This window comes from Podarcis filfolensis, assembly GCF_964270895.1.
Source record: "Podarcis filfolensis genome assembly, chromosome: 13".
Lineage (NCBI taxonomy): Eukaryota > Metazoa > Chordata > Lepidosauria > Squamata > Lacertidae > Podarcis > Podarcis filfolensis.
In genome coordinates, this window is record NC_139615.1 from 34,971,882 (window position 1) to 35,043,213 (window position 71,332).

Consider the following 71,332-nt stretch of genomic DNA (forward strand, 5'->3'; position numbering starts at 1 on the left):
GGCTGCCAACCGTACTGTATGCTTGTGAAACATGGACAAATGCCATCTCCAACTCCTCAAAAGATTCCATCAACAGTATCTCCGGAAAAATTTACTCATCACCTGGGAAGACAGGCAAACTAATGCCAGTGTACTGGAAGAAGCAATGATTCTTCAACATCAATTTTGTTGGACTGGTCATGTTGTGCGGATGCCTGATTGTCATCTTCCAAAGCAACTACTCTATTCCGAACTTAAAAATGGAAAGCATAATGCTGGTGGTCAACAAAAGAGATTTAAAGACTCTCTCAAGGCAAATCTTTAAAAATGTAGTATAGGCATTGACAACTGGGAAACACGCCTGTGAGTGCTCAAGTTGGAGAACAGCCTTTACCAAAGGTGTCATGGGCTTTGAAGATGCTAAAACTCAGGACGAAAGGGAGAAACGTGCTAAGAGGAAGGCACGCTTGGCAAACCCTCACCATGATCAACTCCTGCCTGGAAACCTATGTCCCCGCTGTGGAAGGACGTGTGGATCCAAATTGGCCTCCATAGTCACTTACGGACTCACTTTTAAAACAGTATTTATGGAAAATAATCTTACTCGCTAAGAGTGATTGCCAAAGAAGAAGAGGAAAGAAGATGTTTGCTAGGCCTGATGGGAGTTGTAGTTCAGAAACATCTGGAGAGTCAAATAACTGGGCAAATCGGGCCGAGTTATTTCTCTTGCTCGTACCACAGACTGAAGGAAGGTCTAGAAACCACGTTTGTAGCACTTCTCCAAATTCTTTCAGTGGTCTTAAAAACGAAGCACTCAATTGCTCTGACAATGCTTACTCTATATAGTCGCCATCCAGCCATGCTCCTTTTCACACCCCTTAAAAAAAACACCACAACCCAGTTCTTGGATCTGTCCATTTTCCACCCAGCATATTGATGCAAGGAACACGGTGACAAAAACAAACAAAACCTCACCACGCAAAATGGTGAAAGGGACCTGTCAAAAATGAACGACGGGACAAGACTGTGTTACCCAGAATGCCGCAGAAGTCATTGTTCGATGCTTACCTCACGACGCATGTTTGAAACAGGCTGCTTTGTTCAGGACAAAGAGGACACACTGCCTTTGGTTTTTATCCTGGATTAGTCATTGTTTCCATGCTGGTTAACGCCATCAATTTATCCTGTAACTGACAGAAACGAAAAGCCGGTCCACACTCCCCTATTCTCCCAGCCCAGGCTGCACCAGGCAGCTCAGTTATTACATCTTGACAAAGCTCTGGAAAACTAAGAGAAGAATCATTTAGAGCAATGTGAAGATGTGGATATAATAAAAGCCTGTGTGCCATAATAGACATTAAGGAGCCAGAGGACAACGCTATACCACAGATTGCTTTGGTTCGTAGTAGCCCATGTCTCAATTTCACAACGTTCATTTGGACGCATTTAACTGGGATGGGAACGCAGCAAATAGGGGTGAGGAAGACCTTTATTTCCATTCACATTTCAAAGCAAACCTAATTCACACTTTCAAAAACAAAGTAAGTGAATTGAAACATAGCCACCCTTTGAAAACCACACTTCTCTGAATTTTGCAATGCAGTTTTCCAGCCCAGTGATGTATACTAAGGGGGGGGGAGGGGCATATAGTGGGGTAAAGTGTATATATTAATTAAAAACAACTTGTATTAATTAAAACCTATGAAAATGCATTACGTTAGGGAACATTGTTTTGCAAAAAAAAAATTGCATGCAAAAATGAGAAGAAAATTCTGCTGAAATGCCAATGAATTTTCATGAGGACTCTATAACAAAAACTCTACAAACCGATGTGACAATGTGGATAAATGAGCTTAGGATATAGATACACATTCTTCAGTCCCTGAGAAATGGCCTGATGCAGGATTCTTGTACCGATAGGTGCCATAGGAAGGTCCTTTATGCAGTCAGACCATTATCTAGCTCAGTATTTTCTTCATGACTGCTTCTTGCTCCCTGGAGAAACTGAGCAAAGAGAAGTCATGATGGCAAAAAGCAGGGCTCTTTCCCAGCCTTCCTTGGCTTAGCCCCAGCACAAGTCTTCTTTTCCCCAATATTCGGTTTGCTCGGTCCAGCAAAGATGTGAAGCTGCGTTGCCTCTGCAGATGCAGAATACTAGACAAGCACAAGTACAGGTTAGGAAATTATTCTGGAGACATAGTAGTATCGGACTTCCAGGAATATTTGGATCCTCTTATCTCATTTTAAATGCTTATATATTCTGATATTAGAACTTCTACATTTAAAAAAAATTGTTTAGAAAGGATAAGCAGTGGAAATACTGCATTTAGCAGTGGGAGCACTTTATTGAACTGAACTGGGCATGCATTCAATGCCATCTTCCCCTTTGCGTGCACACCCAGAGCTGCAAAAATAAAAATCTGCTATAGATTAGTAAAGGGGACCACCTAGTGCCAATTCCTGGTCACCGCACTTGTATTTCAAGACGGACCAAGCAGCCAGAAATGCATTTTTAGTTGAAACACCTAAAGACATACCATCAGGCTGTGGGAAGAGGGGTTATTATTTTGGTTTAATTATTTACAGTGGTACCTCAGGTTACATACACTTCAGGTTACAGACTCCGCTAACCCAGAAATAGTACCTCGGGTTAAGAACTTTGCTTCAGGATGAGAACAGAAATCGTGCGGGAGCAGCTGGAGGCCCCATTAGCTAAAGTGGTGCTTCAGGTTAAGAACAGTTTCAGGTTAAGAACAGATCTCCAGAACGAATTAAGTACTTAACCCGAGGTACCACTGTACTTGCATTTTATCTTGTTTTATTCCATCACATGCCCTGGGATCTTTTGATGAAGGGCGGTATAGAAATAACAAATAAGTATCATGGAATTCTTTCTGCCAGTTCCTTAGGGAACTGTTTAGGGAAGTTTTTAATGTTTGTTTTATCGCTTTATCACGTTCCCCAGGGAAGTTTGCCTGGCGCCTTCATTATACACCTTTAGGCGCCAGTGGCAGGCTGTTGGAGAAGATGCCCTGCCAGAAACCCTGGCGAGCTGCTACCAGTCAGTGCAGGTGATACTGAGCTAGAGAGACCAATGATCTGACTTGATATAAGGCAGCTTCCTAAATGCCTAAGGGACGCAAGTGGCGCTGTGGGTTAAACCACAGAGCCTAGGGCTTGCCGATCAGAAGGTCGGCGGTTCGAATCCCCACGACAGGGTGAGCGCCCGTTGCTCGGTCCCTGCTCCTGCCAACCTAGCAGTTCGAAAGCACGTCAAAGTACAAGTAGATAAATAGGTACCGCTCCGGCGGGAAGGTAAACAGCGTTTCCGTGTGCTGCTCTGGTTCGCCAGAAGCGGCTTAGTCATGCTGGCCACACGACCCGGAAGCCGTACGCCAGCTCCCTCAGCCTATAGAGCGAGATGAGCACTGCAACCCCAGAGTAGGCCACGACTGGACCTAACGGTCAGGGGTCCCTTTACCTTTACCTTAAATGCCTAAGATGCTGGCATAGCATGACGACGCACAAATGCTGAGCTTTGTACAGCTGCCAGTTTCTGCCTGGGATGCCAAGCATTGCATAACCAAAACCTCCCTGGTCCACGCAGCCCTGCTAAAACTTGGGTTGTTTGGAAGTTCAAAGACCGACGAGTGTTTGGAAGCAGCGGGAAGGACAGGCACGGAAAGATAAAAAATGGGAGACTGGAAAAAGTGTTTTATTTTCTTCTTGATCCTCCATAAACACAGTGTGGTTTAGAAAAAGCCAAAAGGAAGACGCAGCCAGCAGCGATATCTGCTGATAAGGGAAAGGGGGAATGCAGTGTATGGTCAACCGTGTTTCAGTGGCCTTTGAGCCTAGAACAGAGAGCCCAATCAGCTCCAAAGTGCCTCCACAGGAGTGCTTTGGATACGACTGAAGTGGAAGTACACACTTTTTAAAAAGCAAACACACACCATTGCATCCAAATAGATGGTGTGTCTGGTGTTCTCCAGGAGTGATTCCTAGGCAGCATTTTAAACCCCCGACTAGCCCCAGCCAAACACAAACATCCCACCCTCCTCAACATACACACCAAATTCCAAGGGGATGTTCAATTCCGACAAGGGTTTTCTTGTTTCCCCTTCATGCACACTCTTCCCTGAAGCGCAATCCCCATTGTAGAAACTGCATGTATGCAGATTAAATTGCAGAAAGCTTGCGCACTGGGGTCAACAAGGAGAAACCTGATCGGGTACAGGGGGAGATTAAATGTGTGTTCTGGTGGTAGGTCGCCTCCACACACCCCCAAAAGCAGCGCAATTCAATGTGTTTCAGCGCACGTGCTGTTTTAGCTGATTATGCTAGGTTTTAAAGATTTATGAACATGCTGAGAATCCCCTTCCCCACCCCCTCATTCTTTTCAAAAGAGAAAACTTGGGAATCCGGAGAGACGCCAATACTATAGAGCAATGATTCAGTTCTCAGTGTTGCCTTTGAGTCCGGAAGTAATAAATAAAATGTGCCAAGCATGATCTTGCAGATATAGAAAGAGCTGGTGTTTGTACATAGCCAGCTGGGAAATTAAGGTACCCCACTCCCTCATGGTGAGAGAACCATTCTCTGCCTTTCCCAAGTTATGCTGTAGTGGCCCTCCAGATGAAATCCAACTGCCATTGGCCCTGGCAAGCGTGTCCAATGGTCAGGGACGATGGGTGTTGTAGTCCAGCAAAATCTGGAGGGTCTCAGCATCCCCAGCCCTGGAATAAATTATTCCAGAACAAAACCCGCTCAATGCTGGGGGATGGAAGTAGCAGGAGTTTCTGAGCTCTTGAAAGCTGCCTTGGGTCATTAGGCAGCCCACCTAGTCCAATATTGTCAAGTCTGAGCTTGCCCCTTCCAAGGGTGAGTGGCCATGAGCTTCAGTCTGCTCTTCCCCACCAACCCAATCCCATCCACCAAGGATTTTGAGAGCAGCCTCCAAGACTCCTGGGTTAGGTAAAAGGTAGCGCTGGATTAGCTCTTTTCCCATTGTGCAAGGATGACACCAAAAGTTTGCCATCCCGTTTAATCAGCTGCGCCCTGTGTGCATGAAAGCTGTATCCACTCTGTACCATGCAAGAATGGCGGCAGGGAGATATTTCTCTGAGTTGCTACATTCCAAATGGAACAGTTTTTGCCTAACTGGTTGTAGGTGGCACTTCACACGTGCCCAGGGAGCCTTGCAAAAGCTTCGGTACAGGCAAAGAGGAAGCCAGCCCATCTCAGCAGGAGTCCGTGGTTCGCACGAACTTCTGAGAACCTTTCAAAAGCCCTGACCTGCTTGTTAGAAGGAAATGCATGTTCCACAACGGCCTCTGCCATCTGCATACAGAGCAAAGATGAGTCGAATGATCTCTGTGTCTTTGGCTACCCAAACCCCAGGGTTGGGATCCAGAACTGGCGCATCCAAGGTCACAGCAACCTTTGCAAAGTTATCTTTAACCTATCGGCCAGCATGGAAGCAAAGATTCACCCCTTCCCCGCTGAAATGAGATGACAACCCGAAAGCTTCACTGATGCATCCCCGAGCCCACTAGAGACTCTCGCAATTACTACAACATGTGGAGGGGGAAGCTGCTAAGGTGTCCTTTGAAATGAAAATAACAATGTAGGAATGGCTCTGGATTTTGAAAACCACCACCCGCTCGTTCGTTTAGCTGCCAATAGCAAGGAACGGGGTTGTTGTTTTTTAAGATGCAGTAAAATGATAAAAAAATAAATAATAATAATAAAAAAGAGAGAGAGTCTCTGTCCTCTGCAAAAATGCACCCCACTCCCACTTCAAAGCACTGTGCTTCAGTGTCTCACAGAGTCTAATGTCAGCCATCTGTGGCCAAAATTATGGCGGCCCCAAAGATCCCAACGTTCTGCCCAACCAGCTTCATTTGATTCCAGAATTCGACTCGGCGGGAATCGTGCCAGTAACCCAAGTTGCCGTCGATGAAGAGGATGACCAAAGGGAGGATGACCGACAAGATCTGAGCGGCTGCGGTGATGTAGTAGCCAGATAGGAAGGACAGGGCCAGCACCCCGTAGAGGACAAAGAGGAGCTGTAAGGCAATTTCTCCACCTGGGACGCCACTGAGATAGGCAAGGCGGTCTTCCTTGCTGTGCTGGAGAGAGTAGGCCTGGAAGAGGAAAGGGAGACAAGCAAAGAAAGTGAGGGTGATGGGAGTTGTAGTCCAGCAACATCTAGGGTTCCAAACATTTGGGATTTGACCTTTTTGGGATTTGATAGCATACGTACCACGCAGATGAGGTAGATGCCAATGAAAACCTGCCCCGTGGACTGCAGGGACCTGTTCCGCGGTTTCTGCCGGTAAATCTCGCCGGCCCCGCTAGACAAGACCAAGAGACCGCCAATGATGGCTATCGTTCGTGAATACATCCTCACCTGCGCCAAAAGACAAGGCAGGCAAGTTAACGGAAAGCAAACCAAACACCTTGAATCCACAATAACCAGAGATATGCTGGTTTACTGTATCATATGAGATGCAAACATTTGCCTCCTGGCACAGTATCCTGTGCACCCAAATTCCCAAGCAGCCACACTGCTATTTTTGCAAGGAGAGAGCAGTCTTCTACTCTGGTCTAGCACAGATCATTTTTGGAAGATTACAGTTAAATGCCTTGTTCAGACCTACAAATCCCAGCTTAATAAACATGAAGGATCCTTGCATATGTGCATTCCAGCCTTACGCAGCCCCCAGCACTGCTGAGACAAATCCAGGAAGTCTTCCATTGTATATAGTTTTCTGATACATCCACAAACCACAAAACTATGGTTGCCGGGTTCAGAATGAGCCATGATCTTAAACAATGGTTTGTACATTAACCGGAAATGTGGGTAAATGGAAGACTTCCTGGGTTGATCTTGAAGGGAAAGGTGAGGACAAAGCAGGCAGGCACAAGGTTTGTGAATATGTTGGTGTATTAAGCCAAGATCTGTACTTCTGAAGTGGGCCAGGGTCTGATACCAAAAGGGCTAGACAGAAAGCAGAAACGGGGTGAAAATTAAAGGTGTCATTGTCCAATTTGCTATCTCACTTAGATTCACAACCAACGCCTAATCCACACAGGCTCAGAGCAGATACCCTGTAGAGTAAAGCCATCATAAAAAATTAATCCTGTACTTACTCTAAAAGCACGTTAGAAGACAAACCATTCTTTATCCCTCAGCACTTATAGGCACAAACTAAAGCATCTCACATTGCTCACCTCTGGCAGATCCTCAGTCTCAGGCAAACCTGAAGATCTGTTCAGAGGAAAGCTCAGCGCCACAGCCTTACGCCGGGAGGCAACTATCAGCCTGCAAGCTAAATCCAGTCAACAGAGAAACCATCTATCCGCCAACTGCTCTGATGTCCTTCAGGAAGCAAAGTGGAGCCCTCTGGACACATCCAATCTCACCACTGTCCTTTATTGCAAAGAAAGCTTTAAACAAATTTTTTTTTGGGGGGAGGGGGGTGTTAAGGCTGGAAAGGGAGGTGACCAAAGAGCAACATGAGTGTAGAAAGCAAGCAGCGGGGATCACTTTTGCTCCAAAGATTTAAGAGTTGGGGATTTTTTAAAAGTGGGCAGTAGATACAAATGCATAAATAATATCTGGGATTCATGCAGGATAGCTTCAATAGCATATAAAGAATTATATGCTATCCATATATAGACAAACTACAGTCAAACCTCAGTTCTCGAACAGCTCCGTTTTCGAACATTTCAGCTCCCGAACACCAAAAACTCGGAAGGAAATGCTCCAGTTTTTGAATGTTTTTTGGAACCTGAACATCCGACACAACTTCCACTTGAGTGCAAGCAGCTCTTGCAACCAATCAGAAGCCATGCCTCAGTTGTTGAACGTTTCAGAAGTCGAATGATCTTCCAGAACGGATTACGTTCGACAACTGAGGTTTGGCTGTATGCCTCTGACCACTTGACGCTCAGGGCAAACACCAGGGTTTGGTTCCCTTCCTCATAAGCTATTGGGAGACGATGCTCTAAGCCAGCCTTTCTCAACCTGTGGGTCCCCAGATGTTGCTGAACTACAACTCCCATCACCCTTAGCTAGCAAGGCCAGAGCTCAGGGATGATGGGAGTTGTAGTGCAACAACATCTGGGGACCCACAGGTTGAGAACCACTGCCTAAGCAATCAGAGACTGCACCTGCATAGGTGTCTTTGCGCCACCCTCTTCATGCCTCTCCTGGTTCTGGGAGACCAGAGAGGAGGGGAGCTTGTCACAGGAAGAGGGGGAGACACTTGTGACTCTTCACTAGCCTGACTCATCTCTGCCTCTTGGCCTCCCTCATCCCACTCTTCTGTTTCAGCTTCTGCCTGATTCTGGACTTCTCTCTGCCACAGATTCTTCCCGCTCACTAAACCCGGTTACCTCTTCAAGCTTCTGACACCTCCTCCTCCCAGTCTTCTCCCTCTTCATTGTCCCACCACTCCCCCCCCCCCCGGCTCCGAGCCTTCTTCCCTTGGTGGTTCCCAAGCTGCGGACTGAACCTGAGGACATTTTGTACGCAGAGCAAGCGCTCTTCTACTCAGCTGCAATCTAGTACAGTCCAACTGCAGCTTTTGAGAAGACAATGAGCCAAAGACTCTCTCTCTCCTCTCTCTCACCTTCAGCCAGTCTCCATAGTGTGCATAGCCTCCAATGTACGCCGCATATGTGCTGATAGCCAACTGAAGGGCAGCCCCCAGGGCAAACCACCTGCGTTTCACCCCAAAGGACATGAAGCTGGCACACAGCACCGCCATGCCCATGTCGAAGTAGAGAAATGGAACAGGGATGTCTGGTTTTCTGGGCAAGGAAATAAAATGTAGAACATTAGTTATCAAAGGCACCCAGAAGAAACAAATACAACACAAGGAGAAAGGAAAGAGAAAAATAGGGCTATGGTTGTTGTTTTTTAAAGAACTAAATCCCCAAGGAGGAATCATTCCACCCCAAAATGACCCAGCTATGGAAAGTTTTTTTCGTGACGTACGAACTGCTGCAAAGCTATGCAGATTTAATTAGCGTTGCTAAATGCAACATTTTGAAACCACGGGGAATTCAATTTCAAGCACAGACTGTTAGAAGTGCTATGGAACTCATTGCCACGATATGTTATTTTGAAAGTCTGGACTTGGGAGGATATGTGTGTGTGTTTTAATAAGTCAGTATACTAGCAGCACGGGACCCGGGTGGCGCTGTGGGTTAAACCACAGAGCCTAGGACTTGCCAATCCATCAGAAGGTCGGCGGTTTGAATCCCCGCGATGGGGTGAGCTCCCGTTACTCAGTCCCTGCTCCTGCCAACCAAGCAGTTCGAAAGCATGTCAAAGTGCAAGTAGATAAATAGGTACTGCTCCGGCGGGAAGGTAAACGGCGTTTCCGTGCGCTGCTCTGGTTCACCAGAAGCGGCTTAGTCATGCTGGCCACATGACCCGGAAGCTGTTAGGCCAGCTCCCTCGGCCAATAAAGCAAGATGAGCGCCACAACCCCAGAGTCGGCCACAACTGGACCTAATGGTCAGGGGTCCCTTTACCTTTACCTATACTAGCAGCAGCTCTAGGTATAGTTATATAGTTAGCCATATAAACATCCATGTTCTTTTACTTCCTTTTCCCAGAGTTTTCCACCATCTCTCTTCCCATCTGCAGGCATAACAAGAAACACATGCATTTGCCAATACACTTGGGAAGCTATGTTCAGGTATCCTTCCTGCAGGCTTGTAAACAGGCACTGGCATGGTCGCCTGTGGCAACTATGACTCATCTCCAGGCAACCTGCAATCTCTGAAGCATCCAGTCCTAGCTTCTAGAGCAGGAGAAAACAAGCTTGCTCTGTCCTCCATGTGACAGCCCTTTAGATATCTGAAGATGGCTATCAAATCTCCTTTATCTATTTTTTGGACATACTCAGCTTCCTCAACCGTTCCCCATAAGTCTTGCTTTCCAGACCCTGTATCATCTTGTCAACACCCTTTTTAAATTGCCCAGAACTGGGCACAAGTATTCTAGGTGTGATCCAACCAAGGCAGAATAGATGCTTCAATGGAGATTCCTGCATTGCAAGGGGTTAGTTAGATGAAAGTACCCTTGGGAATAACCATATAACCTTTAGCCCTGCATACAGAAGCTTCTTAATCTTTAATGGTTTATTATGTTATTATGTTATCATAACGACCCACAATGGCTCTCTTAACGGCCCTGGCTTGGCCAGGCTACCCAGGAATTCCTTTGCAGCTTATATTCTCCTTTCCTATCACAAGTAGACCAAAACTCTGGCAATTGTTAATTTTGGTGTTTAGGAGGACACACACACAGTTCTGTAACATTACGCTGGAAGCCGCTCAGATGGGCAGGGTACTACTACTACTACTACTAATAGCAATAAAAAAATAATAATATTTATTGAATTTATATACAGTCATACCTCAGGTTACAGACACTTCAGGTTGCGGTTTTTTGGGTTACGGATGCGCTGAAACCCAGAAATACCGGAACAAGTTACTTCCGGGTTTCGGTGGTCGCGCATGCGCAGAAGCGCTAAATCACGCTTTGTGCATGCGCAGAAGCGCCGAATCGCAACCCGCCCACGCGCAGACGCGGCACTGCGGGTTGCAAACGCTGCGGGTTGCGAACTTGCCTCCTGCATGGATCACGTTTGCAACCCGAGCGTCCACTGTACCACCCTATACTGGGAGGTCTCAGGACAGTTCACAGAATAAGGATGGTTCAAATAATAATAATAATAATATTTATTGAATTTATAAACCGTCCTATAGCGGGAGGGCTCAGGACGGTTCACAGAATAATATTATTATTAATAATAATTAATTCCAACTTTACAATTCTGTGGTTCTTCCCCCACCGCACCCCACTCTATGAAGACCCTGGAGAGCTCCCCACCCTTCTCCTTTCCCCACCCCACAAGCCCCCTTAGCTCACGACCTCCTAAAAGCAAATACTGGATTCCTTCCCCGACCCCACAACCCGCCGGGGAGTCAAGGAGCAGAAGGCCCTCTGCACATGCTCAGAAGCGCCCTCGACGCCGCCACCGCCACCGCTTTCCCGGCCGCGCGGGCTCACCGGCGGGCGTCGGCGCGCTCGGCGTTGAGGAGGAGGCCGCTGAGGCAGTGCCAGAACGGGAAGCGCGTGAGAAGCACCGAGCCCACCCGCATCAGCAGCCGCAGCGCCCCGCGCCGCCGACGGTGCCCGGAACCCCCGCTGCCCGCCGCCATCTTGCTGCAGGGCGGAAGTACGGGCAACGCGGGCGGGCTTCCCTGCCCGACGCCGTGGTCCGTCGAGGCTTCGCTCCCGCCGACGCCTGTTTCCCAAAGTCTTCCGGCCTGGAACTGACACGCGGGATGGAAGGTTCCTGCCTTCTACTCCTCGCACCTGGGCAGCGCTGCAGCCAGGGCAGGGTGTAGGTTTGAAGAGGCCCTAAGCTACTGAAGGTAATGGGGTCCTTTATATGTCCAGCTGTCCTTTGTCAGCAACAAATTGTCGCTTTTTTGTGTGTTGAATATGTGCTATATGGTAATTCATGGACGTAATGGGCAACCAGTCCATGCAGAATGTAGGCACCCTATATATAGAAATGAGCAAACCAGTGATATTTTAGGGAGCAGGCTAGCAGGCGGGGCCCATTACTTACATCATAGGAGCCTACACAACACAAAACACTGTCGCTGTATGTAGGTTTTATTTGATTTGTTTTTTCCTCTTATATTTTGGAAATGTACATCCAGTTATTATTTTTTTCCTTTCAATTTTTTTGGGGCCCCCAAGAGAGTGGGGCCCTAAGTTATAGCTTGTTTAGCTTATACGTAAATCCGGCATTGACTGCAGCACATCGGTAGCCCCGGCTTCTTGTCATAGCGGGAAGCAACAAAAGCGTTCCCTTCCCACCCCAAAAAAAGTTTCAGGTTGCCGCCTGTTTCTTCCAACACCCAGGACAGGCAGAAATTCATCAGTTGAAGCATCCATACGCAGCCGGTCAATTGCACACCAGCTGAATTTGCACCAGTCGTGCAGCTGTAAAGTTATTTGTGCATTTATTCCCCCCCCCCCCACACACACACCTTTCATTCCTTTACATTTGTATCCCATCTTTGTTTTGTTTGTTTGTTTGTTGAATTTATATACCCAGAGGTCTCAGGGCGGTTCACAAAAAAGATCAAGATCACAATATATAAAATAAAAATAAAAACAATAAACCAATAATACACCCGCCCCCAAAAGAGCCACATTTTAAAAGGGTATAGGTCCGGTTCTCAACCTGTGGGTCCCCAGATGTTGTTGGACTACAACTCCCATCATCCCTTAGCTCTGACCTTGCTAGCTAGGGGTGATGGGAGTTGTAGTTCAACAACATCTGGGGACCCACAGGTTGAGAACCGCTGGATAGGATGTTGATCTTTCTCCCGTCATGGTACCCAAAGCACCCTAGATGTGGTTTCCAGGGTCATCCATTTAAGCACTGACCAGACCCAGGTGGTCTGAAAACTCTCAGTGGGTTTTGCCTGCTTGCTTGCTTGTTTTTGGTGACAGGTGGAATTTTAGCACATACCAGAAATTTAAGTTTGTGCATTTGGAATGGCTTCAAGGGCTCTGTCACCCTAAAGCAACAAAGCCACTAATAATCATCATCATCAGACTTTTGTGGTTTGGAAAGGGATGGGAAAATGTGTTGAAGTGTGTGGGATGAGCAACTGACTAACCAAAAGACAAATAAACACCCCGGATCAGGAGGAATGATCATTCTTGTGTAACTTATCCACAAATAAAAAGGAGTGCCCAGTACAGACCATAGTAAAGACATAGTCTAACCTCTGTGTAAGTTTAGTGTAAGCAATTCAGGATGGTCAATAAACTTGCTTACCTTCAGCAAAATGGTAGTCTCATATACACAGGCTTGCCGTACATCAGCAAAATTCCTGACACGTCCTGGTTTTCGGGCATCAGGGGGAACTTTCTCGAATCAGCAAAATGTCAGGGAAAACCTGGATGTATGGCAACGTGATGGAAAAAGCAGCAGATACAGCTCCAAAAGCTTAAGATCACTATTTTGGGAGGGGGCTTTCCCCCCAAAACTCAACAATTTAGGCAACCCTACATGTACAGTCAGATTATACCCTGAGATCCCCAAACACAGGTGCTTGAAGGCATAAACAGCTCTCTGCTTTCATCTAATACGGGAACTTTGGGTCATCCAATATCATTGATGGGGAAGATTAAGGAGAGACTGGGAACATGGAATTAATTTATGGATCTCACACACACACACAAGATGTGCTGAGGACGGGTCGCTTGGAGGGGCAGAAAGGAGATAGTGCAAATTCATGGAGACGAGGAGGAGGATATCTATGGCAATTATCAACAGCTGTATAGAGCCTCCAGGTTCAGAGGCAGTCTACCACTGAATTCCTCCAGCAAGAAGACAAGCAACAGGAGGGGGCTGTGGGCTTTTATGGAGACATCTGGTTGGCCACTGGCCTAGATGGGCCTTTGCTATGATTTCCGTGCAAGGGGGCTTACGTTTTGTTTTACCAAAATTCTCCCTAAAAGAAAAGTAAACGGGGCCTCAGTTGGTTGGAGCATGGTGCTGATAACACCAAGGGTTGAACTTGATGATCTTCAGGGTCCCTTCCCACTCTACAATTCAACAATTCTATGAAAGCCTCAGCATAATCTCTTTTTAGGACACCCCTGCCCTCTATGGAGAGCAGTGTCGGATTTACATATAAGCTAAACAAGCGCAGTGTTTCCCAACCTTGTGCCGCCAGCTGTTTTTGGACTACAATTCCCATCATCCCTTGCCACTGGTCTTGCTAGTCAGGGATGATGGGAGTTGTAGTTCAAAAACAGCTGGAGGCACAAGGTTGGGAAACACTGAGCTATAGCTTACGGCTCCACTCTCTTGGGGGGCCCCAAAAAATTTAAAGGGGAAAAAACAACTGTACGTACATTTCCAAAATATAAGAGAAAAAACAAATCAAATAAAACCTACATACAGTGACAGTGGTTTGTGTTGTGTATGCTCCTATGATGTAAGTCATGGGCCCCGCCTGCTAGCCTGCTCCCTAAAATATCACTGGTTTGCTCATTTCTATATATAGGGTGCCTACATTCTGCATGGACTGGTTGCCTATTAGGTCCATAAATTACCATCTAGCAGATATTCAACACAAAAAACAGCGTCAATTTGTTGTTGACAAAGGACAGCTGGACATATAAAGGGTCCCATTACCTTCAGTAGCTTAGGGCCTCATCAAACCTAAATCCGGCCCTGATGGAGAGGGAGGAGACCCCCTAGGAAGCATCAAGGTGAGCAGGAAAATTTTGGACAGCAGAGGGGTCTTGCTTGCAGCCCTAAGTCCAGTAGCACTTTAAAAGCTAGCGGATATATTATTGGACAAGTTTTTTGTGGATCACCAAGAACGAGGCATCTGGTGAAGCAATAATAATAATAATAATAATAATAATAATAATAATAATAATATCTTTATTGTCATTGCCCCCTCTCAGGGACAACGAAATTACTTGACTGCTCCATAAAAACACTAATTAAAACAATATAGTATAGTACAGCAAGGAAGATTAGATGACTTTCAAAGTCCAGGCTTCCCATTCAGGGCCGAGATCGCTCTGGAAAAGAAGCTGTTCTTAAGACGGCTCGTTCTTGTCTTCATCGTCCTGTATCTCCGTCCCGACGGCAGGAGCTTGAAGAGACAGTGACCAGGATGCGATGGATCTTTTACTATGTCCAGTGCCTTCCTATGGCACCTTGTGGCATAAATCTGCTCTAAGGTGGAGAGTGGGCAGCCAACAATGCTCTCTGCTGCCTTAACAACTCTGCACAACCCCATCCTGTCCTGGGTAGTACAGCTTCCGTACCACACACATAAGCCATAAGTGAGCTTACACCGTAATTGGTCATGTTCCTCAGGGTGCTAGTACTGTCCTTTTCGTTGTTTTACTTAAAAAGACACTAGGGTGTCCTTGTAAAGAGAAGCCAACTGTTGGACACTTTGCAAATTTCCGTTACAAAAAAAGCAGGATGCTGCAGAAGAGAGCTTTTGTGTGTAAAACCCATACGTAATATAAAAGGTAAAGGGACCCCTGACCGTTAGGTCCAGCCGTGACCGACTCTGGGGTTGCGCCGCTCATCTCGCTTTACTGGCCGAGGGAGCCAGCATACAGCTTCCGGGTCATGTGGCCGGCATGACTAAGCCGCTTCTGGCGAACCAGAGCAGCGCACGGAAATGCCATTTACTTTCCCGCCGGAGCGGTACCTATTTATCTACTTGCATTTGATGTGCTTTCGAACTGCTAGGTTGGGAGGAGCTGGGACCAAGCAATGGGAGTTCACCCCGTCACGGGGATTCGAACCACCGACGTTCTGATCGGCAAGTCCTAGGCTCTGTGGTTTAACCCACAGCACCACCCGCGTCCCTGTATGTAATATAGGAGCGTGGATTCTCCTTCCTTGGAGGTTTTTAAGCAGACGTGATTGCGCCCTGCTTGCACACCCAGCCCAGCAGACACCCACACACCGAATTTGCCAATAACCTATTTATAAGTCCAGTGTTTGTAGGCCTGGATGTATCCCAGATTCTTTTTTTCCCTGTGGCTTTAGGTCAGGCTTTTTTCATTATTTGAAAACTGCCCCCTCTCCCCACGTTTAAAATTGGGGGCAGACATGCTGGAGAAAGGCTTTTATTATTCATTATAATATTTATTTATTATGATGTTTATTAATATAAACTGTATTATAATGTTATCCATTCCTCCAAGGAGCTGAAGGCAGCATTCCTGGATCTCCTTCCCCTCATATTTTCCTCACAACAACCCTGTGTGGTAGGCTTAGACTGGGAGACCATAAGTGGCCCAAGGACGCACAGTTGAGTTCCACGGCTGATTTCAGCCGTGGCCTCCCAGATCCTAAGCTCACTTAATATCCCTCCACTTTCATCCATATTCTGCAAATAAAAAGATGTCGACATGAATAAACTGGGGGAGATGAATAATATTTTCCCCACAGGTCCAGAAATTTATAGGGTCCCTTCTTAACAGCCCTGTGCGTAACCATCAAAACTAGCCACTTCAAGCTGCAATCATGTGCTTACTGATTAGGGAGCAATCCCCATGGAATTCAGTAGGGCTTACTCCTGAGTAATGTAGTTATTGTGGCATGAAACTGAGAGCAAGGACCCCTTCTGGAATAAGGTAAGACCCTTAAATGTTAATAAAATTGCAGTGTTTAGGTGCCCAATGTTTATTCGCAAAGGTGGATAGGGAGAAAACCAGGCCACACAAATTTTCTCCCAGTCGCCACGGCTTCAAAGAGTCTGCGAACCATGCACAGATACCCGTTCAGTCGCAGAGAAGCTGCTTCTGAAGGAAGGTGAGGACAGGTGACCCCACCTAGGCCCGAAGTCACACACACACACCCCCGCCAGAAAGCAGGCTCAAAGCTTTTCAAAATCATTTTCTCAGCAGCTAAGCATCTGCTCATTTGCTCTGCTGTTGCAAGGCAAAACCGTTACTTTTTAACAGCACAAGGCTTCAAAAAGCTAATGAATAGGCCCTGTTCAAAGCAGGCCTGAGAAACGAATCTTACCTCATTCAATTGCAACATCTTTGGACATGCTGAACCGCTCTCATTCCCCTTTTCCTGGGAAGGGCGCCAAGAGTCCCAAAAGAGTCCCAACACAGGAGCTTTCTGTTCATGCTCAGAGGAACTCATGGGGCAGGACTCCTGAGGGAGGAGAAAGGGGAGGGAACTGGAAGGGGAATATATACTCTGTGCACATGACTGTGAACTCGTGCTTGTTTGTGAACTATCACACTTGCTCCTTCTACCAGTTCATGGATGGTAGAAATAAAGCTTTTTCTCCGAAACTATTCCTTGAGTGTCTGTTGACTCCCATTTTCCCTTTCCCGGGCGCAATATTTTCCCCACCCGAGGGCAAAGCCTCATAAGGCTACACTTCGAAATTTGGAGTCTGCGCATTCAAAGCTTGGTTGCTTCTCATTTCATCAGGCAGATCTTGCCACTCCCACGTTCAAGCTGTGTACACTTACAGTTAATCAACCAGGATAGCATTTTCAAAAAACAATGTACAAAGCACTTTACAATCTTTATTTGACCCCGCCCTCACAACATCCCTGCGAGGTAGGAAGCTCGTCCTCAGGAACGGAGGCTGGAATGAAAGCAGTTTGCCCAAAGTTCACCCAGCGAGTCCACGGCTAAGGCAGGATTTGAATCCAGATCTGGATACTGGGCAACCATACTGCCCTCCCCTCGAAAAGGCAGCCCACTGTACAGTCCGGGTTCGGCGTCAGGAAAGCCGAGGCAATACTCTACATTGGTGATTACCGACAAACGTCTTCATATATGTACAACTCGGCCATTATCTGACCCGTCTCTTCGGCCGGCAGTTAATAGGTGTAGCCTTTCCCATACGGCGGCTGCCCCCCGAGATCTTGCATATAGGCTACGCCCTCGTCCAGGTGGGACAGAGGAACAGTGTCCTCCTCGCTGACGTGCCACTCAAATTCAGCCTTCAGGGATGGGCGCTGATTGTCGGGGAAAGCCAGAGAGAAGAGGGCTTCTGGTTCACACACGAATTTGTACACATAACGCTCACCAGCCACCTGTAAGACAGAGAGGAGAATGGAGTCGAAAAAGAGAACTGCAGCAAACGGTTCTTGCCAATAACCCCACATGGATGACCCCAGAACAGAGGTTGGGTGCATTCTTTGTGCTAGGGCAACTGTCTACCAGCTTCTGGTACGTAGGCTGAGATCCTACCTGCCTGGACCCTGTCTGGCCAGAGTGGTACATGCTCTACTTATCTCTTGCTTGGACTACAGCAATACGCTCTACGCGGGGCTACCTTTGAAGGTGACCCAGAAACTACAACTAATCCAGAATGTGGCTGTTGACTGGGATTGGCCGCCAGCACCTTATAACACCGGTCCTGAACGACCTACATTGGCTCCCAGTACATTTCCGAGCACAATTCAAAGTGTTGGTGCTGACCTTTAAAGCCCTAAACGGCCTTGGCCCAGTATACCTGAAGGAGCGTCTCCGCCTCCATCGTTCAGCCCGGACACTGAGGTCCAGCTCCAAGGGCCTTCTGGTAGTTCCCTCCCTGCAAGATGTGAGGTTGCAGGGAACCAGGCAGAGGGCCTTCTCGGTGGTGGCGCCCGCCCTGTGGAACGCCCTCCCACCAGATGTCAAGTAACTATAGAACCAAACATTCTGTGTAAAGAACAGATTACGCTAGTAGAACTGCAAGAAGTTCTGTAAGGAGGACTATTTGATATATTGCAAGAAAGACTATGAGGAGAATTATTAGTTAATGATAATCAATAGGAGTAGAGAAATTAAGAAATGCAAAGTAAGTGGTAAAGAATGGGAAATCATCAGACAGAAGTCTAAAATATTGTATAAGATAAGAAGTTATGTTATATGATTGTTGGAAATGATATGTTTTAAAAACTAATAAAAATGTGTGTGTATATATATATATGGATATATGGATATATATGGATATATGTATATATGGATATGTATGTGTATATGTATGTGTATATATATATATATATATATATATATATATGAACCCAACATTCTGAGCAGCATCTTTATTGCTTCATTCCCCCTTTCTTTTTTGTTTCTTTCCCTTTCTCTGATTCCTTTCTTCTTCCTGCTTCTTTCTCTCTTTTCCCTTTTTCATAGCTGTTTTTAAAAATAATTTCTATTAATGCACATGCTCCACACCCCTCCTAAGCTCAAACTGCACAGGCCAAATTTATTGTGGGGGGGGGGAGAGGCACTGCCCCACCAACCTCAGTCTGCCCTCATTCAGCCCCCAACCTGCCGGCCTTCTCACAACCAGTCTCTGAGGAGCTCGCTGTCATCCTCTCTATCCTTAGTCACAAGTTTGACTTTGCAGAAGTCAGGAGTGGGGACAAAACTACACCCAAGCGCAACCCAACTTCAACTCTGGACAACCGCCCTCCCCTCCAGACGCAAAACCAACCTTTTGCATAATGCCCTTTTCGTAATAGTAGCGAAGAGAGCGGCTCAGCTTGTCATAGTTCATGGCTGGGCGATTCTTCTGGATGCCCCAAAGCCGCGCCACCTGCAGCCGTGCCCATCGAAGGTGGGGAGCAGAGAAAAAAACAATGCTAGGTTTAATTCTACGCCCTTTAAAAATGTGGGGTTTTTTTCGGGGGGATGGGTTGTTGTTGTTTTTCTTTTGATTATTCAGTACACCTGAAGGAGCGTCTCCATCCCCATCGTTCTGCCTGGACACTGAGGTGCAGCTCAGAGGGCCTTTTGGCAGTTCCCTCACCACAAGAAGTGAGGTTGCAGGAAACCAGACACAGGGCCTTCTCGGTAGTGGCACCCGCCCTGTGGAATGCCCTCCCATCAGATGTCAAGGAAATAAACAACTCTCTGGCTTTTAGGAGCCATCTGAAGGCAGCCCCGTTGAGGGAAGTTTTTAATGTTTGATGTTTTAGCGTGTTTTAATATCCTGTGAGGAGCTGCCCAGAGTGGCTGGGTAAACACAGCCAGATGGGCAGGGTATAATTAATTTTTATTATTATTATTATTATTATTATTATTATTATTATTATTTACATTGTGGTTTTATATTCTGATTTTATCCTGTGAACCACCCTGAGACCTGCGGATATACAGTGGTACCTCGGGTTAAGAACTTAATTTGCTCTGGAGGTCCGTTCTTAACCTAAAACTGTTCTTAACCTGAGATACCACTTTAGCTAATGGGGCCTCCTGCTGCCGCTGTGCCGCCGGAGCACAATTTCTGTTCTCATCCTGAAGCAAAGTTCTTAACCCAAGGTACTATTTCTGGGTTAGTGGAGTCTGTAACCTGAAGCGTCTGTAACCTGAGGTACCACTGTAGAGCAGTATATAAATTAAATAAATAACAATAATGTGAAACAGACCATGTCAAGGAACCTCACTCAAAAAAAACAAAACAAAAAAAACCACGTTTGAACATCGACGCCTGGTTTATTTGGGGTTACAAACTAGCTAGCTGGGCTGATGAGAAGGTGGCCTCTGAGTGCACGCAGAGTGCTCTTCCCTATCCAGCAGTGGCCACTGACACATATATCAGAGTTTATTTGGAGGAGGAGAAAGGGAGGAGATAACAGTACGCTGTAAATTGCACCGGAATCAAAACTTGGTGGGAAGTATAAAAATTAATTCACCCTTAAACAAGACCCACCTCCTCTGGTTCAATGAGTTTGAATTCCATCCCTCGGCCTGTCCAGGCAATGAAATGGGAGTTGCTTGGGTCGTCCAGCAAAGCTACCAGGAACTGCCAAAGCTGTAGAGACCCTCGCCGTTGATACGGGGGGCCCTCACGGTACCCACCCCCTTCTTGCTTGATGTCCCCTGCCAAGCACAGCCAACATAATGAAAACAAGAAAAGAAACTGTGGCAACAAAAAAGGAATGGCAAGACAAACTGTTAGAGTATATTGAATTAACAGAGGCAATTAGAGATCACGCTAGACAAGAGTTTCACAAAGCATGGAGGAAATGCAGAGAATACTTCGCAAAACAGTGCCCTAAAATACATACCTGGACTTGTCTGCAGGAGACTTTGCGGATATTTTAGTTATAATTAGAAAAATCTTAATAATTATTCATAAAGGGAACAGCTCATAAGTAGTAAATAAGGAGGCCAGATGCAGGATAAAGGAAGTCTTTTATTTAGTTGTTTGTATTGTTGTATGTTATGCTTATTGTATGTTATGTTCACGTTTAATGAGGGTGGATTTCTGTTTTGGGGGGGTATGTTATGTTGTAAATAAAACTCCCAAAAATAAATAAATAAATAAATAAATAAATAAATAAATAAATAAATACAATAAGCACCCTGAATATTAACTCTATTTATTTTAACCAATAAGAAAGGAGGTGTTGGCATCAACCTCTGCCTAGAACTTCAATTTTTCATTTCCCTCTCGGTAGTAGGGGAGAGGCATGCTCTGGGCATTAGGTGTGGGCCACTTTTAGCTCACTAGGCACTGCCGAACTGCAACTCCCATCAGCCATGCCTGCTGGGGCTTGTGTGAGTTGCAACTCAGTTAAAATTGGGGGGGGGGGGGCTTCTAGGGCCCAGAGGGGGGGGGAATGTATGGTCTCCAGGAAGGCTGATCGATCGCCAAATGACTTATATCTGTGGGATACAGTTCATTTACACTGCAATATTGCAAACAGTATGCTCAACAATCTATAGTAACAACATGGAAGGTACTGCGTCATTAAATCTCAAAAGAAAGGCTTGGACAACAGCCCGGATTGGAATGATTTAACAACTTGGGAGTTGATGCGTCGTTAAACTTCAAACGACAAATTTGGACAACAGCCCGGATTGGAAGACTGGAATGAAGTCAGGAAAAGCTGTGCTGGTAAACAGACAGTTGAAAAAATATATATATACACACTAATAAAGCTGTATTCAATGGATGAAAGGATAGATGGTTTTGGACATGACTGAGAATCACATAGCCAGGGACGTAGAATTTTAAAGCATTAAGATCAGAGGTGGAAAATATGAAAACAACGAGAAGAGGCAGGAACGAAGATATTGGAGACATTCTTCAGAGGTCCAGACTATGGGGAGTGTGGAAAATTAATAATTAACAATTTGGACTGTAATTTGGTCATTTTTTTATTTTAGCTTATTGTTTTTAATTGGATTATGATGTGGATGTGTTGATTGGCTGTTTTTATTGGAAAATCAATAAAAATGATTTTAAAAAACAACAACTGGGGGGGGGCCAAAGGCTCTCCACTCCTGATACATACATACATACATACATACATACATACATACATACATATATATATATATACACACACACACACACACACACACACACACACATACTCAAAGCAGTGTTAGAAACTCAGGTATACAGTGGTACCTTGGAAGCCAAACGGAAGCTGTTCCTGAAGTCTGTTCGACTTTCAAAACGTTCAGAAACCAAGGCGCGGCTTCCGATTGGCTGCAGGCTGCAGCCAATCGGAAGCCGCGCCGGACGTTCGGATTCCAAAAGAACATCTGCAAACCGGAACACTCACTTCTGGGTTTGCAGCATTCGGGAGCCAAAATGTTCAACTCGCAAGTCATTCGTTAACCAAGGTATGACTGTATAAGCCAGGTGCCAAATGGTTCCTTAAACCAGGGTTACAGGGAGGGAGAAAGACTCTCACCCACGCCGCCCGCGAGCCCAACATGAGGTGGTTGCGGCACAGCGGCGGCCGCTGAAGCGCCACCCTTCTGCGTCCCTCCCCATCTCCTCCTCTTCCTCCTCCCTCAGGCCGCCTCCTCAGCCACCGCTGCCGCCTCCGGCTTACCCTGGCAGGGTGGCAGAAGTCTCACAAGACAGGGGCTGCCTGCCCGCCCGCCACCACCCGTCTCCTCACGACGCGCCCCTGAGGGGAAAAGGGAGAGACGGAGATGCGGCAGCTCATGCGCACACTCTCTCTCGTGGTGGAGGACCCCGAGTCGCTGCTTCCCTCCCGAGCCGGGCGAGCATGAAACCCGGGAAATTTAAGGGACATCATCGATAAGGGACAGCAGCGGGACACGGCGCTGGGATAAGGGAGTTTCCCACCAAATAAGGGACGGTTGACAGCTATGTATCAAACTCAGGTGGTGAGTGCCAAGTGCTAAGTAGCCAAAATAAGACCAGTAGCAAACAAAGAGGCAGGCGTCAGTATGCTTGGTGGAACCCCAGGTTTTGCAGAGGTATATAAATATTTGCCAAAGACCTCCAAAACAGCCCTAGGGGGACTCAGTAGCATGGAGCCCTGAATGTCCATTGGAAAAGAAAACTATAAAATCGTGGCTGGGTGGAAGAGAGAACAGATGGGAGCATATTGGAAACCAGTGTGGTTAGCTGGTACCCGGAATAGGAGCACTCCCATTAGAAGATGGAGATACACTGCAACATTTTGTTGCAGGTTTTCCATGTTATTTCATATATTCCAGGGCAGATAAGAGTCTGTCAATAAGGCAGATTCCCGAGCTAAGACTTGCTTCAAATTAAGCCCTGGAAGAGGGTAAGAATTTTACCTTATATAAAATAACTCCAGCACAAAGTCTATAGGCAACTCTCAACTTATGCCGGAGTTACGTTCTGGGGGTGGTTCCTAAAGCCAAAATTACGTAGTCATACTTCTGCTTACTTACCCCTCTGAATATGGAAACTTCAGGATGCAAATGCAGCAAACCAGGAAGCATTTATCTGATTTTGCCGCACGCGCAAGCACAGAAGCGTTCTACATGCCATGCGCATGCGCAGAAGCGATCCTCCAGTTGCGAATTCTTCGGAATGCGGCCAGACCTCCGGAACGGATCTCGTTCGCAACCGGAGGTACCACTGTATTTTCAAAACACATTGGGCTCCTTGGCGGGTAGGATTGCCAAAGTCTTTTTCCCCAGATGCCCACCCCCTTTTTACTCATCAATGAGATAAGACGCAATGGCCTAGCCCCCTGCTCCAACACACACACGCACACACACACACACACACCTCTATTATAATCTGGATTTAAAATTTAATTTTTCCAGTTCTAGTTCCACCTGAAGTTTCAGAGAGGAAGGCAGATTTCAGCTTTGGGCAAGACGATGTAGATCATTGCTCTGGTTCTGATGAGAAGGTTTGATTTGCTTCCTTACCAGAACCATGCACAAGACAAAAGGCCCTACATTTAAATGTCGCAAATCTCCAAGGCTGTAAAGACTTGGGCTTTTCTTCATATGCAGGGAGGGATTGCGATCTGTGGCTCATAGTTGGGACATTCTGGTTCAGATTTCTTTAAATTGTTTGTTTTAGAGAATACTGAATTCATGCAAAACATTTCCTTGGCTCAATCAGGCAGCCTTTGAAAAGATGGTGGATGCCCAGTGGTACAGCTCATATAGCCCAGGGCAATTGCATATCTGACCTTCAAACTTCTCAGGGACGACGCAGACGTCATCGGCGAATGGCCGCACCTGTTTCTCATAACTGTACCCTGTGGAAAAAAAGAAGACATCAGCAGGGCCTGCTGATTTTTTTCAACTTTGACATTCCAAAAATGAGGGTATAATGGCTTTAGGGGTTGCTTGTGCGTAAATAGCCGCCGCTCTGGGCTAGGTTGGCTGGTTAAACCATTTCTCGCTGGACAGCCATCCACTCCGTGGCTGTTCAGTCGCTGGCAGAATCCGTCAGTGGGCGTTTCTTAAACCTTTTCCAACATAAAAGTTGTTTGACGCCCAGTCTCCTCCTACTCTCCCTGTGCGGAAGTCTTCTGCGCAGGGAGGGCGTGGGTAGCGGAGGACCTGTGCTCTCCCCGCTGGTGTCCAGTGAAGAGTCCCGGAGCCTGCTCTCTGCTTCCCCCATTGGCCCCCCTCTATCCCTGGTGTAGCGCTGATTTTCTTCCCCAACAGGAGACCTGCCTCTCTCCCTGCTTGGCCCCTCTCCAGCATCGTTGTGGGGCCTCGCCTCCCCCTCTAGTTCCGATGGCAGTTCCCTGACAGAGGGGTACTAAAAACTTTTCACATGGATTCGAAAAGATAGCTTGGCTAAATGAACATAATTTAGTTCTGCTTGGTGAATAACTGCGTAGAAAAAGATCTGGCTTGCAGTAGGAGTCTTGAACATTCCCGTTGGGGGGATGATTGACTGAATCATCAACCAGGGTTAGCTGCCACAACCTTCTTTCCAGTGCTCCCGGATTGGCTGGGACAGGTCACGTGTCCCAGTGCTCCTCGCAATGCTCCAGGTTGGCTGGGAGTGATCACATGACAACCGCTCGCCCCTATAAAAGCTTCTAACACCACATGCATTCCCATGGTGTCGCCCAACCAGGGTTGTGTGACATGGAAACTCTGCAATGCTCAGTAAGTACTTGCTTTTCTTACCAACCCATATGTACTGCAGCTGAACTCAAAATACAGTGGTACCTTGGGTTAAGAACTTAATTCGTTCTGGAGGTCTGTTCTTAACCTGAAACAGTTCTTAACCTGAAGCACCAATTTACCTAATGGGGCCCCCCGCTGCCGCCGCACAATTTCTGTTCTCATCCTGAAGCAAAGTTCTTAACTCGAGGTACTATTTCTGGGTTAGCGGAGTCTGTAACCTGAAGCGTCTGTTATCTGAAGCGTCTGTAATCTGAGGTACCACTGTACAGAAAACAAAGGACAGATCCTTTCCTGAGTGTATAATCCTGCCTTATACTGGTCAGCCTGGTCACGTGTGTAGACTGAGAAACGGCTAACAGCCCAGCTAATAGGAGATATTGGCTTGCGGACAAGAAAAGGCCTTCAAGAAAAATGCCTCACCGAGTGTGCCGTCAGCGTTGGAATGTCCTGGGAAGGGTTCCACATTCATATACATCGAATGGCAGCTCGGGACATCTATAAGACGGACACAAAGAAACAAAAGACAAACAGGTGAAATCCGTAATGATACATTGGGCGAGAGACTTTGGGTACCATATACAACTTACAGCTTGGGAGAAGTTACGGAATTTAAGGTTCACAGCATGTTGGCAAAAATGTATAAAACATGCTCAAATGTATGCTGGAAATGTAAGGAAAAAGAAGGCACCTTCTATCATATGTGGTGGAATTGTAAGGTAGTAAAAGGATTCTGGGAAATGATATATAACAAGTTGGGGGGGGAAAGTTTTTAAAATAACCTTTGCTAAAAAAAAACCTGAAACCTTCCTTTTAGGAATTCTAAGTGCTGAAATCCCAAGGGAGCAGAAAATACTATTTATGTATGCGACCACGATTGCCCAGATGTTACTGGCCCAGAGATGGAAAGAAGATAAAGTCCCGACCAGAGAAGAATGGCAGATCAAGTTGACAGATTATGCCAAAATGGCTAAAATTACCAGAAGAATCAGAAAGCAGGAAGACCAAAATTTTAATAAGGAATGGGGAATTTAAAAAAAAACTTATCTTAAAGACCACTGTAAACAGTTAAAACCGTTAGTAGGATTGGAATATCACTTGTAGATTAAGGCTGAATTCTGGACACAAATAGAGATGTAAAAGATTTGGATCATCGTAAAAGATGCAGGAGGAAATGATTAGTAATAGGACCCACAAAGGGGAGGATGGAAGTCCAGGAGATTCCTCGGGATCTTGTTTTTATGATTTATGTTTGATATATCTCTGTAAAATTTTAATTTGAAAAACCAAAACAACAACAACAACAACAACAACAACAACAACAACAACAGACAGACAGACAGACAGACAGACATACAGACACAAATTGCTGGGTTGAGTAGGCAGGATTTGGCTTCCACCCTCCAGAGGTGCAAATCCTAAAAGTGGTGGCTTCATATTTGTGGAATACTCTCTCTAGGGAAAATCAGCCAGCCAGGCGGCCCACCACCATATTAGACAGACTCTACTAAAGGGTTTGCTGATCAGAAGGTCGGCGGTTCGAATCCCCGCAACAGGGTGAGCTCCCGTTGCTCGGTCCCTGCTCCTGCCAACCTAGCAGTTCGAAAGCACACCTGTGCAAGTAGATAAATAGGTACCACTCCAGCGGGAAAGTTAACGGCGTTTCTGTGCACTGCTCTGGTTCACCAGAAGCGGCTTAGTCATGCTGGCTCCCTCAGCTAATAAAGCGAGATGAGTGCAGCAACCCCGGAGTCGTCCGCGAATGGACCTAATGGTCAGGGATACCTTTACCTTTACCTTTACTAACACTTCATTAACACACTGTAATAATATTTACGATTGATTTTACAGTATGGCAGGTGGAGAGGTTTGATTCTTTGGATTATTACACAAAATTGCTTTAATGTTTTGAGCTCAACTAAAGCTCTTTTTGCCCCACAAGCCTGCCCCGCCTCCTGCATTAAAACCCAACACTGAAACGCAGCTCCGAACAGTGTGTTTCAAATGCATGGGTTAAATGTTTAAAGGTTGGTTTATAGGAATTCTAAGGTCTTATGGTGCCAACAAAGGTCCGTATAGTTAAAGCTATGGTTTTCCCAGTAGTGAGGTATGGAAGTGAGAGCTGGACCATAAAGAAGGCTGATCGCCAAAGAATTGATGCTTTTGAATTGTGGTGCTGGAGGAGACTCTTGAGAGTCCCATGGACTGCAAGAAGATCAAACCTATCCATTCTTAAGGAAATCAGCCCTGAGTGCTCACTGGAAGGACAGACTGTGAAGCTGAGACTCCAATACTTTGGCCACCTCATGAGAAGAGAAGACTCCCTGGAAAAGACCCTGATGCTGGGAAAGATGGAGAGCACAAGGAGAAGGGGACGACAGAGTATGAGATGGTTTGATAGTGTTCTTGAAGCTACCAGCATGAGTTTGACCAAACTGCGGGAGGCAGTGGGAGACAGGAGTGCCTGGGGTGCTCTGATCCATGGGGTCACAAAGAGTCGGACACGACTAAACAAAAACAACAAGGTCTTATGGGGGGGGTTGAGTACCCTGTTGCAACAATTTAATAAAGACCAGGCTGACTAGCTGCTTTGCTTCTCAACATTCTCTGGTTGGCCTCTGTTATTTTCTCCTACCAATAGAGAACCTACATAAGGACTCTATATGGGCTCTAAGGGAAAAGGACCAGTTTATAACATTGGTAAGAGGGGCTTCTCTCCCCAAAGCAGCCTGCGGTTTTGCAAGGTTCAGCGGAGAGGAAGGGTCAGCCCAGGAAAAGCCTTTAAAGGCTGCCCATGGAGAAAATTAAGGGCTGCCGGAAAGAGGGGGCTGGTTTTTCTTCCGGCTTCTCTGGCAGCCAAAGAAGCCCCTGTTCTACCCAGGCATTTCGACGCCTCGGGGAGACAGAAGTTGCATGCCCAGACTTTCCTTCCCTCTGGGCTTCGAGCCAAGCAAGATTTGGCTCCGGTTACCAGCCTGTGCGCTGATGTCAGCTGCCCATAAGGAGAGCAGCCTTGCTGTAATCCGACACCCCGCCGGCCCAGAGCCCAGTTCCTGTGCCTCCATTTTGTGAATGAAATTCCTTTCTGCTCCATTCAGCAACAGGAGGGCTCCCTGCCAGGAAGCAGAGGCAGGCGGGGGGGGGGGGGGGAGAGAGGCGGCTCGAGGTTATGCAATGCAACGCAATGCCAGGAAGCACAGCAGCGCCTCTTCTCTCCCTCCCTGCTAGTATTTGAAGGTCACAAAATGTCACGGCACCCCGGAGCGGAATAACTGTGTGCCGTCGGGGTTTGATAAGTTTAAAAGCAAAGGCACAATTTAAGCAAGGGGGTGGATGGAAAGGAAATCCCGACAACCTCACAGACCAGATAAAAGTCTCTGAACAGATGAAAGGGTTGCCAGTTTCTTTTTGTACACAGAAAAGTACAGAGGTACCTTCGTTCCCAAACTTAATCCATTCTGGAAGTCCGTTCCAAAACCAAAGCGTTTCCAAAACCAAGGCACGCTTTCCCACAGAAAGTAATGCAAAACGGATTAATCTGTTCCAGGCTTTGAAAAACAACCCCTAAAACAGCAATTTAACATGAATTTTACTATCTAACGCAGGGGTCAGCAACCTTTTTCAGCAGGGGGCCGGTCCACCGAACCTCAGGCCATGTGGTGGGCTGGACTATATTTTGGGGGGGAAATATGAACGAATTCCTATGCCCCACAAATAACCCAGAGATGCATTTTAAATAAAAGCACACATTCTACTCAAGTAAAAACACCAGGCAAGTCCCACAAATAACCCAGAGATGCATTTTAAATAAAAGGACACATTCTACATTTTTACATAACATGCTGATTCCTGGACCGTCCGCAGGCTGGAGTGAGAAGGCGATTGGGCCGCATCCGGCCCCCGGGCCTTAGTTTGCCTACTCCTGATCTAATGAAACCATGAATCCATAAAATGAAAGCAACAAACAATGTACTGCAGTCACACAATCAATCAATCAGTAGCTGAACTGGGTTACACACAGTTACAAAAACAAAACAAAAAAGCCACAGAAATAGAAACGCAAAATAAATAGCAAAAACAGATAGACCTCAGCGCAACACTCAAATCGGAAGCGTAACACTCAAAATGGAGCACATTTGGCTTCCAAAAAAGGTTCACAAACCAGAACACTTACTTCCGGGTTTGCAGTGTTTGGGTTCCAAGTTGTTTTGAGTACCAAAGTATCACTGTATGATTAAGCAGGGCTGTTGAATAGATAGATAAACTACCTGAAAATGATTTACAGCTCTAACTCCAAGTAGACTTGATAAAATGTATAAGTTTCCCCAGCCAGTCAGGGCAGCTTCCAACCGAATACTATATTAAAAACAATACAGCATCAAACATTAAAAACTTCCCTAAACAGGGCTGCCTTCTTTTAAAAGTAAAAGAGTTGCTTATTGCCTTGACATCTGCTGGCAGGGCATTCCACAGGGCAGGCGCCACCACTGAGAAGGCCCTCTGCCTGGTTCCCTGTAACCTCACTTCTCGCAGTGAGGGAACCGCCAGAAGGCCCTCAGAGCTGGACCTCAGCATCTGGGCAGAATGATGGGGGTGGAGACGCTTCTTCAGGTATACTGGGCCAAGGCCATTTAGGGATTTAAAGGTCAGCACCAACACTTTGAATTGTGCTTGGAAGTGTACTGGATGTTTAAACAAGTACAGTGGTACCTTGGGTTAAGAACTTAATTCATTCCGGAGGTCTGTCCTTAACCTGAAACTGTTCTTAACCTGAGGTACCACTTTAGCTAATGGGGCCTACCACTGCCGCCGCACGATTTCTGTTCTCCTCCTGAGGTAAAGTTCTTAACCCGAGGTACTATTTCTGGGTTAGCGGAGTCTGCAACCTGAAGAATCTGTAACCTGAAGCGTCTGTAACCCGAGGTACCACTGTATTTAAAATCGCAAAACAGAAAACGTAATAAAAATCATATAAAAGAAAAGAAAAGAAAAAGTAAAGTACGATTAAGTGGAACTGTTGCATAGATACATAAATGTCAAAACCCATTTTGATCCCCACTCTGGTTTTAGAATGTTATTGGAAAAACTGAATGAGAGGACCAATCTCACTGGAAAGGGTTTCGTTTTTCCAGGGCAGGGGGTAGGTTTGTAGGAGGTTTGTAGCTGGAGATGGCCCTGAAAGAACTTATTCAGAAATCTTGCAGTGTGTAAGCTATCCCTCCACAGTGAGATGCGCGAGAGGAGGGTAGGCTTGCCTAAAGAACAGCCACCACCTTTTGATCACATCTCACAGGCTCATTAGCTTGCAAGCTATGAAACTGAGCACAGAAACATTCCAGGCTGAGAAGTAAAAGGAAATGAGTAAAGAAAGAAAAGATTGCCTCTCAGTCAAAGAAAGGAAGGGAGGGGGAGAGGTGCAGCCTGGTTGAAAGTGACCTGTGGCTTGAAAGAAAGAAAGAAAGAAAGAAAGAAAGAAAGAAAGAAGGAAAGAAAGAAAGAAAGATAGAAAGTTGCATAGCTTATAGACTTATTTTGTCATTGTTACCCCAAAAGGAGAATACTGAGACTGTTACGACCACTGAGTTTGGGGAACCAGTTGAGTGTGGGATGGGAGGCTGCAGGCTTTCAAGATTCATCGAAGTGATAGTTGGCTGATGAAGAATTCTATGAACCCGAAAAGCTTGTACATTTCCATAACATAATCAATCGCTTAAGAAAAAGCAGCTTTTAAAAAACACACACAAAACGGGCTGTGTGATTGTACATTAAAGTACATTACGGAACTGCAGAAAGAGGGGGGAAGGAAGTCAAGTTTTGAATGTTAAAATGATTGTAAATTAGTGAAATGTATAAACCTGAAAAGCATTTAAAAAAATTATTTTTAAAGGACCACTTCCATGTTTTGGGTGCTCTGTGCATGACACCCCAACCCCACCCCCCACCCTTCAGGCGAGGGGCTCCACCAAGATGACTCTGCAGGGCTAATGGGCTTTGATACGCTTTGCTGAAGAAAAATACTAGAGCAGGGGTCAGCAAACTTTTTCAGCAGGGGGCCGGTCCACTGTCCCTCAGACAGTATTTTTGGGGGGTGAAATGAATTCCTATGCCCCACAAATAACCCAGAAATGCATTTTAAATAAAAGGACACATTCTACTCATGTAAAAACACCAGGCAGGCCCCACAAATAACCCAGAGATGCATTTTAAATAAAAGGACACATTCTACTCATGTAAAAACAGGCTGATTTCCAGACTGACTGTGGGCCAGATTTAGAAGACGATTGGGCCGGATCCGGCCCCCGAGCCTTAGTTTGCCTACCCATGTACTAGAGTATCTCATCACACACACACACACACACACAGAGAGAGAGAGAGACACACACCCCACAATTATAGCCCAACACTCTCTCCGCCTACCTGCGTCAAAAGCATAGTCCATCTGCTCCTGTTTGATTACCACTCCTGCCGCATACCGGGAGCTGCCACCGGCCCCCAGCGGGTTTGCCTGGTCGTACATTGGGTCGTGGAACTCCTGCTTGAAGCCCTGGGCAGGGTACGGAAGGCATGGGGCAGACAGCGGGCGCTGATAAGCCGGTGGGGCATCTGATCCCAAGGCTTGAGAGGTGGGGAAGGATTGGCCCATCTCCCCACGCAGCTGGTACGAGGAGCTGGGAGGAGGACAGAAAGACAGTGGGCATGGAATAACAGGATTACAGACTTCGAGGGAACCCTGGTGATCATCTAGTCTCACCCCCCTGCCCGGCATTGGGTGCAACTACAGACATTCTGCTTAAAAGGCCTCCAGCGAAAGCTAACATTTAAGAAACGCACTACAGTCGTACCTTGGAAGTCGAACGGAATCCGTTCCAGAACTCTGTCCGACTTCCAAAACGTTCAGAAACCAAAGCAGAGTTTCTGATTGGCTGCAGGAAGCTCCTGCAGCCAATCGGAAGCCCCGTCGGATGTTCGGCTTCTAAAAAATAGTTCACAAACTGGAACAGTCACTTCTGAGTTTGCAGCGTTCAGGAGCCAAAATGTTTGAGAACTGAGCTGTTCAAAAACCAAGATACGACTGTACAAGCTGGCCAGCTCACCCATACAAAGCGATGTGAGTGTACATCCACCACCCTTTGGTAAATCGCAGAACTGTTGGAAGGGACCTCAAGGATCATCTAGTCCAACCCCCTGCAATGCAGGAATCTTTTGTCTAACATGGGGCTCAAACCCATGACCCTGAGATTCAGAGCCTCCTGCTCCACCGACAGAGCTATCGCCCATCTTGTGGCAAAGGCTCCCAGGCATGTAAACGACCGGAGTCTGGAATGCCAGGTGAATTCAGCAGGGCTTAGCTGCAGGTAAGCTTGCATCCTGCTCAACATTTCTATGCAGCCTGAGTTTCTGAGCTCTGGCATACCGAGTTGAGAAGGCGCCAAATAGGCTAACTGGTCGGGAGCAGGCCGAGACTAGTTGGGGTTTAGCCATACCCCGGGAAAATGGGCACTCACAGAGAGCCTGCAGGCATGTTTTGCATTGGAAGTGAAAAGTGAACACAATGCTCAGCTCTGAAGATCTCTATATCTGTCTTTCTGTCTGTCTCTCTATCTCTTTGCTGGGTTTGGATTATGGGATGGGGCAGAGGAGCTTCCTGGAAGTTTGTTTGAATTCTAAAATTAAACCATTCTGGGGAGCGATGTGTTAGCCCGTCACACACAGAGAGAGTGTGTTGTGAAACCTCTAAGACTAACATATGTAAGGTAAAGGTAAAGGACTCCTGGATGGTTAAGTCCAGTCAAACGGGGTTGTGGCACTCATTTCGCTTTCAGGCCAAGGGAGCCGGCGTTTGTCCACAGCTTTCCGGGTCATGTGGCCAGCATGACCAAACCGCTTCTGGTGCAACGGGACACCGTGACAGAAACCAGAGCGCACGGAAATGCCGTTTACCTTCCCTCCGCAGCGGTACCTATTTATCTACTTGCACTGGCGTGCTTTTGAACTGCTAGGCTGGCAGGAGCTGGGACAGAGAAATGGGAGCTCACCCTGTCACGGGGATTCGAACCGCCGACCTTCTGATCGGCAATCCTAAGAGGCTCAGTGGTTTAGACCACAGCGCCAGATGTGGGGTACCCTTTGGCCCTCCAGATGCTGCAGAACTACAATTCCCACCATCCCTGGCCGTTGGCTAGGCTTTCTAGGCCTTATGGGAGCTGTGGTTCAACAGCATCTGGAAAGGAAAAGAACCATGTGCTCTACTTTGAGCTCCTTGGAAGAAAAGGTGGTATAGAAATATAATAAATAAAAATAAAAGATATACAACCAAAAGGTAAAAGTAAAGGGACTCCTGACCATTAGGTCCAGTCGTGACCGACTCTGGGGTTGCGGCGCTCATCTCGCTTTATTGGCCAAGGGAGCCGGCTTACAGCTTCCGGGTCATGTGGCCAGAATGACTAAGCTGCTTCTGGTGAACCAGAGAAGCACATGGAAACGCCATTTACCTTCCCACCGGAGCGGTACCTATTTATCTACTTGCACTTTGATGTGCTTTCGAACTGCTAGGTTGGCAGGAGCAGGGACCGAGCAACGGGAGCTCACCCCTTCACGGGGATTCGAACTGCCAACCTTCTGATTGGCAAGTCCTAGGCTCTGTGGTTTAACCCACAGCGCCACCCGTGTCCCTAGAACCAAAAGGTAGGGTAAAGCTTTTCTGAAATAAGAGTCAAGATTCAGGGGGCTCTTTCCCCACCCCAGCCACTAAAAATAAATAAAATTTAAAATATAGGGACCCTGCCCAAGCGATGGGGAACCTGCAGCTCTCCATATGTTTTTGGACTAGAACTCCCATAGTGTCTGCCCACTGATGGCCATTTGTAGACCAGCAATAGCCGGAGGCCCACAGCTTCCCCCTCCTTGCCCTACCCACTAGTGATCCAGTTGACTACTTAGCTCAGGAGCTGGTAGTGTTTAAAACAGCTGGACCACATGTGTAGCACCCTCTTCCCCAGAGGCCCACCAGAGCCCTAGCCTGAGCATATGTCGGAGGAAATATTATTGCAGTCAAATCAACAATTCATGTTTTGCTTGAGAGGTGTATGAAGGGGCTGAGGCTCACAGAGCTCTCCTGTAAAATATGCCACAGAGAACTCTGTGAGATCACTTCCTTTGCCTGCCTTGGCAGGAAGCTGTGACACTACATACTTCCTTCCTGCCTCTTCCATCTTCATTGGGCTTCCTAGCTGACCCCATGTGCGTGTCTGAGCTCGTCATTTTTGAACTAAGATTTTGTACTTTTGTAACTTAGTAGTTATAAGCCTGCCTTCATATTGCTACTGTAATCGCTGCTTCGATACCTAAATTATGTAAGTAAATACTACTTTTATTTCTTCACAAAACAATGTGTGTGTGATTGTTGCTTTTTAAAGGGAAGGGGTAATACCAGGAAAATCCAGTCTGCCTTATAGCATCCTGGGTTATTGTTTCTAGAAGGTTAAATCCACCTTGTCTTAGCTTCCAAGGTTAACCTGCAAAGGATGCTGCTCTGCTGATCTCGCTAATGTGAGCAAGGAAGGATGACAACTAGGCAATATATCGTCTCCTAGTGTCTAAATCCATCCCTACAGGAACATTAAAGTCTTTCTCCTGGCATTTGGTGGCTGGGAGGTCAAGCTTGAGTCTCCAGGATTGGTTGGGATGCATTGCGAAACGATACCTGCTCAATGCCATGGCTCACCTGTGCTCCATAAGGTATGCCCGTCCGGGCGCAGCCTGGGGGAGGCCGTGGGAGCTCACAAAGTTTGACTCTTGCCTAGAGAAATATGCAGGCATCAGTTGCAGACGGATATACATCTTACTTGCTCCCACCGACCTCCTCCACTTATCCCAGCATAACCCTGCCACATGGTAACTGGTGCGATTCTCAAACAGTTGCTCGTTTTCCTTAGTGACCTCATTCTCTGGGTACAGATCATTACGTAGCCAACAGGGTGGATTTGATTCAAATCAAATTGATTTAAATCACAATTTAAATCACTAGTCAGTAAGACTTGATTTAAATAATTTTTTTAAAGAAAGACTCATTCCTGCTGGTATAATCTTAATATTTGCAACCAGATGAAAGTTTCATTTTTGGAATAATAAATTTTCAGAGTAGTTTTTACAATTATATCAAAACTGATTTGGTTATACTATTAGAAATACATAGACAGATAATTATGAAATTATTGTGAGGTTTAATAAGTTAACTGTTTATATTGGGACAACTTTTCTTCTGTACTTTATTGGAAGGAGAAAAACAATCACTTCCTTAATAACAATTTGAACCATTTATTTAACTAAAACAATAACATTATAGCATATGTATCCATGTTTGTTAACTTATGTGGTTAAACAATTAAAAAAAGACTTAGACTGAGTTTCAGCACACATGAAAAACTTAAAACAAATCCTTTTTTCCTGATGAATAGCCTTTGGACTATAATATAACTTAAATAAAAAACTAACTTTAGATTTTTTCCTCCAAAAGCATTTTATTTTAAAAATCCAATTTAAATCAAAAAAATCTGATATAAATTTTTAAATTATTTTTTTTAAGTAATTGATCTTTATCCACCCTGGTAGCCAAAACAGCACCACCCATGCACAAGAGGAAAGTATCAGCACACACAGGGAAACCTTGAAGTTTGCAGGAGTATAAAAAAGTACTGGGCTGGAGGAGCCCTAAAAGTGTGCGGGGGGGGGGGGAATGGATGGGAGGGAAATCTCCAAAGCAACCCAATGAGGACTGTGCATGTTTAGTGGGCACAGAATGCTGGCTGGCTGTTTCTGGGGAGGGGTGGGATGGAGTGACCAGGAAAAGGGCATGTCTTGCTGGCCGGCCGCTTGAAGAAGGTTGAGTCAGTGGAATCCTCGTACGGACAGATTGCCAGAACATCAATTCTTAACGCTTTCAAGGAACACTGGAAGCGCATCTCATAATGACAGGCGTGCTTCAGGTGAATGTCACATCAGGGGCGATGGGTTGGAACCCACTCACCCCAAGCATTACCTGGCATAAAGGCATTGCTCCCCATTACGGTACTGGTAAGGCTGTCTGCGCCGGCAGGACCCCGCTGCTTCCGAACATGGGCTCTGAGGCTCCTTCTTGATCTTAGCTGGGGGGCTGTGAAGGGCTACTGGGAAAAGGAAACCGAGACGTCAAGGCCTTCCGGCAGGAAAGACCTGCATTGTGACTGGGTTGGGGAGCCCGTGGTTCTCCAGAAGCTATCGGATTCCAACTCCCATCAGCCCCAGCCCAGCGTGGCCAATGGGCAGCCATCATGGGAATTGTAGTCCCAACATTTGGAAGGCCAAGCCTGGGCAGTGTGTATGGAGGTCCTGGGCTCTCTTTGGTTCAGTCCAAAGGAAAGCAGAGCAAGACGTTTGGCACCAGCTTGGCTGCAGGAGTTGCCAGAAGAAGGCGTACAGGGCACCATCCAACCATCTCAGGGGTGCTACTTTGGATTTGTGTAGGGTTTACTTCCCTTTGTACAGCAGGCTAGCTTCTACATCTCCCTCTCTAGCCTATATCCAGGCAAGCCAAACAATAATAATAATTTATTATTTCTACCCCAGCCATTCTGGGCAGCTCCCAACAGAATATTAAAAACACGATAAAACATCAAACATTAAAAACTTCCCTTCAGATGACTTCTAAAAGTCAGATAGTTGTTTATTTTCTTGACATCTGATGGGAGGGCGTTCCACAGGGAGGGCGCCACTACCGAGAAGGCCCTCTGCCTGGTTCCCTGTAACCTTGCTGCTCGCAGTGAGGGAACCACCATTAGGCCCTCGGTGCTGGACCTCAGTGTCCTGGCTGAACAATGGGGGTGGAGACGCTCCTTCAGGTATACTGGGCCGAGGCTTTTAGGGCTTTAAAGGTCAGCACCAACACTTTTAATTTTGCTCAGAAACATATTGGGAGCCAATGTAGGTCTTTCAGGACCGGTGTTATATGGTCTCAGGGGCCGCTCCCAGTCCCCAGTCTAGCTGCCGCATTCTGGATTAGCTGTAGTTTCTGAATCACCTTCAAAGGCAGCCCCACGTAGAGTGCATTGCAGTAGTCCAAGCGGGAGATAACCAGAGCATGCACCACTCTGGCGAGACAGTCCGCGGGCAGGTAGGGTCTCAACCTGTGTACCACATGGAGCTGGTAGACAGCTGCCCTGGACAATGCCAAAAGCACTGTCAGAGTTCAAGATGGGGGGGGCAGGAGGGAAAGCATTCAAGGAGGGTGCAAAGCATGATGGATGTGACAGAGTCAGGCAGAGGGGCTTGAGGGCCACATCTGGCTCACAGGCCTGAGGTTCCCCACTTCCCAGTTCAGCGCATCCCGGTTGTGCGAAAGGGATCAGGCATGCTGGCGTTCCAGACATTTGCATCACCTTCTGGTTTCTCCCACTAAAGCCCTACCTTCCCCTCCTCCTCCTCCTCCTCCTCCTCGCCATCTCCCCAGCCATAGTACTTACAGTTTTCTGAATGAAAGTCAGGCACAAATTGCTCATCGCTGTCTGGAACTTGAGCTGCAAAAGGGCAAGAGAGAAGAGAAAGCAACATTTGGCATCAAACTCGGTGCTCTATTAAAACCAGGCTCCTGAAGAAATAAGGCAGTGGGGATTGTGGCGGGGGGTGGGGTGGGGAGGGATGTGGAGAACTAGCTTGCACATGAGGCGATGGGAAAAGGATCACTGCCAGGAGACGGGAGCCAGTTTCCCCCTTGGGACTCCAGTCACTTCTACGTAATCTTTTCCCCCCAGTAGGTTCGCCCATTAGCACGGCTGGCTGTTTTCCTCCCTCCGGAGGATCAAAAACCCAGGTGCTCTGCTTCCTTTCCCACTGTGCAGCGCCGATCTCTTAGTGCTTGGGGCGATGCTGCAATAGAAGACCAGGCTAGCTTGGTCCAGCTCAAGAGACAGGACGCCACAAAAGAGCAGCGCCACGCAGCCGAGGGATCCAGACCACAGTAAGGGACAAGCAGCAAGAGATAAGGCAAGCCAGAGCAAGCTGCTGGTGAGAGTCAGTGTGGCATAGTGGTTAGAGTGCTGGCCTAGGAGCTGGGAGACCAGGGTTCAAATCCCTACTCAGCCATAAGCTTATTGCGTGACCTTGGGGCATTCACCGTATCTCAGCCTCACTGAGTTGCTGTAAGGATTAACCAGGGAGAAGGAGAACCTTGGGAACTGTAGTTTGTTAAGGGTGCTGAGGGCTGTTAGCAGCATTAGAAACTCAGGTATATAACCTATTTGCCAAATGGCACCTTAAACCTAGGCTGCCGTCGCCACCACAGATTGTCTAAGCGCCATTTCTTTTCATTGACGTTTGATGTTGTTGCTCATTTATACGTTAATCCTTATTGTCATTGTCCCATACAGCACAACGAAATTGAAAAAATCTACCTCAGACATTCAAAAACCAGCAAGCCATTTCTACGCCACTTTATATTTTAAAGGAGAAATCTCAAAGGGGTTTACAACACATCAAAACACCAAATAAAACAATGCAGAATGAAACTGAATTCAAGCTTCGAGGAAAATATTTCAGATCCTTCTCTAGGTGACATTTTGCTTTCCCCAGTCGCCAGCCCGGCATCCAGAGATCTCCACGTGGTCGCAATTAGACACATAATGTGCCTGGCGCTTGGCTAATTTCAAACACCGGTTGTTAGAGACCCCAGATCCCCATGCAGAGTTACAATTTCCTAAGTAGTTCAAGAGTCAGTCCTTCCCAGGGAATTACAGTGGTACCTCGGTTTTTGAGTGCCTCAGAAGCCTAACGTTTCGGTTTTCGAACGCCGAAAACCCAGATGTGAATGCTTCTGTTTTTGAACGCGCTGCGGAAGTTGAACGGCTTCCGAGGTGCGTTTCTCAATTGATTTTGCCGACCGCCCATTGCGCCTCGGTTGTTGAACGTCTAAGAAGTTGAACCGTCTTCCGGAATGGATTACATTCGACAACTGAAGTACCACTGTATAGCTCCCTGAGGGGAATGAGGTCTGTGCACCCAGGGGCGGAGCTAGCCGTCCGCAGGGGCGGGGCAAGCGTCCCAGGGGGGCGCCGCCTGCGACGAGCGTCCTGGGGGGTGAGGCGGCGATGTCACCCCCCTTCAGGGATAACACCCGGGGCATGCTGCTCCCACCGCACCCCCCTTCCTTCGCCAGTGGGTCTCCTAAGAACAAGAAGAAGGTGGTAATATACTGTTGCAAGATGGCAAAGAGATGGAGAAGGGAGACTTTTAAATGCAAGGACAAGGTTTTGGGGGGATATCGAAATGGGGAGGAAGCCAGGAAAGGGATGTCGTGTGAGAGTAAGAAATGTGGCATGCCCTGGTAGGAACGCAGATTATATCGCACCAGGGATGGGCAGCCTATTCACTGCAAAAAGGCAGCTGAATGCACACATAGTCAATGCTAAAAGCTAAATGGCTTCTGTGAAAAGGGATCTCCTGCCCTTATCTGTTCTGTCATCACTCTCTGGCTTCCATTAGGTTTCCCAAGCAATAGTCTAGGTTAGGGAATTTGACAGCACAGTCCTTATATATTGAGTTCAACGAGGTTTAATCCCAGGTAAAACTGAGCTCTGTGAGTGAGGACCAGGACATTCACAGGGGAACCAAAATGCTTGTTTACAAAGCTATTGTGCTACCAACCTTACTGTATGCTTGTGAAACATGGACCACTTATAAACACCGTCTCAAACACCTCAAAAGATTCCATCAACGGTGTCTCCGAAACATTTTACACGTCACTTGGGAAGACAGGTGAACTAATGCCAGTATACTGGAAGAAGCAAAGATCACCAGTGTCAAAGCGATGATTCTTCAACATCAACTTCGTTGGATGTTGTGTGGATGCCTGATTATCGTCTTCCAAAGCAACTACTCTATTCCGAACTTAAAAATGGAAAGTGCAATGCTGGTGGTCAACAAAAGAGGTTTAAAGACTCTCTCAGGGCAAATCTTAAAAATGTAGTACAAACACCGACAACTGGGAAACACTGGCCTGCGAGCGCTCCAGTTGGAGAACAGCCTTTACCAAAGGCGTCATGGGCTTTGAAGACGCTCAAACTCGAGACAAAAGGGAGAAACACGCTAAGAGGAAGGCATGCTTGGCAAACCCTCACCATGATCAATTCCCGCCCAGAAACCAATGTCCCCACTGTGGAAGGACGTGTGGATCCAGAATCAGCCTCCATAGTCACTTACGGACCCACTGTCAAAACCGTGTTCATGGAAGACAATCTTACTCGGCTACGAGTGATCGCCAAAGAAGAAGACACCCAGGTAAACAGATATGGAGCCACAAGTGAGAGCCGAGTCCAGGGTGGGGAAGAAGAAGAAGAAGAAGAAGAAGAAGAAGAAGAAGAAGAAGAAGAGGAGGAGTTTGGATTTGATACCCCGCCTTTCACTCCCTTTAAGGAGTCTCAAAGCGGCTAACATTCTCCTTTCCCTTCCTCCCCCACAACAAACACTCTGTGAGGTGAGTGGGGCTGAGAGACTTCAGAGAAGTGTGACTAGCCCAAGGTCACCCAGCAGCTGCATGTGGAGGAGCCGGGAAGCGAACCCGGTTCACCAGATTAGGAGACTATCGCTCTTAACCAGTACACCACACTGGCACACAGGTGACAAACTACCCCAGAAGGAGCAGGACATCAGCAGTTTGACGCCACCCACGGAAGCGCACTCCATTGTCTCTCAAGGCAGAAAGATGCCAACAAAGCAGATCTAGGGTAGCAGGCCAAGAACGAGTCATACTAAATTATTATTTTACCAGGGATAGCTCTAAAATGCTACCATGTCACATAAAATGATGTAATATCTCTGAAATGATAAAAAAATAAGCAATCCACTGCCCGGTTTCACTTGCACTTTAAATCCATCAGTCTCAGTTCCCTGAGCCACCCCGCCCCATCCCTGGACAATTCTTGTTTCTTTCATATGCATGTCTTGTTTCCGCTTGCGTAGTATAAATAGAACTTCTCTGAGAGGCTGGTGCTTTTTAATGCCTTCCACATGGCACTGAATTAAAGGGATATTCCACACCCTACTTCGACCTGGCTTGGACTAATGAAAGGAAAGGGGGGAAAGCTGGAAAACTGAAAATGGAATACCAAATATAGGAAACGGCCTTCTCCCAAGTCAGACAGTTATTGTCCACAGTCGCTGGCAGTGCCTTTCCAAAGATATTAAAACAACTCCTTCCCTATACAGGGCTGCCTTCAGATGTCTTCTAAAGGTTATATAGTTACTTGGCTCAGGGGTCACATATCTCCATACCCTCCAACATTTTTCTGATAAAAATAGGGATGTCCTAAAGAAAAGTGGTATTCTGGGATCAACTCAGAAACCGGGGCGGCTTCTGTAAATCTGGGACTGTTCCTGGAAAACAGGGACACTCGGAGGGTCTGGTAGTAGGTATTATTATTGTAAGTTATTCGATTTATGTATACCGCCCTACACCTGAGGATTACAGGGTCAGTTTACAGTAGCCCCACTAGAAGGAAAGTTATACAGCAAAATGTGATGGCACCCTTCTAAGCGGTTTCTGTACCCTATACATTTAAAGTGGCATCATACCACTTTACGCAGTCGTGGTTTCCCCCAAGGAATACAGTGGTACCTCAAGTTAAGAACTTAATTCCTTCTGGAGGTCTCTTTTTAACCTGAAACTGTTCTTAACCTGAAGCACCACTTTAGCTAACGGGGCCTCCCGCTGCCGCCACACCACTGCTGCGGGATTTCTGTTCTCATCCTGAAGCAAAGATCTTAACCCGAAGTACTATTTCTGGGTTAACGAAGTCTGTAACCTGAAGCGTCTGTAACCCGAGGTACCACTGTACTGTGGACCTCCATTCCTCAAGAAACTACCATTCCCGGACTTCCCTGGGAAGTGGAATCAATTGCAAAACCGCTCCTGCAGTCTCCTTTATTCAGCCCCTCCTCTTCCATTATCAGAGCTTTTATCTTTTTTTTATTTTTAACGCTACATTTGGGCAACTGCAGCACCCGCTCATCGCGTTTACCGACGGGCACCATTTCATTAGTATCATTTGAATGGAAGGTGATAACTTCATATGGACATCTACTGGGTGTGTCATGTTAATCAAGCACAATTTAAAAATAAATAAATACAAGGCATAAACTGCCATTCCGGGAAAAAGCAGCTGTGAACGTAAAACACAGAAACGAAACAAGATCACAGCTCTAAATGTACGTTATAGCAGGGAGAGGCAGAAGATAGATCCTGATCTAGCTGTAGATCTCTGGCTAATTTGAAGTAGATAAGCAACGATTTCTGACTCCCAAATGTTTAACGCCAACAAAATACAGTGGTACCTCGGGTTAAGTACTTAATTCGTTCCGGAGGTCCGTTCTTAACCTGAAACTGTTCTTAACCTGAAGCACCACTTTAGCTAATGGGGCCTCCTGCTGCTGCCACGCCGCTGGAGCCCGATTTCTGTTCTTATCCTGAAGCAAAGTTCTTAACCTGAAGCACTGTTTCTGGGTTAGCGGAGTCTGTAACCTGAAGCGTATTTAACCTGAAGCGTATGTAACCCGAGGTACCACTGTAATTCCCATCTATGCCGCATTATACTACTGAAGTGAAGGAAGCAAGGGATGATACTAGGAGTAGATTTGAAGGACTATGAGCTCTGTTCAGTTCTGGCACTCCAAGCAGATTACTGGGATCAGAATAGCTTGATTCTAAGTGCAAGTATTTTAAATGAACCTCTGATTGGTGGATCTCAAGGTTCTAGTAAACACACACACACACAGAGAGAGAGAGAGAGAGAGAGAGAGAGAGAGAGAGAGAGAGAGAGAGAGAGATACACAGTAGATTTCACAAGCCAGAAGCCTGAAAGGATCTAAAGGAGGAATTGGCAGCCTCCCGTAGCAGAGGAGTTGGAATACTGGATTTGGTTTTGGGAAGTTCAAATCCTCACACAGAGTGAAGCTCACTAACTGACTTTTGGGCCACACCCTCAGCCTAATCAAACTCGAATGATGCTTGGGGGGGGGGAGAGAAAAATGGGAAGAGATAGTCTTGTATCCCTTTCATGGGAGCGGAAAAATCGAATCAGGGCTAACGCACAGAAAACTATTCCCGTATTTTTCGCTCTATAAGACGCACCAGACCATAAGACGCACCTAGTTTTTGGAGGAGGAAAACAAGAAAAAAAATATTCTGCATCTCAGAAGCCAGAACAGCAAGAGGGATCGCTGCGCAGCGAAAGCAGCAATCCCTCTTGCTGTTCTGGCTTCTGGGATAGCTGTGCAGCCTGCATTCGCTCCATAAGACGCACACACATTTCCCCTTACTTTTAAGGAGGGAAAAAGTGAGTCTTATAGAGCAAAAAATACGGTAAGTCCTTTGGATGAAATGCAGATTTTTATTTTTTTAAAAAGGTTTTAAATAAACAAAATAAAGAAACAGGAGGCCCAGGTGCGAAATCTGCCTCACTCAACACAGTTGAGTTGAAGGAAGACCCCTCCCCGCCACAAAAAATATACAATATTTACAAATGCCTTCCTTCTCTCCCAGCATGTCATTCCTGAATGTTGCAAAGAAGCAATATGTGTCCTGGGAAGGAGCCCTTTTCAGCTCAAGGGCCTGCGTTCTAACCATTCTTTTTTTAACGTCATTTACAAAACACAGCGTGTTAAAAATCCCCCATGTAAGATCACTAGCAGAATAATGTTCCCCACAGTTTATTATTGTCACCACTGACCATTGTGAATTAACAAATCTCAAGAATGACTCCTGAAATGACATACTTAAGAAGGGGGAGCTAGAAAAAAACATGTCTGCCAAATCCTAGGCCCTTTCTCTGGATGCAATATTTTCCACTGTGGGAATCGGCTTTCGGAAGAAATCTTGGGCAGAAACAAATAACGCAGAAGGTTGGCATTGAAAGTTCACCCAAGTTTGTCAGGATCGATCTGGGAGCAGAGATTTGGAGGGTTCAGCAGACCCCAAATGAAGTGCTGCTTCTGGAAGAAATTGGTACAGGCTTTCAGTCTGGGCAGTTTGCATATTTACCGTCTTACCCAACACTGCTGCTTCATGAGCGCAGCAGATTTCGGCATGCTTAACAGAGCTTTGACCTCCTCTGCAGTCCTCAGAAAAGTTTCCGAGGGCGCACAGGAAAAAGGGAAGTCCCACTGCATTAGCAGAACCTCCTTCCCCCCACCCTCAGCATTGGAGACAAATATATAGAATCACAGAATTGTAGAGTTGGAAGGGACCCAATGGTCATCTAGTCCAACCCCCTGCAACGCAGAAATCTCGGCTAAAGCATCCATGACAGATGGCCACCCAAGCTCTGCTTAAACACCTCCAAGGAAGGGGAGTCCACTATTCCCCAACAGCGCTGTCTTTAGCATATGCGCCGCAGTGGTGCAAAGATCTGCCCAGCTCCCCCAAATTTAGTTTAGCCCCCAAATTAACTTTTACTATGCTTTTGTCAGACACCACGCTTACGCCTTAATCTCTTGTTTATGAAAGAAGGGAGGGAAAAGAAACAATTTTTTTTATTCTCTCATTTCTTTACAATGCACTTCTACTTAAGTATACACCACCACCACACTTAAACTTATCAGTATTGTTTAGGCACCTACTTAGGAGAAACATAGCAGAGCAGTTCAATACAATACGTAACATAATATTTTGATGTAAGAGTTAATTTCGCGTGGGCGGCGCTGTTGTGAATGACAAGTGCGTCTTTGGTAAAGGAGCGCACAAAGTCGAAAGTCCTTTAGTGAAACAGTAGGTATACATTTCGGTAACACCTAGGTATACAGTGGTACCTCAGGTTACATACGCTTCAGGTTACAGACTCTGCTAACCCAGAAATAGTGCTTCAGGTTAAGAACTTTGCTTCAGGATGAGAACAGAAATCATGCTCCAGCAGCACAGCGGCAGCAGGAGGCCCCATTAGCTAAAGTGGTGTTTCAGGTTAAGAACAGTTTCAGGTTAAGAACAGAGCTCCGGAACGAATTAAGTACTTAACCCGAGGTACCACTGTATATGTATTTTGATTTTCTAGCTTGATCAAAACTATTTATTATTTCATAACAGGTAGATAGTTAAGAGCTTAGGCGGCTTCAGAGGTGGGCGCCTGCCCCCCCCCCAGAATTCAGCGCCCAGGTGCCCCGCACCCCTTGCACCCCCGGGTAAAGACGGCCCTGCATCCCCAAGGAAGACTGCTTCACTGTCAAACAGCTCTTGCTGTCAAAAAGTTCTTCCTGATTTACCACAGGAATCCTTCCAAATGCAGAGCTATGGAGATGATAATAATAATTATAATAAATTTTTATTTATACCCCGCCCTTCCCGGTTCAAAAACCAGGCTCAGGGCAGCTAACAACAAATTTATAACACTTAATTGTAAAAGCAGCATACAATACAGTATAAAAACATGAATAACAATAAAATTCAAAGTTCAGAAATCAATTTACGGGAAATCCATCTAATAAGCATTAGATAATCACCAGGGCTAGCTGGCTGAATTAGTCCTACTTGTGCCAGCAAGGAGGCCAGGGGAGAATCAGCTATGGGGTCTCAGAGCAGGTAATCACATCCCAACCACATATTCTGCATGGATCTCCTTAAAAACCAGAGTTTTGGGGAAATACCAAGCTCGCTTACCTAGAAGCAACACACCACTAGATTCAAGTGTACTAACAAAACAAGCATGCCTAGGATTGCAGCCTTATGGTCCCAACTTCAGATCAAAGTGGCCCGCCTTTTACATAAAAACAGATAATCGATTGGTTTTTTGAAAAAAGGACTCACCACCTCTGCGTATCCTCAAGCCAAGGTTGGAAAGACATCTAACATGCCATGATTTCATTCGTCCCGGCCAAAGCATTTGAACGAGGTCAGACAGTAGGAGAGCTCAACATTTCCTCCTAGAGATGGCAAATTTATTCCTCTCTAGCAGACATTGGGGTTGACTGGCAAGCAACCAAGAAGCCCGGAAAGCTCATCCAAGGTAGATGGAACATCTACCTTAATAGCACAGAGAGCTGCCTTATACAGAGCCAGGCTGATTTTGTCTACTTAGCCCAGCATCAAGCACTTCAAGGCTGCTAATGGTTCTCCATCCAGAGGTCTTCTTCCTTCTCCCGTTACCCAATCCCTTTCTCAACTAGGGATGCTCTGAAAGGACCTTCTGCACACAAAGAAAACGGTCCACCGCTGAGCCGCGGTTCCTTCCCTGCATAGGACTCCGTCAGACGTGTTCTTGATGCCAGCAAGCCTCCAAAATATAAAATAATGATTCAGGAAAAGATGGGTAGGGCGAGAGGGAATCCACATCTGCAACAGGCTAAAAATTAGCAGGAATACCCAAGAAGCAGAGACTACATTGCCTAAGAAGCAGGGAGAGGGTTTGTTTAAAAAAAGCAAGCAGCTGCTTTCAAACAGGCCAATGCATTTTGGTCCAAGGCACACACGCACACAAGTTGTGAAATGAAATGGCAAAAAAGAACCAGTTTCTCAGTCTGAGACTCCCTTTGAGCTGGGGGTCACTGGAGAATTGGCCCCATGTATACACACACACACAATCAGCTAAATTGCAACCGAGTATATAACTGAAAATCATAAATAAATAAAAAGAGATTCATGGAGCCTAAATCAAGGGCTGTTGCCCCCAGTACCTACATAGAACCTTCATGATCCAAGACAGAGCACCAAATCTAGAGGCAAGCAATGGGGGGTTATTCTCTCTCATTCTGCCTTGCAAGAAAGCTTCCAGAGGCTTATGACCGGCCACAGGACTAGACAAGTCTTTGCTCTGATCCAACAAAGAGGTTATTATAGTCATGCATTTCCATCTTGCCCGCCGCCCACTATAAGGCAACAGACCTCTTTCTCAAACAGTGGCTTTATTTAACAGCTCGCCTGGTAACCACAGGCAAGCGGAAAATCATAGCACTGGAAGGGACCCCGAGGGTCATCCAGACCAACCCCCAGCAATGCAAGAATCTCAGTTAAACCATCCATGACAGATGGCCACCCGACCTCTGCTTAAAAACCTCCAAGGAAGGAGAGTTCACAACCTCCCAAGGGAGACCGTTCCACTGCCAAACTTCCCTTCTCCACAACCAGCGTCGAAATGCAGCAGAGGGACAGACATGCATATTTCTGTAAATTTGTCTCTCTGAAAGGCAGTGGCCGTCTGCACACCTTGTGGCAGTGAGTTCCATATGTTAACACTGTGCTGTGCCGTACGCTGTCCCACCCACAGCTCCTGAAACCAATGTTGGGATTACAAATATAGGAGCCAATAAATATCTCTCACAAATCAAAACTGCTGGTTTCAACGTAGCCTTGCCACTCGTCACGGATCGCCTTGTCACACACCTCCAGCCAGTACATTTGGCAGAAGGCTTTTCTTTTTTTAACTAACCTGCTGGCTGTGTTGGAAAGGGCTTATCTCTTCCACAGCCAGCATGGAAATGCAGGCTATTTTTTAAAAAAAATTGCACATACTATATCTATTTCACAAGTGTTTTATGCACTACTCTTGTGAAATGCAGCACTGTTATTTGTTTCAATGCTACTGCTCCTGTACACTTTAGGAGTCCCATTGTCTGTGGTTTCTGTGTAATTTACAAGGCTGTCATGCAGGGATCTCTCAGAGTCTGTTAACACGCTCACATCACTCAAATAAAAATCACAACATCTGCTGTGCAACGATGCCCTTTATGATTGTAAGCTATTGTGATCCCAGATAAAATTCCCACACTTTCCCCCACCCACCCCGGAGGTAAGGCTGGACCACACAACCCCAGCTGAGCTCAGCATGTGTGCCGAGACGGGAGGCGGAAAAGGCACGTTCAAGACTAGCTAAACGCCGACTAACATTCGATCGGCTGCATTCCCCAAACCAGCTCCCAGCAAACTCTCGTATTGACACCATCCCAGAACAAAGCCTGTCAAAAGAGATGCAGCCATCGCCTGTCCCCAAAGTTCCAATGTACGCCAAGAAACCTGAGATCGCAGAGTTTAACTGTTGCGTTGGGGGTCAAAGCCTTGGCCCCACAGCCCTCCCCGTGCCCTTGTCTCAGGGCCTGTCCTCTGGCACAACATTGCTAGGCAGGGTCTGAATCTCACTGGGGAGTGGCAAATGAGCTCAGCTAGTGGTGCAGCAATAAAACTACCACATTTGCAAAGCTTAGCAAGGTCCGGTATGGGTTCAACTTGGATGGGGGAGCATGTGTTGAGATTCCTGCATCGTAGCAGGTTGGTCCGAAACTCAGATATATAAGCTAAAGGACAAATGGCTCCGTAAACCAAGGTTGCAGTCGCTGAAAGGGAATGTCTAGCTGCCATTTTGGAGCAAGACGGCTCTAAAGTCTTATTTTTCAAATGGTGGACTGGCAGGGATGGATCATCAGTTAAGTATCTGGCTAGTTCAGAGGACAACCTTGAGCTAGGTTAAGAGCCCTGAGAAATTCAAGAAGAAAAGTCACTTTTATCCAGGGACAGTCCACATATATATTCAGTGTCGGATTTACGTATAAGCTAAAGAAGCTATAGCTTAGGACCCCACTCTCTTGAAGACCCCAAAAAAATTATAGGGGGGAAAACTAGATGTACATTTCCAAAATATAAGATAAAAAACAAAATAAAACCTACATACAGCAACAGCGTTTTGTGTTGTGTAGGCTCCTATGATGTAAGTAATGGGCCCCGCCTACTAGCCTGCTCCCTAAAATATCACTGGTTTGCTCATTTCCATATAGCATATATTCAACACAAAAAACAGCGACAATTTGTTGTTGACAAAGGACAGCTGGAAATATAAAGGGTCCCATTACCTTCAGAAGCTTAAGGCCTCATCAAACCTAAATCCAGCCCTGTATATATTGGCCAGTTCCGACCTCTTTTGCTTAATGGTGACACGGACCATTCAGAACGTTAAGAATATTTTTCACAACTCAGAGCACAGCAGTGGGGTGGGGCAAGTGAAGAGAAGCTGCAACAATTCACTATAACATTGCTCAGGCTGCACAGGAGAAGCATTTTGCTTCCTGAAATTCATCCTGATCGCGCAGGTAAAATCTCACGGATAGAATTCTACAGTATTAATGTGTGAAAATGGTCTGAATCCAAGGATCCCCAGGCATGCAGTTCCAGATGGTGGAGATGTCAGGGGACATCTTGGTGGCCCAGGCATCTTCACTTGATGGCAAGTGGCTAATAGTCAGGTGTAAAATGCACATGGCTAATTTTGAACACTGGTCAGACTAAATGGCACTCAGCATCCATTCCAACTCTGTGATTCTCTGAGTGCCCTGTAGAGTCTGATATTGATGGCAGCTGCATTCCACAAGTTGTTTCTAAAGAGCTACAGGTAAAGGGCCCCCTGACCATTAGGTCCAGTCGTGACCGACTCTGGGGTTGCGGCGCTCATCTCGCTTTACTGGCCGAGGGAGCTGGTGTACAGCTTCCAGGTCATGTGGCCAGCATGACTAAGCCGCTCCTGGCGAACCAGAGCAGCGCACGGAAACACCATTTACTTTCCCACTGGAGTGGTACCTATTTATCTACTTGCACAGGTGTGCTTTCGAACTGCTAGGTTGGCAGGAGCAGGGACCGAGCAACGGGAGCTCACCCTGTCGCGGGGATTCGAACCGCCGACCTTCTGATCGGCAAGTCCTAGGCTCTGTGGTTTAACCCACAGCGCCACCTGCGTCCCTTCCAAAGAGCTACCCTCCACAATTAGCAGAGGATCTACAATTAGTAGAGGGCTGTTACTCCCACTTTGCACAGCATATCAAGGAAGATCAGGTTAAAGGTTTCTCCGTCTGTATGTCTTGCCACTTCCAGGTGGGGAGGGCAGCCCTCCTCTGAGGGCCTAACCCACCATCCAGAATCTGTATTTTCCAATTGTCCCTATTCCCCAGAGACATGCACAATTTCCCCAAATCTGATGAATGCACGTGTCTTGTTGCATCACTATTTTGTTCCGGCAAATGCTTTTTTCTTTTCTTTTTTGTAAGTTTGATGTGACTAAGCTGCAAAGAGTTGCAACTCTTTGAAAGTTTGAGTTTCCTCTTTCAAATCCCTGGAAGTTTCAGTTCCAAGTGCATGAGGTTCATATGTGTGAAATGTACACACATGGACCTTAAGATACCAAGCAAAGGCACAGCCTGGCGTTTTGGGTGCTGCAAAGCTCTGCTTCTGTTGCTAGAATGTTATGGGACAATCATGTGCTGCTGTCTAGTCAACATGGAACCAAAATAGCCTCCTTCAATTTAAACTAGTGCTGGATAAGCTCATACAGAGTAAACTACATTAAGAGTCTGGCGAACTTTGGCAGTACTGAACAGGAGGGAGGGAAGTGATCCTCTGGGTGAGAATACTTTAGATCAGGAATGGGGAAACTTTGGCCCTACTTTTGGAATACACGCTGAAGTAAAAGCACCCAGAATCCATTCCCTCTCTCCCATCGTTTGTCAGATATATGTTCGACAAAGACCCACCAGATGAAACCTATTTCGATTCTGAGCTTCCTTCCTCCTCGAAGCTGTAAGATCTCCCCTTCACAAATACAAAACAAGGATACTACATTTCTTCTCAGATATCCTCAAACCACTGCCAACGCAATCAGCAGATCTTAAGAGCATAGAATTCCAGTACAGGAACTGAATTTCTGACATACTAAGCATTTTAAGAAAAATCAAAAAGCAGAAGCGAAAATGCAAGGCCCAAGCTTCTAGTCCTTACGTTTATTGCAATATAGCCAACAACACAGTGTCACAATTCCATACACCAAGGACCATACTACCAATAGGACTGGCACATTCTTTAGGCAATATTGAGGGTGAAAAGTGAAATTCCAGAAGCAGAATACACCGTGCAGATTGATTGTTCCTGCGTGTACTGGGCCAACTTTGCAAAATCTATTCCATTTCTAGGATTCAGACTCTCAAATAATTTGGAACCTTTTGAAAATAGTTTCCTAAATCATTCCAATGCAGGAAGGGGGAAAGTTTTGGAAAAGATTCTCTCTAAAACCATGAGATACAGTAGTTCACTTTTTAGGCATTTATAAACAGAAGCTGTGTTTCAAGATGCTCAGTTCCACTGAGAAATTATTTTCCTTGCAATTATTGGGCATCTGAGAAATAACCACCAAGCTACATTGTAGCACCTAGTTGATAAATCTCCTGCAGCGATATGAACATATCCGTGAGTCATCTTGGTGGAATTCCCCCTTACAACACACACTTTCTTCTTTCTTTTGAAAAATTTGTCATCAGTGCCGATGGTATGCAATTATGACTTAATCTTAGCTACGTTCCAGGGTGATCCACTGCCCAAGAACAATGGCAAGTGAAGTAAACAATACAATTTTTAACCTTTCTAACCTTTCTCAAAATGCCAGGTCCCTAGATCCACCGTCTCCAGAACAGAAGCCAAAAACTCACTTCAAAGCTGCAATTAACTACTATCAGCATTAATTGGGCTCTCAGGGAATCAACAGGCTCCCCCTTCCCAGGCCGACGTCAGTCGAGAAGCAGAGAAACAGTGGAGAGAGATATCATAACCTAACAAGCCAAGGGGAAAAGGAAACTCGAAGCCTTTAATTTATTTTTTCCCAAAGTGTGCCTCATTCAAAAGCTTAAAAGCAGGTGGCAGATCTTCAGATCTGCGAAGGAGAAAGTTTAAAGCAAACAAACTGCAGGTCCCAGACCGGCCCATTCTGGAAAAGGAAGTTTTTTTGGGGGGGCTGCCAAGTTCCTTTCATAAGCAAATAAGGACACAATGGTGTGATTCATACTCCCAAGTTTACCCAAGCCTGAGTTACATATGCAAAAGTCTCCAGAAGCAGAAAGGGAGGGGGGAGGTGGCCAAAGAAGATGAAGGGGAAGGGGAAGGAAGGGGCTGGCCAATGAAAGGAATCCAACAGCTCAGCCTTACCTTCAGTCAGCCAGGTTTCCTGAAATTGGTTCAGGTCGTGGAAGAGATCTGCAAGAGAACAGGACAGGGTATGATGCCCATGGAGCAGCTGCAGCAGAACGCAAGCAATGTGTTATACGTAGGGCTGCCTCTGAAGACGGTTTGAAAACTTCAGCTGGTGCAGAATTCAGCGGCCAGGTTGCTCACCGGAGCAAGACGGTTTGAGCCTATTACACCGATCCTCGTCCGACTGCCCTGGCTACCAATTAGTTTCCGGGCCCAATTCAAAGTCCTGGTTTTGACTAATAAAGCCTTAAATGGCTCAGGACCACAATGCCTCAAGAACCGCCTCTTTCCATATGAACCTACCTGGACCCTGAGATCATCTTCTGAGGCCCTCCTTCATGGGCCTCCTCCTCGAGAGGTCCAGAGGGTGGCAACACGAAAACAGGGCCTTCTCTGCAGTGGCTCCCCATCTGTGGAATGCTCTCCCCAGGGAAGTTCGCCTGGCGCCTTCATTATACACCTTTAGGCACCAGGCAAAAATGGTGCTTTTTAACCAGGCCTTTGGTTGATCCGATTTTACGTCCTATGCCCTTTTAAAATGTGGTTTTTGGGGAGGGGGGGACTATTGGGTTGTTGTTTTTATTTTTATTAGGTATTTTATTGTTTTTGTTTTTATTAAGTATTTTGTATATCTTGCTTTTATTCTGTGAACCGCCCTGAGACTCCCGGTTATAGGGTGGTATATAAATTCAATTAATCACCACCATCATCACAGTATCATAGAGTTGGAAGGGACCAGGAGAGTCATCGAGACCAACCCCCTGCAAGGCAGGAATCTTTTGCCCAACGTGGGGCTGGAACCCACAACCCTGGTATTCAGAGTCTCCTGCTCTACTGACTGAGCCATCTATCACCCATCTTGTGGCAAGGCTCCCAGGCACACAAGTGACAGGAACCTAGAATGCATGTGAATTCAGCAGAGCTTAGCTACAGGTAAGCTTGCACCCTGCTTGACTTCTCCAAACAGCCCAAGTTTCTGATCTCGTGGTCCAACTAGTGATGCAGCAGTTAAAACAAAAACAACAATTAGATCTGTATGCCACGCTTCATCCGTAGATCTCAGGGGCAGTTCGCAACATAAAATTGCAATTGAAGAAGTGCAAAATACATAATAAAAATTGAAATGAAAACAAACCGATAATCCCCTCTTCCACAACACATTTAAAAGACCATCGTATGTAAATCAGCCAAAGGCCTGGTTGCAGAACAACATTTTTGCCTGGCACCTAAAGGTATATAATGAAGGCACCAGCCAAACCTCCCTGGAATGAGTATTCTACAAACGGGGCGCAGAAAAGGCCCATTATTGTGTCCCTGTTTAGGGAAGCTTTTAATGTTTGATGTATTACTGTATTTTAATATTTGGTTGGAAACTGCCCAGAGTGGCTGGGGAAGCCCAGCCAGATGGACGGGGTATAAATAAATTATTATTATTATTATTATTATTATTATTTGCCACCCTCCGGACCTCTTATGGGGAAGGCACATGGAGGAGTTGTAGCTCTCCAGATGGTACTGAGGTTACAAGTTCCCTTCTCCTGCCTAAATCTGTTAGTTGGAGGAATGTAGCAATTGCATCAGGCAGCGCCGTCAGGCAGGGCTGCAGAAAATTCCAGAAGCTGTGCAATGACAGCATTGGGAAGCCTAAGAACATGAACTAAAGATAAAACAGGCGTGCTTCAGAAGTGTCAAAAAAAGAGAGAAGCCAGATACTGAGAATTAAAACTCATGGAAAACTCAACCCATGATGAGCTAGGGGGGTCACACGAGAAGGGATTCCTGCTCAGCCTCAGTTCCTCAGTCTGTAAAACGGGAGCAAAAGCTGTACCCAAATATCATTATTTCAGGTCACGATGTTGCATCAGGATCCTTTTATTCCAGCGCCAATAGGCTTCACGCAGGTGGTATATTCAAGTGGTCCCCATAGATAACCCACATTCATCTCTCTCCAGGATCTCCCACATACACACCTTCGGGGTCTGGGACGTGGGGCATCCCAGGATCCATGGATTTCTTCCGCGCAGCCATCACAGCTCTGCCTTCCAGGATGCCATTTCCTGACGGTTTCTGTATTTGAAGAAGAAGAAAAATAATGCACACAACGTAAGACAATGCTGGACTCAACTCCAGTCCGATCTACAGGCTGCAAAGATAAAATGCAAGGCCGACCAGGAAAGAGGTCCGGCGGTTAGATTCTCCTTCATCGCTCACCTGTGCAGAAGTGTAAGGCACCTGCTGGTCCAAATACCCTTTCATCCTCCCATCGGTCATGGGTGCAAATCCCTCGCCAACATGGAGGGCCGGCAGCAAACCCTGCAAGGAGAATTGAATGTAGGAGAAACAAACAGGTACCAAAATCGTGCCCCATAGCAGTCAGGACACGAGGAGCAAAACACAAGGATCGCAGAATTGCATACAAGATAGGTGATATTATGTAGTTGCTCCGTATCTGGTGACGGCAAAGGGGGGGGGAATTACAGCCCCTTCCAGTGACCCTCTCTTTGCTGCTACAAGCAGAAATACCCAAGTGGGGCACGTCCTCTCCCCACTTTCCACAAATTGAAGAGGAAAAACCCCCTTCAGAGGAAGAGGGTGCTCAACAGAGAGGAGTATGGGCATTTCCTAATCTCTTCCCCCCTATTCCCCCCCCCGCACCCCTTTCCCAGCCTCTTCTCTTTGCTTACTTTACTGACTTTTATTCCCACCCCCGGGGGGGCGGGATTGCTATGCCCCATGTTGACTTCAACACCCGCTCACCCCCCTCACTTCAAAACCCAGCTTTCCTCAAAACCGGCTTCCTTTGCTTTTCTTAGCCTAAGACTGCACGCTTGTGCCCGCTTACCTGGGAGTAAGCCCCACGAGACTCAGCGAGACCGAGTAGACACGCATCAGGGTCGCGTGGGGAAAGCCTCCCGCTCCTGCTCACGCACTCCTCTTTTCTATTTGTCTCCCTTTCCTCTGGCTACCCGCCTCCCTCCCCGGATCTTTCCTACATCCTGACACCCTTTCCAAAAAATCAGCTCCCTCCCGGACTAGGCCCCAGAACTGGTTCCCACGTCCTTTTCCTCCCCGGTATAATTTACCAAAAAAAAAAAACTTCTGCGACGTGAGGCGACATCGCCACCCCAATTTGCCTTAAAAAGTTATTTTCCCCGCGCCTTCACCCAGTGCTTTTTTTCTTGGGGGGGGGGGACGCAGGGGGAAGCATACCCCTAAACCTGTGGAGAATCTTTGCACTTTTGTCCATTTGCTGTATTTATTTTCCCCGATCTGAACTATAAAATGGTGATTTTCTGGAGTCAAAATGAGAGTAACCCTTAATATTTTTTTAGCAAAAAAAAAAAAAAGCACTGCCCTCACCTGAGATTGGAAAAAGAGTGGGGGGGTCAGTCCAGGTTTTTGCAGTCGGCCCCCACCGCAGGGCAGCTGATCCTCGATAACAGAGCTACGCTACTTCTCGTGGGACGGCGCCGAGTAAGGTTGCTCCCGCCTCCAGCCCGGGAGTCGTTTCCTCTTTCACAGAAACAGACTCTTTTCTGTTTCTCTTTGTTTCATTGACTTTGTGAATGGAGGAGCGGGAGGGGCGGAATCCCCCCCGCCTCGGGCGGGGGACACGCTCGGCCAATCAAGGCTCCGCGTCGCCCTTATCCGGCCGGAGAGGGGCGTGGCTTGAGCGCCCCGAGCCAATCCGCGCGAGCTGCTCTAAGATTCATTCACGGCTGGAACTCCCATTCATAAAAAAAGAAGCACAAGAGCGCCCAAAGTTCATTCATAAAAGGCTGGGGAAGGAGGGAAACGTTGTAGGCACGTTGGCTGGGCTGCTGCCGTAGAGCCGGCTGCTCCCGCCTTTCCTCTAGGCCTCAAACTGGTTCTGTCGCCGCGTTTGTAAAGGCGTTGAGATCGGTTTACCTCCCCCTTTACGCCCATCAACAGGCGAGGCGTGGTGACGGTGGCAAGAATCAAGTAGATAAAAGGAAACTAATCTATATCATAGATTATACCTAGGCATTTGGGAAAGTTTTGTCTAAACGAGCTTCCTTTTTAAAAAAGTGAGTTGGAGGGATTTTATTTAGGGATTTCAGGTTTGCGGGGAGGGGGGTTTCTAGTAGGGGAGGTGCAGTTTAAAGGTCCATATGCTAAAGGCTGAATTGATTATTATTAATAAATAATAATAGTTAATAATGTTGGGTTTTTAAGCCTTTTATGCAACTTTTTAAAGCAAGGGTGCTTCCATTTTTCTTTCCACATACACTTAATTTTATTCCTTACACTTTACTGCAAAGTGCCAGGTCAGGCTACTACAATAAAATAACGTATTTTTCCCTGTATAAAGCTATATATTTTCCCTGTTTTTTTTCAAGTTTAAAATTGAGGGTTGTCTTATACACGGATAGTGCATATGGGGGGATTTGTTTATTTGGAGTCCCAAAAAACGGGTTGTGTTATACATGGAAAATACGGTATGTAATTATAAATACATAGGCCCATTTGACTTGTTACAGGGTTCGTGCTCAGTAAACAGGCTCACATTCATGCCATATACAGTGGTACCTCGGTTTAAGTACTTAATTCATTCCGGAGGTCCGTTCTTAACCTGAAACTGTTCTTAACCTGAAGCACCACTTTAGCTAATGAGGCCTCCAGCTGCCACCGCACCGCCAGAGAACGATTTCTGTTCTTATCCTGAAGCAAAGTTCTTAACCCGAGGTACTGTTTCTGGGTTAGTGGAGTCTGTAACCTGAAGCGTATGTAACCCGAGGTACCACTGTATTTAAGTCAATATCATACCATGGCTTCCTCCCAGGTAATCCTGAGAGCTGAAGTTTGTTAAGGGTGCTGAAAGTTGTTTGGAGATCCCTATTCCCTTCCCAGAGCTACCATTGCTCATACACCACGAATTCAGTCATTCATGAATATCATATATCATAGACATCTAAGTGGAGACTTCAAGACGGTTGGATGGCGCCTTGTACGCCTCCTTCTGGCGACTCCTGCAGCCAAGCTGGTGCCACACATATTTCTCTGCTTTCCTTTGAACTGCATCAGCGAGGCTTGGGGGGGCGGGTCTTGTCGTCTGGGCAGGCCAGGACCTCCAAACACACTGCCCAGGTTTGCACCCCGGGGAGGTCACTTCAGGGCTGCTAATGCAGCAGAAACAACGTGGGAAACAGTTATGAGTTATTGCAGCCACAGCAGGCGCTGTGATTCTACACCATTCTGACTTTGTCCCTGGATGTGCACTCTATTGTCTCTCAAGACAGACAGATGCCAACAGCAAGATAGGGCATTACAGTGGTACCTTGACAGTCAAACGGCTTAGCTCGTGAATAAATCGGCTCCAGAATGCCGCAAACCCGGAAGTGAGTGTTCCGGTTTGCAAACGTTTTTCAGAAGCCGAACGTCCGACGTGGCTTCCGCTTGAGTGCAGGAAGCTCCAGCCAATCAGAAGCCACGTCTTGGTTTTCAAACCGTTTCTTTTTTTTTAAATAATATTTATTAAAATTTCAGAGAAAATACAAAAATGTAAAAAAATAATAAGGAAAAAAAGAGACAAAAAGATACAAAATACAGAAAAATAAGAATAGTTAAAAACAAATCAGTCATTCCATATCCTAACTTTCATTTGCCTATTTCCCTGACTTCCTCACACCTCCCTTTTTTTGTATTCTAATTCAGTCATTGTTTCAGCAAATCCTTTCCTGTATTCTAGCTTAATTAGTTATTTCACTGACCAATTAATTAACTCTATACATTCTCCATATTCTGTTATTCAATTTGCCTTACTTTATTTAACCTTATCTTACCATAAAATACCTTAAAACTTAAAAACTTAATACTTATTTATCCTTATATCATTTCTACTAAAGCCAGACAATTTCGTTCCAACATTCTCCCTAATATTAATTAATTTTACACTAATTCCCAAAATAAAAGTTTTTCTTTATAGACTCTTCCAATTTTCATCCAACGTCCCTTCTTCCTGGTCTCGGGTTATGTCAGGCCTTACTATCCATTCCAACTAGTCCATCAACCTGGTAGTCTTATGTCCGAGGCTCTTAAATCTCTTCCATGCCCCTTCTGCAGATCTTCTTCTTGTTGTTTATACTTGCACTTTTCCTTGTCTTTTGTGGGTCTCTTTCTTAGTTTCTTTCCTTTCTCATTGAGGAGTAGGTCTCCGGGGGATTTCCGCCCATACTTATCTCCATCTCCCCTCATCCGACCAACCCATTCCCCACAGTCCCACTCCCCACAGTCATCAATATAATCCAAAAGATCTTTAACAGCATATTTCAAAATCTCTCCAAAGTTAAGAGCCTCCTCAGCTCCAGACTCCCTCTGGCCCATTCCAAGTTCATTCTTCCAAAACAGCGACTTATGCTCCTGCAGGGCCTCGGGTCTCTCCATTTGTGTTGCTTGAGGTACCACTGTAACTTCCTCCATTATTATCTGCCCTTGCATTTGTCCAGTCGAACCAGTTTCCTGGATTGGCCCCTGTATGATTTCTATGTCAGTATTCCCTATTTGTCCACATTCACTGATTACAACAGTCATCAAATCCAACTTCTCATTCATCAAATCCACCTTCTCATGCAACTGCTCCAACAAAGCACTTGTCTTGCAAAAAGCAAGCACCAGGACTTCTTCCAAACACATTTTTATTCAAGGTCACAGTCTGGTCCGACGATGTTAATCTCACAGCTGTGAAATCCCCAAGTGAACTGCAGCAACAATTTGACGAGCTCCCTCTAGAGGATACAATTTCTATTTGTGTCCATCTTTTTAAAGCATGTCCAACAAAAGAAAGTTACTTTCAATTTTCAAATATTTTGTTTCTTTAGAATGCAACAGGCAACATTGGAATCAATTTGTTTCTCTTTTTTTTTTTATGCTATCTGTCAAAATGTTCCATTCACAGTCAATGGACGTCTCCAATAATTTCTGCCTCTGACACCCCGTTCCCAGGTTTGAGACGGTGGAAGCTTATTTTCCTTTACTCCCTCTCCTGCAGGCTTGAACAGTTAAATTTCCCCCCCTTTTCTCCTGCTTCCAAGGGGGTTTTAAAGGTTATAAATGAAGGAAATTTCGACCTTTATAAAACGACTTTCCAGGCTATTAGCTTACAAGGTTTTTGCTTCAGTCTATTTACAAAAAGCGGAAGGCGGACTTCCTGTTTTGAACCTTCCCGCTTCGGTGCCAAATTAGAATATTTCTTGATCCAATTTTCCGTTTCTACTCACGGGTGCTTATTTAGAGTCCAATTGTCGACAGGAAAAAGTCAGCACTCTCCGGCAATGGCAATGCAGCTTCCCTCCGTGAAAATAGCAGTCAGTTCACAGCACCGCGCCGCTCACCCTACTTCGCTCCGGAGCCCCAAAATGGGGTTCCCCGCGAGTAGGGGAGGCGCTCCTGGTGCTCTGCCGAACCCCACGTTCCCAGGCTTCTTCCACCTGGGATTTCTAGTGGGTCCCCACCTTTGCCGCGGCGAATAGACCCATTTTCCACGGAGCCAGTTCCTCCAGTCGGAGGAACTCCGCCATTTCGCCGATGGCGCTAACCCAGAAGTCGGTTTTCGAACCGTTTCGAGGGTTGAATGGACCCCCAGAACAGATTAAATTTGAGAACCAAGGTACCACTATACAGTTATACCTCGGGATGAATACGCTTCGGGTTAAGCATTTTCGGGTTGCGCTCCGCAGCGACCCGGAAGTAACGGAGCGCGTTACTTCCGGGTTTTGTCGCGCGTGCATGCGCAGACCGTCAAAATGACGTCACGCAAATGCGCAGAAGTGACGAAACGTGACACGCGCAGATGCGCGGACTTAGGCTACGTTCGCTTTGGGATGCGAACAGGGCTGCGGAAAATGGCATATAGGAGGTTTTTTTTTGGGGGGTTGCTGTTTAACACTTCAATTTTAAAAATATTGCTGACGGTCCCATCGCAAAGCCATGGCTGCACGCCAGGGGAGGACAGAGCTTCAAAAGAAATGCAATGTGTAACTGAAAGTGAAAAGGGGCTTGCAGAATGGTGCAGGCATGCATGCAGGGAGAGAGGTTGTGTTCAGTGCCAAAGCAATATTCAGCAGGCTTCTGCACAGTCACATTCCTTATGGCAACTGCAATTGGCAAGGAATGTGCACGCCTGAGGGCAGGTCCTCATGCTGCCCTGTTGCTGAAGGACTCGGAAAACTAAGACACATAGCAGTGCAACCTCAAGTGAAAATGGGCAGGTCTTGCAGGAGAAATGAGGGGGGCGCGGAATGTGCACAAGTGAGACCTGCAACAAAATGTTGTAGTTCTCCCTCTCCGGGTCCCAATCATGCCCTTTTCGAGAATACTCCGTTCCGTTCCCAGGCTGCATTCTGGGGCTGATCAGCATGTTCACATCTCTGGTTTTTTTGGGAGGGGGCCCACAACCTTAGAGGCTTTTTTCTTCCCCTATTTGCATCTCTCCAACCTAGGCTGTGTGTGAGTTCCCTGAGCCCTGTGAACATTTCCTTCTCGTGTGGTGGACAGTACTGTTATGGTTCCGCAAGGATCCACACTCGGAGAACTTGAGTGCATTACAGTGGTACCTCGGGTTAAGTACTTAATTTGTTCTGGAGGTCCATATTTAACCTGAAACTGTTCTTAACCTGAAGCACCACTTTAGCTAATGGGGCCTCCCGCTGCTGCTGTGCCGCCACCGCACGATTTCTGTTCTCATCCTGAAGCAAAGTTCTTAACCTGAAGCACTATTTCTGGGTTAGCGGAGTGTGTTACCTGAAGTGTATGTAACCTGAAGCGTATGAAACCCGTATGGAGGGCACAAAGAGAAGGGGAGGACAGAGGACGAGATGGTTGGATAGTGTTCTCGAAGCTACCAGCATGAGTTTGACTAAACTGAGGGAGGCAGTGGAAGACAGGAGTGCCTGGCGTGCTCTGGTCCAGGGGGTCATGAAGAGTCAGACATGACTAAACGACTAAACAACAACAACAACATACTAACGATAACCTTGAGCTTGGTTCGGTGGTAAATCGGAAACCGGTGCAGATCTCTGCACACAAGTGTTCTATGCTGACAAGGCCTCACTCCTGTCCGCAATCGTGCCACAGCATTCTGCACTAACTGCAGCTTCCGCACGAAGCACGACAGATACCCCACATAGAGTGCATTTCAGCAATCCGGTCGTGTAAATGTAAATATAGCTGCCTGAACATCACCATGCCATGTAATCAGACCCTCCAAGTGTCCCTATTTTCCAGGGACAGTTCCGGATTTACAGAAGGCGCCCCAGTTTCTGATTTGACCCCGGAATGTCCTTCTTTCCCTTAGGACGTCCCTATTTTCATTGGAGAAATGTTGGAGGGTATGGAGTTATGCGACTCACACACCCCGAGCCAAGGAAATAAGTAACTAGACAACCTTTAGAAGACATCTGAAGGCAGCCATGTATAGGGAAGTTTTAAAAAATGTTTTATTATGTTTTTTATATATGCCAGAAGCTACCCAGAGTGGCTGGGGCAACCCTGTCAGATGGGTGGGATAGAAATAGTAATATACAGTGGTACCTTGGGTTAAGTATTTAATTTGTTCCGGAGCTCTGTTCTTAACCTGAAACTGTTCTTAACCTGAGGCATCACTTTAGCTAATGGGGCCAGCTGCTACAGCCGCGCGATTTCTGTTCTCATCCTGAAGCAAAGTACTTAACCTGAGGTACTATTTCTGGGTTAGCGGAGTCTGTAACCTGAAGCGGATGTAACCTGAAGCGTATGTAACCCGAGGTACCACTGTAATAATAATAATAATAATAATAATAATAATAATAATAATAGAATAGGACGTCCCTATTTTCTTGGGAGAAATATTGGAGGGTATGTGTAATGTACACCCTGTCATTTCATGCACAGCTTGGGCTGGTTTTGAAGAACTTAATAATCAAGGGTAAATTACCATGAGGGTAAATGGGTCACCACCTCACCAACCTTGCTTTCCCCCAATCCCCACCTGCCTTCTTACTTCCAAGCAATATGGCAAGGGGGGAGGTCCCTGGCTTTCTGCTTCATCCTCCCTAGTCTTAGCTTTGCCCCTTGCAGAACTCAAGAGTAAAAAAAGGGGGGGTAAAAGACTCCTGGGCGGTTAAGTCCAGTCAAAGGCGACTATGGGGTTGCGGCTCTCATCTCGCTTTCAGACCAAGGGAGCCGGCGTTTGTCCACAGACAGCTTTCTGGCTCATGTGGCTAGCAGGACTAAACCGCTTCTGGCGCAACAGGACACCGTGATGGAAACCAGAGCACGCGGAAACACTGTTTACCTTCCCGCCTCAGTGCTACCTATTTATCTACTTGCACTGGTGTGCTTTCGAACTGCTAGGTTGGCAGGAGCTAGGACAAAGCAACGGGAGCTCACTTCATCGCGGGGATTAGAACCGCCGACCTTCTGATCGGCAAGCCCAAGAGGTTCAGTGGTTTAGACCACAACCTGTCCTTGGTTCTGCCAACTTAGAGTCTCCTTGCTTTCTGCCCTACCAGTACCATTGAGCACCAGGCACTGCCGATAACATATTGCAAGGCAATATATTCCCACCCGCACCCCTGCAATAAATACGAGAGCTCAGCACCATCGCCATCGTGGGATTCCAGAGTTTGGGGTCCCCACAAGTGGGTGATGTGCCCCCTTGGCGCTTCTGAGCCCAGTGCCCTTTCCCACTCCCCTGCCCCTTTGACTGCAGGGCGCCACCTCTTACTATTCCTCCCAAGTCCCCCCTTTTATATGGATATAATTTTCCGAGTGGGAGTCGTGTTGGGGGCACTTTGCATGCAGGAAGGAAGCCATTAAATTCTTAGCACTTTGAGAGATTAAATGCCATAACTTACAGCCGCCGAAGTTTCTCTCAAAATGTTATAATGTAAGAAAACAATTAAAAAGAGTTATCTCAGGGTGGGCAATGGTTTTATTGTGATGGAGTGCGCCGTTAATTGATTGCCATCTTGTAAGATTGGACTGGGGGCAGGGGCAGCGGAGCAGTAAATGGCCGCGGCTCAGGAAGTGCTAAGGCGAGGAAGGGGGAAATCACCGTGGATGAAGGGGGGGCGTGTTAGAAAGTACAATAATGTACACACAGAAGAGTAAAAGGAACCATTTTGTCACACACACAGAGAGAGAGAGAGACTGCGTATACACCATACAGTTAAAGTACAAGATTTCACCCAAAGAGTCCCGGGAATTGTAGTTCATTAAGGTTGCTGGGTTGTCTTTGTCCATGGAGTTTTCTTGGCAGGGATACTGGAGTGGCTTGCCGGTTCCTCCTCCAGGTGGATCACGTTTGTTCAAAACTCTCCACTATGACCTGTTCATCTTGGGTGTCCTGCTCGGCATAGTTCATAGCTTCTCTGAGTTATTCAAGCCCCTTCGCCACGGCAAGGCAATGATCCACAAAGCTATGGTTTTCCCAAGTGTGATGTATGGAAGTGAGAGCTGGACCATAAAGAAGGCTGATCGCCGAAGAATTGATGCTTTTGAATTATGGTGCTGGAGGAGACTCTTGAGAGTCCCATGGACTGCAAGATGATCAAACCTATCCATTCTGAAGGAAATCAGCCCTGAGTGCTCATGAGAAGCGAAGACTCCCTGGAAAAGACCCTGATGTTGGGAAGGATGGAGGGCACAAGGAGAAGGGGACGACAGAGGACAAGATGGTTGGATAGTGTTCTCGAAGCTACCAGCATGAGTTTGACCAAACTGCGGGAGGCAGTGGAAGACAGGAGGGCCTGGCGTGCTCTGGTCCATGGGGTCACGAAGAGTCGGACACGACTTAACGACTAAACAACAACAACAAAGGGTGCTGGGAATTGTAGCTCTGGTCTCATACATTTAAGACAGTGTTACACCACTGTCAACAGTCATGGCTTCCACAGAGTCCTGGGAACTGTAGTCTGAGGATGTTGAGAGTTGGCACAAGAGGCAGCTATCAAACTGACAGACCAAACTGTTCCAAACGGCACTGTGATCGTTCCTGAGTCTGAGGAGCAAGTTCGGGTCTATGTTTGTACAAGGTATGACTGGAAAGTTTGGTGAATGGTCACAGAAATCGGACAGCGAGAGACACTCGAACATACATGCCTTACAGGCCTTCAAAATCAGCTCCCTCTGATACAATGCACCGTTGACAACGTTCGTAGAACTGTTGGACACTTCTGGAGAAGTCCTCTTTTCGTACTGCTTTCAGTTCCCTCGTCACAGCAGCTTGGACGTGTGAAATGTTGGGAAATCTGTGCCCTTTCAGTGCAGATTTCAGTTTTGGAAAAAGGAAGAAATCCGGTGGGGCCAAATCGGGAGAACATGGAGGGTGGGGACAACTCAGTAACCTCAGTATCAATTTCACGCGGAATATGCAATTCTTCCGCCATCATTCGGATGGACAAACGCTGATCGCGCATCAATAACTCACAAACTCTGTTGACATTTGCCGCTGTTCTGCTCGCCGACAGTCTGCCAGACTGAGGGTCATCTTCGATAGTTTACCGCCTTTCACAGAAACGCCTTAAACCACTCATACACTGTCTTTTGAGTTACAGCTTCATCTCTGTACACAGCTGTGAGCATTTCATGGGTTTCTGATGCCGATTGTATGTTCGAACATTTCTCGCTGTCTGATTTCTGTGACCATTCACCAAACTTTCTGGTCACACCTTGTAAACCACTGGGGGCCATTTGGTATCAAGATGGAGGGCTAAACTGTTCCAAACTGCGTGCATTTCAACAGCTCTTAAGATGAGGCTTTGAATCAAGTGCTGTTTTTGAACCAAATTTGTCAGGAAACTAATTGGCCTGTGCACTGGATTGGCTGAAGCCCCAATCCTAGACTGATTTGGGTGGATCTGAGTGGATCTAGGCTTTGACTGAGTCTGGTTGAGTCAGCTGTGGATCACCCTGGTTTGGGCTGCGGCGCAAGGAACTATCTGGGCCCGTCAAATATCTGGGACTAGGAGTGGCAAGCAGGCAGCCTCTGTAAAGAGTGGTACAGTGGTACCTCGGATTACAGATGCTTCAGGTTATGCGTTTTCGGGTTGCACACTGCGCTGAACCCAGAAGTACCAGAATTTAGTGCAGAAGCACTAAATTATGCTTTGCACATGCGCAGAAGCGCCAAATTGCAACCCATGCGTTTACAGACGCGGCGCTGCGGGTTGCGAACACTGCGGGTTGCGAACGTGCCTCCCGCACGGATCACGTTCGCAACCCAAGGTTCCACTGTACAGGGTTCTTTGCAAAAGGGCTTTTAAACAGCCCCACGCTCTTCTTTGGCTGTATGTGCCTGGTCTCAGCAGGCAAAGACATGTGCAGAGCAAAAGTCAGCAGGCTTGAACCCTTTGCTCACCAACTGGTGAGTGGAGGAGGGTGCAGTCCTGCTAGCTGCAGGGGTCCGCTTCACCAGCATGTAACCCGCGAGGAGGGCACTGGGGTAGAAAACCCCAAAAGGACTGAACAAGGGGTGGCTGAGACTGCAGAGGTCCCAGGGCATGATCTCATCCCTTGAGGTAATGGTGGAGAGGGAAAAGAGCATGCTACCTACCACCTGGTGCAGGAGGGGTTTGGGGGGGCTCATTGGTGGTGAGTGAGGTGGGTCTGGCTCAGGCAACCACTTTCTATATCATATTCCTGATCCTGAATGGGGTAACTGTGCCCCCGAAGGACCAGGTGCGCAGCCTGGGAGTCATTTTGGACTCACAGATGTCCATGGAGGTGGAGGTCAATTCTGTGTCCAGGGCAGCTGTCTACCAGCTCCATCTGGTATGCAGGCTGAGACCCTACCTGCCCGCAGACTGTCTCGCCAGAGTGGTGCATGCTCTGGTTATCTCCTGCTTAGACTACTGCAATGCGCTCTACGTGGGCTACCTTTGAAGGTGACCCGGAAACTACAACTAATCCAGAATGCGGCAGTGAGACTGGTGATTGGGAGTGGCCGCCGAGACCACATAACACTGGTCCTGAAAATCTTACATTGGCTCCCAGTACATTTCTGAGCACAATTCAAAGTGTTGGTGCTGACCTTTAAAGTCCTAAATGGCCTCAGCCCAGTATACCTGAAGGAGCATCTCCAGCCCCCATCGTTCAGCACGGACAATGAGGTCCAGCGCCGAGGGCCTTCTGTCGGTTCCCTCACTGCAAGAAGCCAAGTTACAGGGAACCAGGCAGAGGGCCTTCTCAGTAGTAGCACCCGCCCTGTGAAACGCCCTCCCACCAGATGTCAAGGAAATAAACAACTACCTGACTTTTAGAAGACATCTGAAGGCAGCCCTGTTTAGGGAAGTTTTTAATGACTGATGTCTGAATGTATTTTTAATCTTTTGTTGGAAGCCGCCCAGAGTGGCTGGGGAAACCCAGCCAGATGGGTGGGGTACAAATAATAAATTATTATTATTATTATAAAGAGCCGCGTGGAGCGTGTGTGCGGCTCTTGGGGGCTTTTCCCCGAGGAGGGAGACGGGCAGCCCGTCAGTGACGGGCTACCCTTCTGCCTCCTTGGGGAAAAGCCTGCAAGCGCCGCACACACGCTCCACGCGGCTCGTGAAAGGGAGCACTGAGCAGAACCTGGGATGCATACAGGCTCTGCTCAGCGCTCCCTTTAAAGAATATTTTTTTTCTTGCATTCCCCCTCTAAAAACGTCTTATGGAGCGAAAAATACGGTAGGCAGAGTTAGTTGTTTGATTTTTAAAAATAAATTAATGCTGTTCTTAAACAGCCCGTGCACTGACTCGCTCCACCTGGCCCACAGGGCGAGGGGAGGTCCAGATAGTATCAAAATGCAGCTTGTGATCTGATCCCTGCTATCGGAATTAAGTCCGCTCTGGAAATGAGCCTTGGCTCAAAGGAAGCACCGCCTAATTAGACAGGAGGAAATTGAACTAAGAGCAGTGACTTTACAAAAAACAAAAAAAACCTCCGGGATTTCTGCCTGGCTGTTGGAGGTGGGGAAAAGGGGAGGGAGCAGGAGGTGTCAAAAGAGACCCATATCTTTCAAGATATATATTCAACGACAGGCGAAACGCTGCCTTCTACAGCCTTACAGATTTAGCCTGGGATCTGGAAGCCTGTTGACAATAAAGGCTGTTGAGTCAATACCTTCCAAAGTGATATATGCCGTCATCTGCTAGCCATAGCATTCTACACAGGACAAAGCGACTAGACCCTATGCAAACAAATCAACAGACGCAAATCTAGCAGGGATTCATAAATCAGTAGAACACTGCAATCTGCCAGGATGGCTGATCGTAACGGTGGACATACTTGAAAAGGGTGTTTCAAAAGGAAGCTCCTACATGAAACTAAGCTTAGACGGCTCAGGAAAATCTTTAAAGAATATTTGGGAAAGTATTACAATAACAAGCATCTCCTGGCAGAAACAGAATGATCCTTGTAAAACAACAAATATAATGTTTTTCTGGGCATATGATGAAAACGAAGAAAGAAATATAATAATTTGGAACTGTGTGTGGAAAAACTGTAGAAATAATAATACAATGAGTCTAATCGGAAGTCAAATATGTTTGTTTTGCTTTATTTTTATTTTTATTTATTTTTCTCTCTTTCTTCCTCCCTTTTTCTTTTTCCCTTACCTCCACCCCCTCCCTTCTTCTTCCTTTTCTCTCTTTCTTTTTGTGTTTCCTCTCTTGGTCTTTCTCTTTTCGATATGCTATGAAAAAGACAAAGAGATAAGTGTATGATGAAAACCTCAGTAAATTAAAAGTGATGCTATGTAACTTCTTTAATAGTATTTATAAAATGTTTAAATTGGTTGACTGTCATGATCTGATGTAGCGACCACCATGGTTTTTCCCCCTCTTTGTTATTGTTGAATTCTAAATAAAGTTTTATTCGTAAAAAAAAAAAGGCTCAGGACTGCAATACCTTAAGAACCGCCTCTTTCCATATGAACCTACCCAGACCCTGAGATCATCTTCTGCGGCCCTCCTTCGTGTGGACCCTGAGAGGTCCAGAGGGCAGCAACACGAGAACGGGGCCTTCTCTGCAGTGGCTCCCCCTCTGTGGAATGCTCTCCCCAGGGAAGTTCGCCTGGCGCCCTCATTATACACCTTTAGGCGCCAGGCAAAAACGTTCCTCTTTAACCAGGCCTTTGGTTGATCTGATTTACATCCTATGCCCTTTTAAAATGTGGTTCTTTGCGGGGGTATTATTGGGTTTTTATTTTTATTTTTATTTTATATATTGTGATCTTTTCTGAGAACCACCCTGAGACCTCCAGGTATAGGGTGGCATATAAATTCACATAATAACAACAACTACTACTACTACTACTACTGAACTACAATCCATCCAGAAGTTCAACTATTCATTTGGGTCTGAATAGAGACAATGGTTTGATTCCCCACTTCCCCACTCAGCACTGTCTCGCCTACCATTTTATCCCCGGTCACTGCTTTTGTCAAGGTTCACCCCGATTATGGGCTCACCTGCCGCTCTGGGCGGCTCCCAACCAAAAATAGGAAAACACAATACAACGTTGCACACTTAAAAACTTTCCTGCATTGCCGGGGGTTGGACTAGATGACCGTCGTGGTCCCTTCCAACTCTGTGATTCTGAGATAGTTCTAAGGTTGTGTACTGTGTGTGAATAAATCTGTGCTTTGGCTGTGCAGGGAAGGGAGGCTGATGGATTGGGGCACGTCAGAAGATGAGCCTTGGCGAAGCAGGATGTGGGGTCAATAAATAACAAAAATTAAACACTCTTGACTCCAAACGTGGTCTATTCAGTAAAACACCTGTCGCGTTTGCCCTCCTAGGTGTGTAACCTCATACTGGGTTGATAAGGAAAGGGTTAACTAATTTTAAAATGACTAACCAATGGGAACCCAAGGGGCAGAGTTAACTGCGTACAGTGGTACCTCGGGTTACATACGCTTCAGGTTACAGACTCCGCTAACCCAGAAATAGTACCTCAGGTTAAGAACTTTGCTTCAGGATGAGAACAGATATCACGCGGCGGCAGCAGGAGGCCCCATTAGCTAGAGTAGTGCTTCAGGTTAAGAACAGTTTCAGGTTAAGAACGGACCTCCGGAACGAATTAAGTACTTAACCTGAGGTATCACTGTATAAGGTTTTAAGCATAGAGGGTTTTTTTGGAGGAGTTAGAGTTAAGGTGGTTGAGAAGACAACCTGGAGTTAGAAGAGACAGAGAAGATAAGTCTGTGGGTTGGGTTGGGTTGGGCTAGTCTGGTGTGAGAGAGTGAGAGAATTTGTTAAGAGGAGTCAGTCAAACAGTTGAGATAATCAGTCAAAAGGTATTAGGAAGGTAAAGGCCGGTAAAGAAACTAAAGTTAAGATACTGACAGGAATATTATCTGAGAAACCATAAACTTGTTAATGTTTGTAAAATAAACTTGTTTATTTGCTTTAATTTTAACAACTGTCTGGACTCAGTGTGTACCCGAGAGTAACGGGTTGGTGGTAGTGGGGAAGCGGGCACAGTGGTGGCACAGGGATCAATAGACCGTTAAACGTCCGGGGACCTTGTGTGATCGCAACAACACCCCATACCATTTCTGAGGTTTTTCCTCAATGTTTTTTGAGGGAAAAGATAGACATTTGATCTCCATTTGTCAAGGCAGTATATCCTTAGTGGCCAAAATGGGTGGACACTACTATCACACCTTGCTGGATAGCATCATGGGAGCAGCAGGTGTGGCCCTCTTGAGGGCTTTTGATCTGACCCACCAAACCAGGGCAGTTCCTAACTCCCTGAGTGTCAAGGCTTCAGGGAATCTGATCACCCTTTCTCACAGCTGGCAGCCAGAAATGGGTGTGCTGGGCCCGGGGGTAACCTGTGAAACGCGGTCCAGGTCCGGTCCAGAATCCATAGGTTCTGCTGGGAGTCAGTCTGACTGGGCCAAGGCAAGACACGAGGCAGGAAACTAGGCAAGGACAGGTACAGGATCTAGCAAACAGCAATGTTGCTCTCGCAACCTGGGGTGGGGTCCGACAGCCTTTTATCTTTGTCAGGGTAGCGTCCGGTCCTGATCCCCCGGCGACTCACCTCCCTGTTTCGCCCGAAGGCGAGCACTCCTCCTGCGAGTACTCAGGTCTCTCCTTCTCTCAGACCTTAGTCTCTGCAGCTCGGGAGACATCGGTGGGTTACTAGACCCAGGGGCTGCCTCAGCCTCCCCTGACCAAACTGGTAGTGGAGCAGCTGTAAGTGATGGCCCAGCTGAAGGCAACGAGGTAATCCCCGCATCTGGAGCCAGGGCAGGCTCAGGCCCCTGACTCGGCCCAGCTGGTGTTTGTTGCAGGGGAACCTGTGCAGACTGGGACTCTTCAGGATCAGGCCCCAGACTTGGTTCATATGCCGCCTGAGGCAAAGGATCCGGTGCAGACTGAGTCTCCTCTGGTTCCGAGTCCAAGCCCAAGTCCCAGGCCATCACAATGGGGAAATAAGACGTTCGTACCATGGTATTTTATTCAATATTCACATTGAGAGACTAAGGACTGCAGTCTCTCTTAGATAATGTCATTGCTCCAAGTAAAGTCCCACCCTTTCAGTCCCTCCTATTCTACGTCACCCCTGTGCCGGCTGATCTGTGCTTTCTGCTTCTGAGTTTTCTGTTCTACTACTCTCAATGCACACTGGGTCCTGGGAGAAGGGAGGTCAGGAATGCTTTCTAGAGACACTGAGTTTGTCGGCTGTCTCTCTCCTGGTGTTGCTTCTTCTTCCTGCTGTTCCACCCCCAATATTTCCCAGCTCCTCCCCTCTGCAGCCTCTGATCTACGTCCTTCTACAAACCACTGTTCTAAGTCTATACTGTCCTCCTCTTCTCGGGAAGGTGCAGGAAGAAGGAGGCGGCGGTTCCCACTATTCCTCCTCAGTCCAGCCCCTGACACTGAGACATTTGTGAATGGGTTGTGTAGCTTTCAGGTGCAATCAATGTCCCCCGGGGCAAAGCCAGCATTTGAAATCCACCAGGCACATTTTGCACCTGCTTATTGGCCACTTGCGAACAAGTGCAGGTGCCAGGGTGGCACCCGACATTTTCACCATCTGGAGGTGTCTGCCCAGAACCGGATTTACGTATAAGCTAAACTAGCTATAGCTTAGGACCCCAATCTATTGGGGGCCCACCCCAAAAAAATTAAAGGGAAAGAACTGAATGTACATTTCCAAAATATAAGATATAAAACAAATAAAATAAAACCTACATACAGCAACAGTTGTTTTTTTGTGTGTGTGTTGTGTAGGCTCCTATGATGTAAGTCATGGGCCGCGCCAGCTAGCCTGCTCCCTAAAATATCACTGGTTTGCTCCTTTCTATATATATAGGGTACCTACATTCTGCATGGACTGGTTGCAGGGCAACATGTGCAAATGGCTTTAGATACCTATTA

The 71,332-nt window shown here is 46.6% G+C and overlaps 2 protein-coding genes across 5 annotated transcripts; both read right to left on the bottom strand.

The window, feature by feature from the left end:
• Positions 1-3,678: 3,678 nt before the first annotated feature.
• TMEM101 (transmembrane protein 101) lies at positions 3,679-11,273 on the bottom strand. The gene is made up of 4 exons (XM_083583558.1): positions 11,075-11,273; positions 8,619-8,799; positions 6,245-6,391; positions 3,679-6,125 (listed from the first exon to the last, which is right to left on the bottom strand). The coding sequence occupies exons 1-4, from the start codon at positions 11,224-11,226 to the stop codon at positions 5,817-5,819; spliced, it is 789 nt and encodes a 262-aa protein (XP_083439684.1). The 5' UTR covers positions 11,227-11,273; the 3' UTR covers positions 3,679-5,816.
• A 5,838-nt stretch (positions 11,274-17,111) lies between these two features.
• Positions 17,112-55,523, bottom strand: ETV4 (ETS variant transcription factor 4). Of its 4 annotated transcripts, none has more exons than XM_083583262.1 (13): positions 55,318-55,523; positions 54,169-54,270; positions 53,928-54,024; positions 51,913-51,960; positions 37,451-37,504; positions 35,992-36,115; positions 34,678-34,752; positions 31,371-31,621; positions 25,377-25,451; positions 23,999-24,067; positions 20,260-20,429; positions 19,042-19,143; positions 17,112-17,647 (listed from the first exon to the last, which is right to left on the bottom strand). In XM_083583262.1, the coding sequence occupies exons 2-13, from the start codon at positions 54,226-54,228 to the stop codon at positions 17,432-17,434; spliced, it is 1,341 nt and encodes a 446-aa protein (XP_083439388.1). In that variant the 5' UTR covers positions 54,229-54,270; positions 55,318-55,523; the 3' UTR covers positions 17,112-17,431. The 4 variants fall into 4 exon arrangements, with proteins under 4 accessions (XP_083439388.1, XP_083439387.1, XP_083439389.1 ...); XM_083583261.1 differs by having other exon boundaries at positions 35,992-36,118; positions 55,318-55,510; XM_083583263.1 differs by lacking the exons at positions 51,913-51,960; positions 53,928-54,024; positions 54,169-54,270; positions 55,318-55,523 and adding an exon at positions 46,642-46,739 and having other exon boundaries at positions 35,992-36,118.
• Positions 55,524-71,332: the final 15,809 nt, after the last annotated feature.

Coding starts and splice junctions, on each gene's coding strand:
- TMEM101 (XM_083583558.1), bottom strand. CDS start 11,226: ATGGCGGCGGGCAGCGGGGGTTCCGGGCACCGTCGGCGGCGCGGGGCG. Junction 6,392..8,618: donor ACTATGGAGACTGGCTGAAG/GTGAGAGAGAGG, acceptor CTTTTGGCGCAG/GTGAGGATGTATTCACGAAC. Junction 6,126..6,244: donor GCATCTACCTCATCTGCGTG/GTACGTATGCTA, acceptor TTCCTCTTCCAG/GCCTACTCTCTCCAGCACAG.
- ETV4 (XM_083583261.1), bottom strand. CDS start 54,228: ATGACCGATGGGAGGATGAAAGGGTATTTGGACCAGCAGGTGCCTTAC. Junction 51,961..53,927: donor CCACGTCCCAGACCCCGAAG/GTGTGTATGTGG, acceptor GTTCTCTTGCAG/ATCTCTTCCACGACCTGAAC. Junction 24,068..25,376: donor CAACGCTGACGGCACACTCG/GTGAGGCATTTT, acceptor TTTTTTCCACAG/GGTACAGTTATGAGAAACAG.